Raw genomic sequence first — 65,842 nt, forward strand, 5'->3', positions numbered from 1 at the left:
CTCGAGACCTAGATTATTTGTGTTCAGAGCCCCGGCACCGACTCCCGGTTTGATAATGAAGGCGAGGGACACACCGATTCCGGATGCGATGAGGGTGGTCACCAAGAAGTAGGAGACCGCGATGCCTCCTAGTTTCCCCAGGGAGCGCGTGTCCAGGCTCGCGGCACCGGAGATCAGGCTGCACACGACCAGCGGAAGGATAATCATCTTCAACATCCTCAGAAGCATCTCACCGGGGAAAGCAAAATAAGTCATCTGCGCCCGGGTTAGGTTCATATTCCGAACCATCATTCCGAGCCCTACGCCTACTAGTACTCCAGATACCGTCATTATCACTAACATATTCCTATTCAAAAATCTCATCAACTTGTCTTTACAGCTTTTCTTCTTCTTTCCATTCTTCTCCAAGATTTCGTCGGTGGAGACCGAATTGATCATTGTGTGTCCGTTTTTCTTCTCCATTTTGATGGAAATTGTGGGGCAGAACTCTGAATACCGGTAATTCGTGAGAAAATTGCCAGTTCTTGGAGCAGCGTGAGAGAACACACACTCAGATGAGTAGCAATTGCGAGTAGACTGATGCAAGCGTTAATAGTCCTATCAAACGCAACGTGTTTCTCCACCAATGGTGAGAGAGGGGCTACACACAAAAAAGAGGACATGCGCACTTCCTTCTTTTGCTCAATATTAAGACCATCTGATGCAACAGTGGGAGAAATTGCCTGGGTCTGCAACTGTGCATTTGAATTAATGACATCATGCCTGTAGGTTATTAATTAATGAAACATTCTGAGTGAGACAAACTCTCCATTAATGACATCATGCCTGTAGGTTATTAATTAATGAAACATTCTGAGTGAGACAAACTCTCCATTAATGACATCATGCCTGTAGTTTATTAATTAATGAAACATATGAGTGAGACAAACTCTCCATTAATGACATCATGCCTGTAGGTTATTAATTAATGAAACATATGAGTGAGACAAACTCTCCATTAATGACATCATGCCTCTAGGTTATTAATTAATGAAACATATGAGTGAGACAAACTCTCCATTAATGACATCATGCCTGTAGGTTATTAATTAATGAAACATATGAGTGAGACAAACTCTCCATTAATGACATCATGCCTCTAGGTTATTAATTAATGAAACATATGAGTGAGACAAACTCTCCATTAATGACATCATGCCTCTAGGTTATTAATTAATGAAACATATGAGTGAGACAAACTCTCCATTAATGACATCATGCCTCTAGGTTATTAATTAATGAAACATATGAGTGAGACAAACTCTCCATGAATGACATCATGCCTATAGGTTATTAATTAATGAAACATATGAGTGAGACAAACTCTCCATGAATGACATTTACTTGATGCAGTGCTATTTGGTGATGGTGAGTCTGAATGGGGGTCTGAATCATGCCTATGGGGCACTGGTCATGTCAAACTATTGGGATGGGTCCTACAGTGCCTACTCTTTGACTTTTTGTTGTTGTCTGTATTTAAAATGGATTAAATTGAGATTTAGTGTCACTGGCCTACACACAATACCCCATAATGTCAAAGTGGAATTATAGTTTTAGAAATTAGTACAAATGAATTTATAATAAAAATATGAAATGTTGTGAGTCAATAAGTATTCAATCCCTTTGTTATGGCAAGCTTAAATACGTTCAGGAGTAAAAATGTGCTTCACTACAAAGATACAGGTGTCCTTCCTAACTCAGTTGCCAGAGAGGAAGGAAACCGTTCATGGATTTCACCATGAGGCCAATGGTGACTTTAAAACAGTTAGTGTTGAATGGTTGCATTAGGAAATAACTGAGGATGGATCAACAACATTGTAGTTACTCCACAATACTAACCTAAATAACAGAGTGAAAAGAAGGAAGCATGTATAGAATAAAAATATTCCAAAACATGCATCCTGTTTGCAATACGGCACTATAGTAAAACTGCACAAAATGTGGCAAAGAAATTAACCTTATGTCCTGAATACAAAGTGTTATGTTTGGGGCAAATCCAACACTGAGTACCACTTTTCATATTTTCAAGCATTGTGGTGGCTGCATCATGTTATGGGTATGCTTGTCATCGGCAAGGACTGGGAAGTTTTTTAGGATAAAGAAATGTAATAGAGCTAAGCACAGGCAAAATCTTAGAGGAAAACTTGATTCAGTCTTCTTTCCAACAGACACTGGGAGACAAATGTACTTTTCAACTGGACAACAACCTTAAACACAGGGCCAAATCTACACTGGAGATTGGCGCAGTGGTCTAGGGCACTGCATCACAGTGCTAGCTGCGCCACCAGAGTCTCTGGGTTCGCGCCCAGGCTCTGTCGCAGCCGGCCGCAACCGGGAGGTCCGTGGGGCGACGCACAATTGGCATAGCGTCGTCCGGGTTAGGGAGGGTTTGGCTGGTAGGGATATCCTTGTCTCAGTATGTAAAATGTAATAAAATGTATGCACTCTACTGTAAGTCGCTCTGGATAAGAGCGTCTGCTAAATGACTAAAATGTAAAATGTGCAATCCAAGTGTGCAAAGCTCTTAGAGACTTACCCAGAAAGACTCACTGCCACACATAATTCTAACATGTATTGACTAAGCGGTGTCAATACTTATGTCAAATGAAATATTTCTGTATTTCAGTTTCAATACATTTGCAAAAATGTCTAAAAACATGTTTTCACTTTTATTATGGGGTAGTGTGTGTAGATGGGTGAGAAAATATATACATATAATCCATGTTTAATGCAGGCTATAACACAACATGTGGAATAAGTCAAGTGGATTGAATAGTTTCTGAAGGCAGTGTATATGCTAGGAGCCAGGTGGTAGTCCTATTGGCTATAGGCTAGGCTACAGTTATTAATCATATAGCCTATTTTGGATACAATTAGGTCCTTCTAAAACCCGTTCATCGATGTGTACTGTCAGACCATTCAACTCCTATGTGCTTCATGTTGTCATTGAGACCGAAATACTTTGTTCCCGATCCCAAAATAACACGGGCAGTTGCTAAAGAAGACGAGGGCGGGTTTACCGCACACCCACTTCCCAGTTCCCCCGGCCCTGCTAATAATCCATTCAACACTGTATGCAGTGTTGCCAACTCCTCAGTAAGGAAAGTAGCTATTGGCTGTCCTAAAAGTAGCTAGAAGTTGCTAAATGACATCATCACCCAATTTGCATAATTGGCCATGTGCATGTAATTGTGATGGACGCTGTAGGAGAGCGGAATAACGTCGCTAGTTGCTTTTTTGAAAATGTGTCGCTAGAGGGGTCTGAATACTCGCTAAATATAGCGACAAAGTCGCTAAGTTGGCAACACTGTCGAGCGGACAGGCCTTTTAAAGGCGGAGTAGTCTGCGTAGATCTCAGTCGTCCTACATCTTCAGATATTATGTAATGTCAGTTATTCTATAAGATTGAAAGTTGCAGCAATGTTATTTTATAGGCTATAGGCTATACATGAATAAAGTGTAGACTACAAATCAATCTCTGGTGATCTTGTGTTGTGTCATGTATATTATGGTGTAGCCTATAGGCTCTCAACATCATTATAATATGTGAATATGGCACACAGTGCAATGATAGGCCTAATACATGATAACAGATATTGGCTAGGCCAAATAGCCTGCAGTAACTTAATTTCCTATAGGCTTTGTGTGAATGATTGATTATTCAGAGGTTTTTTATCTGGACTTCTGCCTACTTTGAGTGACACGGAGGCAGACTGTCATCTCTCCTATAATCCAACTAGATGGCGCCATAATAAAGGTTATTATTGGGAAACGTGTGCTTTTTTTCTCCCACTCAGAGATTCCTGTCCTCCTCCCAATAGGTCTACTGCCAGTTTGAAAAGTTTTTAAACATGCTGCAGCCTTCTAATAAGAAGGCCTAATTTACAGTCACTTATAAAAAGAGAAAGTTATTTTGTTACCAAATCTGTCCGTTAGCTAAATGGCTAGGGTGGTAGGCCTAAGTTACTTATATTAATGAACGAACGTAATAGGTCATTTTGGTATGATTATGTTATATATTTTATATGAGATTCATGTTGTCTATTAATCAGGTTCCAGATTTAGATATAGATTATCTTGATCAGCTGATTTGTCTCCCTGTCTGATGTTGATTTGTGATGTAACAGTGATTTTGTTATTTCCATAAACACTTTAGATTGAATATTCATTCAACTGTAAATGGTTTATATTCCATTGTGAAATCTCCACCCACATCCAGGCCACAGGCGAGCTAAAACTAATACACCCTTGTAGACTAGTAGGGATGGATGTTGGAATCTACAGTTTGAACTTGTGCACTAAAACAGTCTACAGGCTGCCATACTGTACAGTCTTTGAGACTACATTACATATAACCCTTGATCATGACTCTCAGTTCCATTACATTACATCTAGCCCTTGATCATGACTCTCAGTTCCATTACATTACATCTAGCCCTTGATCATGTCTCTCAGTTCCATTACATTACATCTAGCCCTTGATCATGTCTCTCAGTTCCATTACATTACATCTAACCCTTGATCATGTCTCTCAGTTCCATTACATTACATCTAGGCCTTGATCATGACTCTCAGTTCCATTACATTACATCTAGGCCTTGGTCATGACTCTACGTTCCATTACATTACATCTAGGCCTTGATCATGTCTCTCAGTTCCATTACATTACATCTAACCATTGGTCATGACTCTGTTCCATTACAGTACATCTAGGCCTTGATCATGTCTCTCAGTTCCATTACATTACATCTAGGCCTTGGTCATGACTCTACGTTCCATTACATTACATCTAACCCTTGATCATGTCTCTCAGTTCCATTACATTACATCTAACCATTGGTCATGACTCTGTTCCATTACAGTACATCTAGGCCTTGATCATGTCTCTCAGTTCCATTACATTACATCTAGCCCTTGGTCATGACTCTACGTTCCATTACATTACTTCTAACCATTAGTCATGACTCTCAGTTCCATTACATTGGTCATGACTCTCAGTTCCATGACTCTCAGTTCCATTACATTACATCTAACCCTTGGTCATGACTCTCAGTTCCATTACATTACATCTAGGCCTTGGTCATGACTCTACGTTCCATTACATTACATCTAACCATTGGTCATGACTCTCAGTTCCATTACATTACATCTAACCCTTGGTCATGACTCTCAGTTCCATTACATTACATCTAACCCTTGGTCATGACTCTCAGTTCCATTACATTGGTCATGACTCTCAGTTCCATGACTCTCAGTTCCATTACATTACATCTAACCCTTGGTCATGACTCTCAGTTCAATTACATTACATCTAGGCCTTGTTCATGACTCTCAGTTCCATTACATTACATCTAACCCTTGGTCATGACTCTCAGTTCCATTACATCTAACCCTTGGTCATGACTCTCAGTTCCATTACATTACATCTAACCCTTGGTCATGACTCTCAGTTCCATTACATTACATCTAACCCTTGGTCATGACTCAGTTCCATTACATTACATCTAGCCCTTGGTAATGACTCAGTTCCATGACATTACACATAAGAGTCATTGGAGGAAGGTGTCTTCTGTAGGGGGGAGTTTTGTTAAGATCCCTGACATTAACATGCATCATTTGTGTTACGGTTTTAAAAGCATAAGGACCTTATCTTTCATATCAGCAAGAAATACTTTTCAAAAAAACAAAGGGTTAAATTGATACACACCCTTATAGGATGAGGGTTAGTGTTCCCACATGACCATATCTCCATGTTACAGCACATGTTTATGGATGACAGATGGAAGACAGAGGGACCACTTGTGCTAATTAGCTATCTAGCATGCTTCGGACACCTGTGTGTAATGGAAGAAGGCTGCCAGAAACATGTTGTCACTGAAAAACACTGTCTTCTACAACTGTGATAAAGCCGGTTAAAACATTGTACAGTAAGTGTATATTTAGCATTTGTGAAATTATTTTCATGTGACATGAAAGTAAAGCGCTTTATGATTCTAGAACCATATCGCAATTAAGAATCGATTCACATTTAGATGTTTTGGCTGCCACACCAACCTGCACTTTGGCTCCCCCTCCTGTCCAGCTCAGGCGTTTGGCATCGCCGGCCTTCTAGCTGCTGCCGAACTTACTGCTGGAAAACGCCCTTCACTCATCAACCCAGGACTTGTCTCATCATCATTACACACACCTGGTTCCAATCCCCACTCTATCACTGTATATATACTCCCTCTGCCATTTGTGATTGTCGGTAATTGTAAATGTTACTTGTTTTCCTGAGAGGAAGCTCTCCTGCTATTTCCTGAGTGCTTTATATTTTGCTCTGTGCCTTGTTTATGAAGATATATTTCGAGCAAAACAGCATTTGGGTTTCGTCCAGCTTTCATCTATGGTGCTTAAATAAATTCAGTAGTTCTAAACCTGCGACTGCTTCCTGCCTACTCCTCTCTACACCAGTGACAGCCACAGTCAGTATACTGCTGAAAATAACATATACTGAACAAAAATATAAATGCAAAATGTAATGTGTTCGTCACATGTTTCATGAGCTGAAATAAAAGATCCCAGAAATGTTCCATAATGCACAAAAAAATGTATTTCTCTCAAATGTTGTGCACATCCTTGATAGTGAGCATTTCTCCTTTGGTAAAATAAGCCGTCCACCTGACAGGTGTGGCATATCAAGAACCTGATTAAACAGCATGATCATTACACAGGTGCACCTTGTGGTGGGGACAATAAAAGGCCACTCTAAAATGTGCAGTTTTGGACCTAGGACCTGGCAGTGTTGTGCAGACACAGGACAACTGAGCTTTGGAGTAAGATTTAAAGTGGAGCCCGTAATTTGCTTTCTAATGATCATGATCTTTTCGTCAAAGAAGTTCATGAATTTATCACTGCTGAAGTCAAAGCCATCCTCTCTTGGGGAATGCTGCTTTTTAGTTAACTTTGCGACAGTATCAAAAATACATTTTGGATTGTTCTAATTTTCCTCAATTAAGTTGGAAAAATAGGATGATCGAGCAGCAGTGAGGGCTCTTCGATACTGCGGGTACTGTCTTTCCAATCTAGTCGGACGACTTCCAGTTTGGTGTAGCGCCATTTCATTTCCAATTTTCTGGAAGCTTGCTTCAGGGCTCAGGTATTTTCTGTATACCAGAGAGCTAGTTTCTTATGACAAATGTTTTTAGTTTTTAGGGGTACGACTGCATCTAGGGTATTACGCAAGGTTAAATTAAGTTTGTCAGTTAGGTGGTTAACTGATTTCTGTACTCTGACGTCCTTGGGTAGGTGGAGGGAGTCTGGAAGGGTATCTAGAAATCTTTGGGTTGTCTGAGAATTTATAGCATGGCTTTTGATGATCCTTGGTTGGGGTCTGAGCAGATTATTTGTTGCGATTGCAAATGTAATAAAATGGTTGTCCGATGGTCCAGGATTACGAGGAAAAACATTAAGATCCACAACATTTATTCCATGGGACAAAACTATGTCCAGAGTATGACTATGGCAGTGAGTAGGTCCAGAGACATGTTGGACAAAACCCACTGAGTTGATGATGGCTCCGAAAGCCTTTTGGAGTTGGTCTGTGGACTTTTCCATGTGAATATTAAAGTCACCAAAAATGATAATATTATCTGCCATGACTACAAGGTCCGATAGGAATTCATGGCCCAGGAGGCCTGTAAACAGTAGCTATAAACAGTGACTGAGTAGGCTGCATAGATTTCATTGCTAGAAGCTCAAATGACGAAAACGCAGTCGTTTTTTTTGTAAATTGAAATTTGCTATCGTGAATGTTAGCAACACCTCCGCCTTTGCGGGATGCGCGGGGGATATGGTCACTAGTGTAATAAGGAGGTGGTACATGGTACATGTCGGTCTGTCTAGTCCTTTATACACTGGTACATGTCAGTCTGTTTAGTGCTGCTGACTACATTGCAGAGACATATGCCAGATCTCATAATGCCTAGATGGTTAAATACATATCAACTAACCACATCATATGATATAGCCATCTAATGATCTATTAACATATCAACTAAGCACATCATATGATATAGCCATCTGATGCCCTACTGCACAGTCGACGACATGGCACACAACCATTGGTTGATTAAATGCAACGCCTGCACATATAGTCAAGGCAGGAACTTAACCAGAGGATTCCCGCTGTAAGGGAGGCAGACGGCGACTAGCTCAACGAGAGAGAGAGCATAGAAATATAACTTATATAGCTGATATTAATGTAGATATCCAAGTAGTACATGCAGAAGACCTAAATCACTGTCTGGGTGAGTATGTCATGATTTCATGCTGAATGAGAATACAGTACTCAGTGAGTGTGGATATGGCAGTATACTGTACATGTCATTCAAATAAAGTACTTTGACTGAAATCAGAGCACTGATAAGACAGATGCAGGTATAAATCAGAGTACTGAGAAAACAAATGCAGGTATAAATCAGAGCACTGAGAAGACAGATGCAGGTATAAATCAGAGCACTGAGAAGACAGATGCAGGTATAAATCAGAGTACTGAGAAAACAAATGCAGGTATAAATCAGAACACTGAGAAGACAGATGCAGGTATAAATCAGAGCCCTGAGAAGACAGATGCAGGTATAAATCAGAGCCCTGAGAAGACAGATGCAGGTATAAATCAGAGCACTGAGAAGACAGATGCAGGTATAAATCAGAGCACAGAGAAGACAGATGCAGGTATAAATCAGAGCACAGAGAAGACAGATGCAGGTATAAATCAGAGCACAGAGAAGACAGATGCAGGTATAAATCAGAGCACAGAGAAGACAGATGCAGGTATAAATCAGAGCACTGAAAAGACAGATGCAGGTATAAATCAGAGCACTGAGAAGACAGATGCAGGTAAAATCAGAGCACTGAGAAGACAGATGCAGGTATAAATCAGAGTACTGAGAAAACAAATGCAGGTATAAATCAGAGCACTGAGAAGACAGATGCAGGTATAAATCAGAGTACTGAGAAAACAGATGCAGGTATAAATCAGAGCACTGAGAAGACAGATGCAGGTATAAATCAGAGCACTGAGAAGACAGATGCAGGTATAAATCAGAGTACTGAGAAAACAGATGCAGGTATAAATCAGAACACTGAGAAGACAGATGCAGGTATAAATCAGAGCCCCGAGAAGACAGATGCAGGTATAAATCAGAGTACTGAGAAAACAGATGCAGGTATAAATCAGAACACTGAGAAGACAGATGCAGGCATAAATCAGAGCCCCGAGAAGACAGATGCAGGTATAAATCAGAGCCCTGAGAAGACAGATGCAGGTATAAATCAGAGCACTGAGAAGACAGCTGCAGGTATAAATCAGAGCACTGAGAAGACAGCTGCAGGTATAAACGCTACATACTGGGTTTTCTAAAATAGCAACAAATGAAGGATACACCTATCACTTTCTTGTATATGGTATATTCTACAGTCCACACCTTAATTACAAAAGAGTGATCCATTCATGTATTTGACAGGTTAGGGGTCAATTTCATTTGAATTTGAGTCAATTCAGAATGTAAACATAATTCCAATTCCAAATTGTCCTAATTTAAAGGATTGAAGAGAGTTGGAATCAGAGTTTCAGTGTAGTTCCTGAATTTACTGGAATTTAAATGGAATTGAGGCCAACCCTGATTTCTCTCTCTGGCAGGTACGTTGGTAATATTGCATAGAAAAAGGACCAGATCCAAGGTCTGTGAAAAATAGCCTTGGAATAGGGTGCCATTTGGGATACAGACACAGTTGTTCCCAGTGGACCATCTGGATCACCACAACACCTAGCACTCTCACCTCACACTGACTGGGATGGGTCTCTCTCTCTCACCTCACACTGACTGGGATGGGTCTCTCTCTCACCTCACACTGACTGGGATGGGTCTCTCTCTCGCCTCACACTGACTGGGATGGGTCTCTCTCTCGCCTCACACTGACTGGGATGGGTCTCTCTCTCGCCTCACACTGACTGGGATGGGTCTCTCTCTCGCCTCACACTGACTGGGATGGGTCTCTCTCTCGCCTCACACTGACTGGGATGGGTCTCTCTCTCGCCTCACACTGACTGGGATGGGTCTCTCTCACACCTCACACTGACTGGGATGGGTCTCTCTCTCGCCTCACACTGGCTGGGATGGGTCTCTCTCTCGCCTCACACTGGCTGGGATGGGTCTCTCTCTCGCCTCACACTGGCTGGGATGGGTCTCTCTCTCGCCTCACACTGACTGGGATGGGTCTCTCTCTCGCCTCACACTGGCTGGGATGGGTCTCTCTCTCGCCTCACACTGGCTGGGATGGGTCTCTCTCTCTCGCCTCACACTGGCTGGGATGGGTCTCTCTCTTGCACCTCACACTGACTGGGATGGGTCTCTCTCTTGCACCTCACACTGACTGGGATGGGTCTCTCTCACGCCTCACACTGACTGGGATGGGTGTTAGAAATACCAATAATCTCTGAAATCCACATCTAAAACCTAACGTTATGCGTCAGATGCTTGACTATGTTCTGGGGGAAGATTTTAAAAGAAACAAGTCTTCACCCCCCTAAACAGAAACTCTCTGTAGGTTTCAGGCCAGCCTGTGCTAATTGTCCCCTCACCTAAACAGAAACTCTCTGTGGGTTTCAGGCCAGTCTGTGCTAATTGTCTCCTCACCTAAACAGAAACTCTCTGTAGGTTTCAGGCCACATCCTGTTGACAGACGATATCAGTTATGTTACATGAGTCTGTCCACGAGAGATTAGAAATACCATTGTTCCCAGTTTGAGTTCTATGACAATGGTTTACACTGTCCTAATCTGAACTGGGGAGAGGACTGGGGACCAGTGATGGAGTCTCTGTCCCATATGGCACCCTATTCCCTATGTAGTACACTACTTTTGACCAAAGCCCTCCTCAGTCAAAAGTGGGGAACTATATCTTGGGACGTACCTAGAGTCTCTTGTTATCTTGTCCCTTCCTAGTGACAGTTTAATAGTCTCTGTGACTTGGTTCATATAGGTGGTACCCAGAGTCTCTTGTTATCTTGTCCCTTCCTATTGACAGTTTAATAGTCTCTGTGACTTGGTTCATACAGGTGGTACAGATGTACAACACATCTGATACTTTTTTAGTTTGAGTTTGTATGCATTTCCCCCCCAAACTTTTGCAGTTAAAACGTTGTGATTCTTTGTATCAAGACGTATGTGTCAAATGTGTTGTACCACCTGTTTGAACCTGGCCTATAAGGTCAATGTATCCATTGTTCTTGTCTTATACACATTTCTCAGTAAACTCCAGTATAGCTCACAATTGCATATGTTAGAATACAATGTCAATCACTATCTCTGTCACTATCTCCTCTCATTGACCCCATGTTCAAATTAAACACAAGCAAATCTACTGGCACACGTCTTCATGAAGACACCATTTAATTAAGTGCAGAAATCGTACATGTACAAAGACATCAGTTAAGCTGGCTAGAGCCAACCGCTGCCGGTGGGGGGATACAGCGTGCTTTACTTTGCTGTTTTATATGAGAGCATGTATAGTTAGTGACCCATGTAGACTTGACTGTGAGCATGACATCATGGAGCCTTAGGAGGACCAATTAGAAGAAGAAGCATCAGTAGAGGTTACATTATCTGGAGGACCAAGGAGAAGAAGAAGCATCAGTAGAGGTTACAGTCTCTGGAGGACCAAGGAGAAGAAGAAGCATCAGTAGAGGTTACAGTCTCTGGAGGACCAAGGAGAAGAAGACGCATCAGTAGAGGTTACAGTCTCTGGAGGACCAAGGAGAAGAAGAAGCATCAGTAGAGGTTACAGTCTCTGGAGGACCAAGGAGAAGAAGAAGCATCAGTAGAGGTTACAGTCTCTGGAGGACCAAGGAGAAGAAGAAGCATCAGTAGAGGTTACATTCTCTGGAGGACCAAGGAGATGAAGAAGCATCAATAGTGTTTACAGTCTTTGGAGGACCAAGGAGAAGAAGAAGCATCAATAGAGTTTACATTCTCTGGAGGACCAAGGAGAAGAAGAAGCATCAATAGAGTTTACAGTCTCTGGAGGACCAAGGAGAAGAAGAAGCATCAATAGAGTTTACAGTCTCTGGAGGACCAGTGACTTTCAACGTGGCACCGTTGTAGGATGTCACCTTTCCAAAAGTCAGTCCGTCAAATTTCTGCTCTGCTGCCCCGTTCAACTGTAAGTGCTGTTATTGTGAAGTGGAAACATCTAGGAGCAACAGCGGCTCAACCCCGAAATGGTAGTCCACACAAGCTCACAGAACGGGACCGCCGAGTGCTGAAGTGAGTAGAGAGTAAAAATCGTCTGTCCTCAGTTGCAACACTCACTACCGAGTTCCAAACTGCCTCTGGAAGCAACGTCAGCACAAGAACTGTTCGTCGGGAGCTTCATGAAATGGGTTTACATGGCCGAGCAGCTGCACACAAGCCTAAGATCATCATGCACAATTCCAAGCTTTGGCTGGAATGGTGTAAAGTTTGCCACCATTGGACTCTGGATCAGTGGAAACGCATTCGCTGGAGTGATGAATCACGCTTCACCATATGGCAGTCCGACGGACGAATCAGGGTTTGGTAGATGCCAGGAGAACACTACCTGCCCCAATGCATAGTGCCAACTGTAAAGTTTGGTGGAGGAGGATTAATGTGCTAGGGCTGTTTTTCATGATTCGGGCTAGACCCCTTAGTTACAGCGAAGGGAAATCTTAACGCTACAGCATACAATGACATTCCAAAACAATTCTGTGCTTCCAATTTTGTGGCAACAGTTTGGGGAAGGTCCTTTCCTGATTCAGCATGACAATACCCCCTTGCACAAAACGAGATCTATACAGAAATGTTTGTCAAGTTTGTAGAACTTGACTGGCCTGCACAGAGCCCTGACTTCAACTCGATCGAGCACCTTTGTGATGAATTGGAACGCAGACTGTGAGCCAGGCCTAATTGCCCAACATCAGTGCCAGACCTCACTAATGCTCTTGCAGCTGAATGGAAGCAAGTCCCTGCAGCAATGTTCTAACATCTAGTGGAAGCCTTCTCAGTAGAGTGGAGGCTGTTATAGCAACAAACGGGGACCAACTCCATATTAATGCCCATGATTTTGGAATTAGATGTTCGACGAGCTGGTGTCCACATACTTTTGGTCATGTACTGTACAGTTTTGGACTTTTAAATTAATTATATATAGCCATTGATTCTTGAAATAACAGAATTTATAAATGCCTCATGAGCTTAGTTCAACTTTCTTACCCTATCAGAACCCAACATATAACCTTGTTTTACTCCATTGTTTGGTAACAATAATTTTAAACAAACACTGTATCGCTTCAAAACAAAAAAGAGGCGTGGTGACCGTTTTGTCTTTGGTTGAATCCCAGAGTTCCCCTTCGATCGGTCGCGGTCCAAATTCCAGAGTCACGACCCGACCAGGACCTCAATAATGTGGTCCAGAGTCACGACCCAACCAGGACCTCAATAATGTAGTCCAGAGTCACGACCCGACCAGGACCTCAATAATGTAGTCCAGAGTCACGCCCCGACCCGGACCTCCTTAATGTAGTCCAGAGTCACGACCCGACCAGGACCTCAATAATGTAGTCCAGAGTCACGACCCGACCAGGACCTCAATAATGTAGTCCAGAGTCACGACCCGACCAGGACCTCAATAATGTAGTCCAGAGTCACGAACCGACCAGGACCTCAATAATGTAGTCCAGAGTCACGACCCGACCAGGACCTCAATAATGTAGTCCAGAGTCACGACCCGACCAGGACCTCCTTAATGTGGTCCAGAGTCACGACCCGACCAGGACCTCAATAATGTAGTCCAGAGTCACGACCCGACCAGGACCTCCTTAATGTGGTCCAGAGTCACGACCCGACCAGGACCTCAATAATGTAGTCCAGAGTCACGAACCGACCAGGACCTCAATAATGTAGTCCAGAGTCACGAACCGACCAGGACCTCAATAATGTAGTCCAGAGTCACGAACCGACCAGGACCTCAATAATGTAGTCCAGAGTCACGAACCGACCAGGACCTCAATAATGTAGTCCAGAGTCACGACCCGACCAGGACCTCCACATGGGGCGGCAGGTAGCCTAGTGATTAGAGCGTTGGGCCGGCAACTGAAAGGTTGCTAGATCGAATCCCCGAGCTGACAAGGTAAAAATATGTTGTTCTGCCCCTGAACAGGCAGTTATCCCACTGTTTCTAGGCCGTCATTGTAAATAGGAACTTGTTCTTAACTGACTTGCCTAGTTAATGAAAATGTAGCCCAGAGACCTGACTGGGTGAATTTTTTAAAGATACTTTTTGAAGAGGTAGGGTTTCAGGTGCTTTCAGGAAGATGGACAGGGACTCTGCTGTCCTAGCTTCAGGTGGAAGCTGGTTCCACCATTGGGGTGCCAGGACAGAGAAGAGCTTGGACTGCGCTGAGCGGGAGCTGACCTCTCTTAAGGGTGGAAGTGCCAAGAGACCCGAGATGGCAGAACGGAGTGCTCGGGTTGGTGTGTAGGGTTTGAGCATAGCCTGAAGGTATGGAGGGGCAGTTCCTCTTGCTGCTATGTAGACAAACACCATGGTCTTGTAGTGGATGCGAGGTTCGACTGTAAGCCAGTGGATTGTGAAGAGGAGCGGGGTGTCATGGGAGAACTTGGGTAGGTTGAAAACCAGATAGGCTGCAGCATTCTGGCACACCCCTTTTCCTATACCTATTTAGGGTTTTGGCATTATGGGTCAGCTAGGACTCAGGTATTTTTCATTAAAACATTTTATTTAACCTTTATTTAATTAGGCAAGTCAGTTAAGAACAAATGTTTATTTACAATGACGGCCTAGGAACAGTGGGTTAACTGCCTGGTTCAGGGGCAGAACGACAGATGTTTACCTTGTCACCCTTCTAGCAACCTTTCGGTTACTGGCCCAATGCTCTAACCACTAGGCTACCTGCCGCACCAAGTTACCATACATTATGGGTCAGCTAGGACTCAGGTATGGAGTTACCATACATTATGGGTCAGCTAGGACTCAGGTATGGAGTTACCATACATTATGCGTCAGCTAGGACTCAGGTATGGCGTTATCATACATTATGGGTCAGCTAGGACTCAGGTATGGAGTTACCATACATTATGGGTCAGCTAGGACTCAGGTATGGAGTTACCATACATTATGGGTCAGCTAGGACTCAGGTATGGCGTTATCATACATTATGCGTCAGCTAGGACTCAGGTATGGAGTTACCATACATTATGGGTCAGCTAGGACTCAGGTATGGCGTTACCATACATTATGGGTCAGCTAGGACTCAGGTATGGCGTTACCATACATTATGGGTCAGCTAGGACTCAGGTATGGCGTTACCATACATTATGGGTCAGCTAGGACTCAGGTATGGCGTTACCATACATTATGGGTCAGCTAGGACTCAGGTATGGAGTTACCATACATTATGGGTCAGCTAGGACTCAGGTATGGCGTTACCATACATTATGGGTCAGCTAGGACTCAAGTATGGCGTTTTGAAACGCTATGATCCCTTATTAAATCCACTGAAACCAGTGTAGATGAAGGGGAGGAGACACGTTAAACAAGGATTTTTAAGCCTTGAGACATGGATTGTGTATGTGTGCCATTCAGAGTGTGGACAAGACAAAAGATTTAATAAGTGCCTTTGAACTGGGTATCGTAGTAGGTGCCAGGTGCACTGGTTTGTGTCAAGAACTGCAACACTGCTGGGTTTATTTTTTATTTTTTTACAGTGCATTCATCTTAAGATATCTAGGTGGGACAACCACATCTCAGTCACAGTAAGAACATTTGTCCTCAGTAAAGTAGCTTTCAGAGCTAGAAAGGGCGGGGGGATTATTTAAGAAATTCTTTGAAGAGGTAGGGTTTCAGGTGCTTTCGGAAGACGGGCAGGGACTCTGATGTCCTGGCTTCAGGTTTGATGGCATAAGCGGGGAGCTCAGCCAACAGAGAGTTGTAATAGTCCTTTCTAGAACCCGACCGCGACGACCCTGATGGAGAAATTGTACAATGATTGCTCTGCAAGTTGAAAGCCCGAGCTCTCCATCACCATACGTGGCGTTTACAACAGATTGTTGGACATCTATGAACACACTGTCATACATCACTACAACAAGCCATCACATTGTCACAACACAACTGATTGGCCAAGAGTGTGCAAAGCTGTCATCAAGGCAAAGGGGTTGCTACTTTGAAGGATCTAAAATCTAATATATATTTTGATTTGTTTAACACTTTTTTGGTTACTACATGATTCAATATGTGTTATTTCATAGTTTTGATGTCTTCACTATTATTCTACAATGCAGAAAATAGTAAAAATAAAGAAAATCCCTTGAATGAGTAGGTGTGTCCAAACTTTTGACTGGTACTGTATATAATTAAAAAGTCCAAGTAAGTAAACTCCTGTAACAAATATTGCATTATTCTTGTTAAACTGTTTTGGTTTGTTTTCTATACTTTTTTATTATATACAGTATATTTACTGCACATTAGCAGAATAACAAGCATTTCACAAATAACAATTGCACCTTGTTTGATTTAAAACAGTCAGTCAGTGGCATCTACAGGACAGATGACCAGTGAAACACTATCTGAACCACCAGGGTTGAAGAATGGATAGAGTTTCTTAGTGAAGGTGCAGCTAGTGAAAGAGTAGATATGACACCTGTCCTCCACATTGTAGAAGGAGACCTGTCCCTTCTCATAATCCACAAACACCCCCACCTTCTGGGGCTTCTCTCTCAGTAAGAGGGTGACAGGGGAATCAGCATGAGCTGTGTACTTTCCATCCTCCAGCTCTAAAGTCCAGCATCCTTTATTAGGGATCGGTCTAAACCTTTCATTCATATCGATGGACTTTCTGACCACTCCCAAAGTCCACTCAGTCTTCCCCTCCACCTTCACCTCATAGTAGAACTTCCCTGAGAAGCCCACGTTTCCGAGGACACAGGACCAATTTGTAAACCTCTTCCCGTTGTCAGAGAGAACCGGATTTAGTTCTCCATGTCTCACTTGTTTCCCGTCCTCAGACAGGATGAGGTTACGATGTGCAGTATCAGGGTCTAGAGTCACATTCACTGTGGAGAGAAACATACACTACGGCAAACACAATGACACAATGACATAATGACATCATCATCAGTGGTATAATACACTACGGTAAACACAATGACATCATCATCAGTGGTATAATACAAGTGGAGGACAACATGTTACTGTATTGATCTCTGACACATCATACTGTCTTCCTCTATTAGTGGTCCATGTGTGACTGAGGTAGAGATAACAGGAGATCCTGTAGCAGTTTTCATTAGGTCATGTGTGACTGAGGTAGAGATAACAGGAGATCCTGTAGCAGATTTCATTAGGTCATGTGTGACTGAGGTAGAGATAACAGGATATCCTGTAGCAGTTTTCATTAGGTCATGAGTGACAACCTGTAAACTAATGTTAATACATGATTTAGGGCTGGATTCAATCAGATCTGTTTTATCCAACATACACATAGTGGTTGTTTTGACAGTGTCAGAGGTAGAACTGAGTTAAGAGCTGTCAAATCCAGCAAAGTGGTCTCAAAGCATTTGCTATTATTCTGTAAGATTATACGAGACAATTCATTTATTATGATATGTTACGTTTCGTGTGGTATGTATTCATTTGTGGATGTCCATAGTCCATTTTGTATGATATCTTACGAATTGCAATTCGTACAATATGTTATGAATTTCCAACATGTACAATGTTACACATTTTCAAAACATATGATATGTTACGAATTACAATTTGTTGTGGGTAACGTTAGCTAGGTGGCTAACACTAACGTTAGCTAGCTCTAGGGTTTAGGGGTTATGTTTAGGGTTAGGAGTTGGGTTAAAGGGTATAGGTTAGGGGAAGGGTTAGCTAACATGGTTAAGGTTAGGGTTAAGGAAAAGTTATCTAAAAGGGTTAAGGTCAGGGTTAGCTAACATGCTAAGTAGTTGCAAAGTAACTAAAAAGTAGCAGCTAAGAAAGTTGCAAAGTTGCTAAATGCTAAAGTTGTCTGTGATGATATTGGAACATCAACCTTTGGGTTGCTAGACGTTTACATTATACACCCACACAGCCTGACCAACCACCCTCCTTTAGTTTTAGCCTTGAGTAACCTTCTGTCTTATGTAATCATACCAAACAGAACAAATCATACTAATTTGAGTGTACCGGATTCACGTTTACTATGTTACATCTAGTCTGAATACACAAATGACTCCTGGTATTATACAAAAACCGGACATTGCCATTGGCTGCACTTGCATTAACAGAAATGCAGCCTTGTTTACACGTTGGAACACTGGAATGTGAGATGTAATCTACAACTTCATTAGGATGATAGAAATCCTCATTATTATTTTACGTTTTTTCAATTTGAGCGTAATTATTTCTGTACAGCCTATACCTTCTCTTTCTGAACTTCTGAAGCCAGTGGGGTGGGTGGGGCTTCGTGACAATGATCAAGAACAGCTCTCACAGATTGACGGCTCCAATGCAGTTCCACCTCAACCAAAATATCCTTTATGTGGGTGTCTGATATCTCTGGTTAATGCTTGATCTGATTGAATCTTTGTCTCAGCCTTACTTGCCCATGCTTACAGCTGTCAAAGACACATGGCTGGTGATCACAGTAAATACATGATAGTTATGTCAGGCTAATACTCTGGCTTGTAGACTATTGATGAGTTTGGACCAGATCAACAGGACATTGAGGACACTATTCCTCCCTAAAATACAGCTAGAGTCACAGAGTATAAAACACACCTGCATGTCTTCTGATGGTTTCAAAATCTGAAATATAGAGTTAGAGTCTGTTGGTTATGAAAATTAGTAACATACTTTATGGAAATCACAAACAACTGTAAGTGCACATTTGTGCTGTTCAATCCAGACCTCAAACTATGCAGACCTATAACCTTACTAGCACCATGTCAACGTCCTCTGTCGAATAAACGTGTATTTGTCTCCCTCTGGTGTTCGAAAGTATCACTACATCAATTGATTTTACTTCACTACAAAGTTACGTCAAAGGGGCGGTCCTTGGAAAAACATTTATTCAGCTCGACTGCTTCAAGGCACAGACATGGCAAATCAGTCTCTGAATTTGTATCGAGCAGGCGGATCTAAATACATACCTTTCATTGCTTTACAATAACGAATGCGACCTACACACTTCCTTAAACCTAAAATAAGTAAAGAAGTAATTTTGTGTGGGAAGTTAAACATTAAATTAATGCGGAGGCAGACACATTGCATATGCTCAGAACGACAAAAATCGAGGCCTTTACATCGCCCTTCTCCCCTTGTCTATGGGAGGGATGTACGCTGTTTAAAGGTTAGATTGATGACTAAAACCATAGAGAAGCAGTGCAAACAGCTGTCAGTTCAACTGGTTATTTAAAGCCGTCCTCGACACGTTACAGAAAGAGATTAGCTGTATAGGAAGCTCTGGAGACAGGTGGTCTGGATGCTGGACAGACAATACATTGGTAGATGCAAACAGATTAGCAGACAACAGTTCTTGAGGGCTTGAACAAAATAACCTGTTTGCGATTTTGTTCATACTGGTGAACCGGCGTTTGAGTTGTGTGGTTGTAATATCAACAGTACATTGTCTCTGTTATATCTTGGCATGCATCATTCAAGTTGAATTGTGTGCAGCACAAAGGACATATACTGCACAATGTCTCAGGGAAGACTGTCTGGGCTGTCAATACTCAGTATAGAAAGCAGTCGGACCCGCAACATGGACCTACAGTCCGTGGATATATGGATACTGGACAGACAATACATTCGTAGATGCATTTTGCACACAAAAAATGAGGACTTCAAGACACCAGGGGAGTCTCAAACTGGATTTAATTTTATTTAATTTACCTGGAATATTGCATCCCATTTGTGTAAACTATTAGCCAAAAAACCCCGCTGAGTTCAGTAATAAATGGTGGCTGAATTGATCCTCAAGATGACTACTTTTTCCCTCATTGTTCGGCGATTTGATGCGTATCTTTTATTAAAATGGTATAAATAGCAGCTAAATACGGTATATAGCTTCATATAGTACACTGCATAATGAAACAATCCCTAGTTAGTGTTTTGAGGGGGACTGACTTTTATTTGGCTTTAATAGTCTGGTTTTACCCACAACTTTCTATCCAAGCTGAGAGAGAGCGCGAGGACAGCTCATGTTATGCAGGTTCAGGTATTATATTCAGGACAGTTGTATATTCTGGTAGCTGATTAGTATGCGGTTGCCTCTAACATTTATTTTACAATCTGCAATGACTGAATTTACAACTTTAATTACTGAATAAGTAATTACATTATTGCCACCAGCCAGTAGTAGAAAATTACGACCAAATAGGCCTGTCTACCAATTAACATTTATCCATTAGCCAAAGCTAAGCCTTGGCACCACAGAAAGCCTATCATCGATTCGATCGGCATGCAGCAGCATAGACATGTCGCGATTTCAGCACCATGGCCAGCGATCGGAAGTCTATACTTCGATTTTTATTTTAGGGGGGGAGAACTCCCACCTTGCGAGGGTCCAGAGAAACTGTGTTATGCCCGTGGTGAGATTGATGGTAACTTCAGTAAAATTTAGTGCAAAACACACTGACACAATGTAATAAAACATTTACTACATGAATTATCTATCATACTATAACTGCAAACAAGATTCCAAGAAAAAGTACATTCAAAGTATTTAGAAATCAGTTATTCCTTTACCTGGACTCCAGTTTGTGTTCACAAAATCTGTGGATACATTATTTTTAACCAATATTAATTAAGATATACAGGTTTTTCATCACTGTACACAAACGTTTAGAAATGGTCAATGTATTATTGATGTACTGGAAGCCAGCATATACTGAAGCTATAGTTTAGAACCCTGTAATAAGGATATCTTCCATAATGACTTCTAGAGCGATGCACCCAGAAGAGTGTACCGTCACTACATCCAGTCACTCACTAGTTCATACATGTACCTAGTCCATTCCTTGTACCTGTGTTTGTCCTGTGCCACTGTGTGCCTTTTTTGTTTGCTGAAATCCGTAGTTTTGGATAAAAACAGTTATAATCGTAATCATAATCCACTGTTTTCCAATGGAGTAAAAAGTTACGACTTCAAGCAGACACTACAACTCGATACTTTTATACATATCCATTATTTAAGGCGGACTGTGTAGCTGTGCTTAACCTTGTCCCGATTGTTATAGCGTTGTCAGTTGGACTGGAAATACTTCTCGGCGTCCCCTGCCAAAACTTTAAAAACAAAATCAGCCGTGCAATGACGGGCTGCTCCTTCACCATTAACAAACAACGTCTCCTTTGGCAGAGGTCACGTAAAATGCTACTTTAATAAACTACGGATTTCAGCAAACAAAGAAAGGCACACAATTACACAGGACAAACAGGTTCACGGTAAGAGTTCAAGAATGGACATTGTATCGCCTCATAGTGACTTGATGTAGTCGGAGGTACAGACCCCACAAACTCATCACAACTCCATGGACAAAGCTAACATATACAGTATAAGCCATCATATACAGTAGGTAACAAATCATACTTACCCAGCTGAGAAGCCAGTATTTCTACAGATAAACAGATACATATAGTCAATTAGAAACATCAATGGTGTCCAAGGAGGAATCAACATGTGTTTTGTGTTAGCTACCTCTCTCTACAATCTAAAAAGAAAAGGTTCCTGTAGGATCTTTTTGGATAATTTAAGGTTAAAACAATTACGGGTTTAACCTTAAAAACTTAAGGTTCATTTAAGAACCTATATATATATCAGTTCGTTTTTTTTAACCTTTGTAGACGTAAGGGGAGCTTTGAAGAACCTATTCAAAAGAGGGGTTCGTTTTGGAAACAGTAAGTGAGTAAAGGGCACTCGTGTGTATAATTCAAATTGAGAACATTGGCATTATGGGTCAGCTAGGACTCAGGTAAGGCGTTACAATACAGTTTTTTTTGTATCACTATTACATGAACTAAGACACCTTCTACTATACACTATTTTGTTTTCTGTTTAAATCTGATACTTTTTGTTTTTATCATGGATGGACTCTGTGTTTTGGAAACATGGAGCTTTTGTCTGGCAAATACATTTATGTTTGTTGTTACACTATACTGCCCTACCAAGCAAAAGGCAGTAACTGCTCATAGTGTGGAACTGAGAAAAATGCCTTTTATTTACCTTGGTTTCACAATAACTTTATGCAGTTACTGCTAACACGACCCCCATTTTCTCCTAAACACTATACGAGGCAGGATACTTGTCCACATGATTACGCATGTATTTAATGTTTCAAAAATTACGTTAACTCATTTTCGACCAAATTAGCAGTTGCTGCCTTTTTGCTTGGTAGGTTAGTATAGGAGCTTTGGATTCCCTGTTTTGTGGTTACTTTGGTAGCGCGTCTGATGGCGACATCACATGACTGGATTACGAATTGCCTTTAAATTTGACAAAAAACGTCGCTGAATGGAATGCTGACGAATGGTTTATGAGTGTGATCACTCATCGGACCGGAGGTAAAGAGGTGAACATTTCATCTGACCAAGGTAAAAAAGTGTCGCTCCTCAACTGTAAATGGATGTTCTCAGTGACAGTGTTAGAAGTGACTGATGCTATTGAAGCTCTGTGACTGTTTGATTTGAGCTATTCACTGTGAATAAAGTGGAGAGAACTGTGGTTGTTCTTCAGTTTTGTCTCTGCTCTATGTGTTGGATGAATTTGTGGAACTTGTAAGCTTGGAATCGATGGCTCGTTGAGCTTGGAATCGCGTGTGTCTTTTGTTGTTGGATTTGCGCGCTGAGGAGAGAAATCATTGTGGAGCGGCGAAAAGCAGACGCTTTGCTGATTGGCTACTGTGTCTGAGTTGTGATGACGTTGATTTTGGCTCATTCATTAAGCTACACCGTGCTAAAATGTGTTCATACTGTGCTGATGGTTGCAAATCAATGGAATTGAATGGGATTTGATGTTCAGAGCTCTTACAATGGATCCAATGGGAACTTTGCAAAAATTCAAAGGATCTAGAAGTGCTAAGTTGGGTGCACTTACTAAAAAGAGAAATGAGATCACACAACTTATGGGGGATGATGGAAATGTTGAATTGCTGACACAAAGATTTCTCAAAGTTGGTTAAGTTGTTGCATGATCCCAATGAGTACATAAAGGCTTTGTTATCTGCTGAGAAGGCAACAAAGTATCAGGTTGAATGGTATGGCCCAAACGCAGCAACACTGGATTGTTTTGCAACCATATTGGACACATGGATGGAAGAAGCAAACTAATGCACAGCGGCAAAAAAAACTGATGAGGAGGTCCAGACACGTATCTCCAATGTCTCATCAGAACATGTAAATAGATCACAATACAGCAGGCGCTCAGGACAATCCACCACATCTCCTATCAGGCTTCATTTGGAGGCTGAAAGGTCAGTCTTACTGGTTAAAGCTGAAACATTGAAAAGGAAACAAGCACTGGAGAAACAGGAGGCTCAATTCAAGGCACAAAATAAATAATTGGAAATTGAAGCTGAAATATTGGCTAACAGTGCTAAGCTGAATGTATTCCATGAGTATGAAGCCTTTCAAGGAATGGCAAACAAATCAGATGATGGAATGAACGACACCTGAATGCAATGGGAAGGCCTGAAGATACCATGGGGAAGGTTACTCAAAATGGAGCTAGATCATCTGCTAGGCTCGTGTCACTGGGCAGGTTGTGGCTGGGTTTCCCTTTCTAATCTGTGATAGTTTGTGAGCCCTGCCACATCCGAGAAGAGTCAGAGCTGGTGTAGTAGGATTTTGATCTTACACCTGTATTGACACTTTGCCTGTTTGATGATTCGTTGGAGGGCGTAGCATGATTTTTGCATGCTGGTGGGAGGAGCTATAGGAGGATGGGCTCATTGTAATGGCTGGAGTGGAATCAATGGAATGGAGTCAAACATGTGGTTTCCATATGATTGATGTTTGATATTGTTCCATTTATTCCATTCCAGCCTATTACAAAGAGCCCGTCCTACTATAGCTCCTCCCACCAGCCTCCACCGATTCCTAACCAGACAGATGTGAACCAATGGCCATATTTGGAAAAGGTGCATCTCAAGCAGACTGCTGAAGTTGTATTGTTGATTGGAACAAACACACATCAGGCAATGGAGCCATGGATGGTCATAAACAGCCAAGAAGATGGCCCATACGCTGTGAAAACCACTCTGGTCTGGATTGTGAATGGGCTTCTAAAAAAGGGGAAAGTCACCCCCTCAAATCATCAAATCAAATGTTATTTGTCACATGTGACGAATATAACAGGTGTAGTAGACCTTACAGTGAAATGCTTATTTATAAGCCCTTAACCAACAAATGCAGCTTTAAGAAAAATACGTGTTAAGTAAAAAAATGTATGAGTAGTAAAAAATAGACAAGTACTTATATTTTTTACAAATAACGCAAAAAAAAAACACACAATAGCACAATTGGTCAGGAGACCGTAAAACTGCAGCCATTCATTCACCTGTGAAAACCACTCTGGTCTGGATTGTGAATGGTCTTTTAAAAAGAGGAATGTCTCCACCTATGGGCGGTCTCACGTAATGTCACACAGAATCTCTGCGGTAGAGCTGGAAGAGCTGCTGCAGCAACAGGTCAAGCATGATTTCCCAGAGCGCCACCATGAGGAGCAGCTTGAAATATCAAGAGAAGATCATCTCTGTACTGATGTGTGGCAGTACAGCGTGCTCTCAACCTGAAATGGAAACTCAGTAAGAATCCCTAGTCCTGTAAGGACTACACCAACTTCATGGCAGACATCCTGGACAAAGGCTTTGCAGTGATGGCATTGTCAACTTATCTGTTGACGAACAGAGAGAGTCAAGTTCACTGTGCTTCCATCATGGGTAAGGCCATCATTAAAACCAGTCCCCATACCAGGCATGTATCTCACAGCTGCCACAGTTGATAAGTTGGAGCTCCCACTACAGGACAACACTGATAAAAAGGTCTCTCTCCGTGGACACCACCTTTCTCCGATATGGTCGTTGACTACTTTGGCCCATCTGAAATAAAGCGTGTCAGAGGAAACGTCTGCGGTATGGAGTCATCTTTACATGCCTGAAGATAAGAGCTGTACATATAGAAGTGGCACATTCATGGTAAACTGACTCTTGCATAAATGCAACCAGAAGGTTTGTTGCAAGGAGAAAACAAATGAAGATTATCCTCTCGGATAATGAAACCAACCTTATCAGAGCAGAGCATGAGCTAAAGGAAGCCATTCAGGGCTTGGATGATGCTCAGATACAGGACACCGTGCTCTAAAAAGGCATCACATGGATCTTTAACCCTCCCACTGTATTACACCATGGTGATATTTGGGAGAGACAGATAAGGACAATCAGAAGGGTTCTCAGTGCCATACTGCTTCAGGAGACACTGGATGATGAAGGACTGCAGACCCTGCTCTGTGAAGTAGAGTCCATCATCAATAACAGGCCAATAAAACATCTAGTGACCCTAATGATTTGGAGCCTCTCACCCCCATCCAAACCAACCAAACCAGCTATTCCCGCTGGAGTGTTAATGCCGAAGGATTGTTACGCCAGAAGGTGATGATACCAAGCGCAATACACACGAGTGCACAAAACATTAGGAACACCTGCCATGTCTTCCATGTCTGACCAGGTGAATCCAGGTGAAAGCTATGATCTCTTATTGATGTCACTTGTTTAATCCACTTTAAATCAGTGTAGATGAAGGAGAGGAGACAGGTTAAAGAAAGGTTTTTAAGCCATGAGACAATTGAGACATGGATTGTGTATGTGTGCCATTCAGAGGGTGAATGGGCAAGACAAAATATTTAAGTGTCTTTAAATGTGGTATAGTAGTAAAGGGGAAAGGAAAGGCAGATACCTAGACAGTTTAACAACTGAATGCATTCAACTGAAATCCCGATTTAACCCAACCCCTCAATCAGAGAGGTGCGGGAGGCTGCCTTAATCAACATCCACGTCTTTGGCACCCGGAGAACAGTGGGTTAACTGCCTTGTTCAGGGACTAGTAGGTGCCAGGCGTACCGGTTTGAGACAAGAACTGCTTTTTTAAATTATTTTTTTTACATTTGGGTTATTTAGCAAATGCTCTTATCCAGAGTGACTTACAGTTAGTGCATTCATCTTAAGATAACTAGTTAGGACAACCACACATCACAGGCATAGTAAGTACACTTTTCCTCAATAAAGTAGCAATCAGCAAAGTCAGAGCTAGAAGGGGGGGGGCTTATTTAAGAAACTCTTTGAAGAGGTAGGATTTCAGGTGCTTTCAGAAGATGGGCAGGGACCCTGCTGTCCTAGCTTGAAGAGGTAGGATTTCAGGTGCTTTCAGAAGATGGGCAGGGACCCTGCTGTCCTAGCTTGAAGAGGTAGGATTTCAGGTGCTTTCGGAAGATGGGCAGGGACCCTGCTGTCCTAGCTTGAAGAGGTAGGATTTCAGGTGCTTTCGGAAGATGGGCAGGGACTCTGCTGTCCTAGCTTCAGGGGGAAGCTGGTTCCACCATTAGTGTGCCAGGACAGAGAAGAACTTGGACTGGGATGGGAGGGCCAAGAGACCAGAGGTGGCAGAATGGAGTGCTTGGGTTAGGGTGTAGGGTTTGAGAATAGCCTGAAGGTAGGGAAGGGCAAATCCTCTTGCTGCTATGTAGGTAAGCACCCTGGTCTTCTAGAGGATGCGAGTTTCAACTGGAAGCCAGTGGAGTGTGCAGATAAGCAGGGTGACATGGGAGAACTTGGGAAGGTTGTAAACCAGGTGGGCTGCAGCATTCTGGTTTAGTTGCAGGGGTTTGATGGCACAAGCAGAGAGCCCAGCCAACAGCGAGTTGTAGTAGTTCAGGGAGATGACAAGTGCCTAGATTAGGACCAGTGGCGCTTCCTGTGTGAGGTAGGGTCGTACGGATGTTGTAGAGCATGAACCTGCAGCAGCAAGTCACTGCTTTGATGTTTGCAGAGAACGACTGTTGTCCAGGATCACGTTTAGGTTCTTTGCACTCTGGGAGGGCGACACTGTGAAGTTGTCAACCGTGATGGAGAGGAGTGAGGGTATGACGGAGCCAAGTGACTTGGTGTATAGAGAGAAGAGGAGAGGGCCTAGAACCGAGCCCCGGGGGACACCAGTAGTGGGAGTACGTGGTGCAGACCCAGATCCTCTCTACTGATGGTTCCCAGTGTCGAAGGTAGTGGATAGACCTAGGAGGATGAGAACAGAGGAGAGATTGTCCGCTTTGGCAATACGGAGAGCCTCCGTGACACAGAGAATAGCCGTCTCGGTTGAGTCACCAGTCTTGAAGCCTGACTGGTTAAGGTCAAGTCGTTCTGAGAGAGCTAACGAGACAGTTGATCAGAGACGGCACACTCAATTGTTTTGGAAAGAAAATAAAGGGATAAAGGTCTATAGATTTTGACGTCAGATGAGTTGAGTGTTGATTTCTCAACAGTTTCCCATGTGTATCAAGAATGTTCCACCGCCCAAAGGAGATCCAGCCAACTTGACACAACTGTGGGAAGCATTGGGCCAGCATCCCTGTGGAACGCTTTTGACACCTTGTAGAGTCCATGCCCCGACAAATTGAGGCTGTTCTAAGGGCAAAAAGGGTTGCAACTCAATATTAGGAAGGTGTTCCTAATGTTTTGTAACCTCGGCGTATGTCAGACTTGATCTTAGAGAAGTGGACCAAAGATAATCTTACTGAGTTGCAAGAGACAAACATTGACAAGAAAGAGAAGAAACTTTGTCCCTGGAGACATGGTTCTCATCGGGATGACTCTGGTCTTTGTGCGAGGTGTTGATGGGTTAAAGGTTCCAAACTGTCTGTTCAAGCAGTTGACACACTGTTAGGACACTCATCGGTACCACACAAGACATGCAGCAAGAGGTCTCTTCACAGTCCCCAGGTCCAGAACTGGACTACATGGAACTCTCTGCCACGGCAGGTAACTCAAGTAAGCACTAAAAACAAATAAAAGAGCACAACGGGGACTGTGAAGAGAGACTTTTTAATATATTTTTTATTGTATTATGTAGTGTTATGTATTTATGTAGTGTTATAGTATTTATTTTATTGTTGTGTTTTGTTTCCTGTTTGGACCCCAGGAAGAGAAGCCGTTGCTTAAATACTAAACTTGTGGCTTATGGGGGCAAGTCACACAAACCACCCAGAATCCAGAGGGCTGGTTATGCAGGTGAGAACTCAGACCACCACAGGTTGAAGGCCCTTCACCAAGCTATAACATTTCTGTTTGTTGTTACACTATCGGAGCTTTGGATTCCCTGTTTTGTGGTTACTTTGAAAGCGTGTCTGACGTCGGAATCGCAAACCTGTGGCCTCATGGTAAGTTTTGAAGTTTATTAGGAATTGTCTTTATAAAATGCTTCACATTATTCTTTCAAAGTGATGATCTGAGACTCCTTGTCTCATATCACTTCTCTAATGTCACAAATCCTAATTGAGTTCCACCACCTAAATGAGTCCAGCGTACCTCTGTGAGACAACTTCTCCAATGAAGATATTCTACCCTACCACCACTTCTTAATTTCATTCATTAAATGTGACTGGTCCATCAGGGATCCAGGTGTATCAGAGACTACCTCTCTCTAGTCTAGTGATCCTCTACAGCCTCAACACATTCTGTTCTAGAACATTATTCTATGGTCTGAAGACACTGGGATATAAAGGACACTACTTACCCAGTTTACTGGTGAGATCCTTTTCAACCTTAACTGTAGACATAGATAATAAGGTAGAAGTCAGTAAAAGTTAATGTGAACAACATTATGTGTGTTCTACTTCATTAGAAGTTACATCTATTGAAGATAAATTTGGTTTAAATAATGTTAGTAAAGTGATGATCTGAAGACAATACTTTCTATTCTGGGCCCTTGAGGTTAACTTTAAATATGTAGAGTAGATGGAAGACAGTGAGAACATAATTAACATGAACACTAGTAGATGTGGTCTCTCTCTGGGACTCCTTGTCTCATATCACTTCTCTAACGTCACAAATCCTAATTGAGTTCCACCACCTAAATGAGTCCAGCGTACCTCTGTGAGACAACTTCTACAATGAAGATATTCTACCCTCCCACCACTTCTTAATTTAATTAAATAAATGTGACTGGTCCATCAGTGATCCAGGTGTATCAGAGACTACCTCTCTCTAGTCTAGTGGTCCTCTACAGTCTCAACACATCCTGTTCTATAACATCAACGTTAATGTGACTGGTCCATCAGTGATCCAGGTGTATCAGAGACTACCTCTCTCTAGTCTAGTGGTCCTCTACAGCCTCAACACATCCTGTTCTAGAACCTCAACATTAATGTGACTGGTCCATCAGTGATCCAGGTGTATCAGAGACTACCTCTCTAGTCTAGTGGTCCTCTACAGTCTCAACACATCCTGTTCTAGAACATCAACATTAATGTGACTGGTCCATCAGTGATCCAGGTGTATCAGAGACTACCTCTCTCTAGTCTAGTGGTCCTCTACAGCCTCAACACATCCTGTTCTAGAACATCAACATTAATGTGACTGGTCCATCAGTGATCCAGGTGTATCAGAAACTACCCTCTGAGCACACTACGTCATTTCAATGTTGATAACAGGTTAATATTAGGTTGAGACGTTGATCAATGAGATTACAACCTACAGTATATTCACCCACTCAAAAAGACAGCAAGAAGTTATTTACATTTCCAATGTGTTTTCACTATGCTTTAAAACCATCTAAAAGCACAACCAAATTCCAGTAGAAAAACAATGTTTAATTTTTTTGTTTTGTTGTCACCCAAATGTCTATCACTGTCACGTTCCTGACCTGTTTTCTGTTGTTTTGGTATGTGTTTAATTGGTCAGGGCGTGAGTTTGGGTGGGTAGTCTATGTTATGTGTTTTCTATGTTGGGTTAATGGGTTGCCTGGTATGGCTCTCAATTAGAGGCAGGTGTTTGGCGTTTCCTCTGATTGAGAGTCATATTAAGGTAGGTGTTTTCACACTGTTTGTTTGTGGGTGGTTGTTTCCTGTGTCAGTGTTTGTTGCACCATACGGGACTGTATCGTGAGTTCGTTTTGTTTGTAGTCAGTACTTGTTTGTTCGTTCTTTTGTTACGTGTAAGTTCGTAGTCCAGGTCTGTTGCCTTCGTTTATTGTTTTGTAGTTTGTTCTAGTGTTTTGTCAGTGTTTCGTCTGTTTGTAATAAATAGTTATGTATTCATCACCCGCTGCGCCTTGGTCTATTCATACACCACCAGACGAACGTTACAATCACTGCGCTTTCAACTAATTTAAAGCACAGCAAAGTTCAACTGGGAATACAATGTCAGATATGTTGTTTATTTATAGAACAGATTAATATATTTTGTGTAGATCATTAACCAAAAATGACAATTAAACACATTTGAATCCCATTTTGTAACACAACAAAATATGGAAAAAGTCAATGGGTGTGAATACTTTCTGAAGAAACTGTACATCTATAGCAGAGACATTGGTTTACATAATGCTAGCAGCATGATGATTTGAAGACCCTACTTACCCTTCTCTTCCTTGAGGAAATCTGTAAACATGTAGAGTAGATGGAAGACAGTGAGAACATCATTAACACATCTTCAATGTGTTCAAAATAACCTTTTTACATGTTTTCCTACTTAAAGTCTGTAGATTAGAGATAATTAGACGTGTGGTTCTAATAATGTTATCAAAATGATGATCTGAACACACTACTTACTATTCTGGGCCGAGAGGTTAGCTGTAAATATGTAGAGTAGATGGAAGACAGTGAGAACATCATTAACATGAACACTAGAAGATGTAGTCTCTCTGGGACTCCTTATTCACATGTCAATGTTCCAACATCAGATAAATGTCAGGGAACATTAATATGCACAACATGATGTGTTTCTACTTCACTAGAAGTTACATCTATAGAAGAGACATTTATTTACATCATGTTATCCAAGTGATGATCTGAAGACAGTACTGTACTTACTTTTCTTGACCGAGAGGTCATCTGTAAACATGTAGAGTAGATGGAAGACAGTGAGAACATCATTAACATGAACACTAGAAGATGTAGTCTCTCTCTGGGACTCCTTGGTCAGGATTCAATCCAATGTGCGCTATACAGCAGGGCACTTCACAACTAACAATCCACTTTTTAAAGGCATTTTCCACCGGCATTCACGGAGATCACATTCATGGTAAACATTGCACATGTCGACCCAAGCGTAAAATAGATTTAAAAGTCTGTTATAGTGTGCTGCGTTATAATGCGCCTTCAATTGAATCCCGGCCCTTGTCTCATACCACTGTTCCAACATTAGAAGGAACATCTTAAATGTTCTCAGCCACATACTTAAAATGCTTCACATAATTCTATCAAAGTGATGATCTGAAGACACTACTTACTCCTCTCCTTCCTGACTTCATCTGTAAACATGTAGAGTAGATGGAAGAGTGGGACAGTGAGAACATCATTAACATGTTACAGGGTCCACAGGAAATCACAGACTACAAAAACAAAAACAGCCACGTCACTGATACCGACGTCACGCTTCCAGACAAACTAAACACCTTCTTTGCCCGCTTTGAGGATAATACAGTGCCACCGTCGCGGCTCGCTAACAAAGACTGCGCCCCCCCCTCCTTCTCAGTGGTTGATGTGAGTAAAACATTTAAACGTGTTAACCCTCGCAAGGCTGCTGGCCCAGACGGCATCCCTAGCCGTGTCCTCAGAGCATTCGCAGACCAGCTGGCTGGTGTGTTTACAGACATATTTAATCGCTCCCTATCCCAGTCTGTTGTCCTCACATGCTTCAAGATGGCTACCACTGTTGCTGTACCCAAGAAAGCAAAGATAATTGTTCTAAATGAATAACGCCCGTAGCACTCACTTCTGTCATCATGAAGTGCTTTGAGAGGCTAGTCAAGGATCATATCACCGCCACCTTACCTGACACCCTAGACCCACCCCAATTTGCTTACCGCCCCAACAGGTCCACAGATTACGCAATCGCCATCTCACTGCACACTGCCCTATCCCATCTGGACAATAATAATACCTATATAAGAATGCTGTTTATTGACTACAGCTCAGCATTCAACTCCATAGTACCCTCCAAGCTCATCATCAAGCTGGAGGCCCTGGGTCTCAACCCCTACCTCTGCAACTGGGTTCTGGACTTTCTGACGGGCCGCCCCCCCCAGGTGGTGAAGGTAGGAAACAACATCTCCACTTCGCTGACCCTCAACACTGGGGCCCCACAAGGGTGTCTGCTCAGCCCTCTCCTGTTCTTTCTGTTCACCCACGACTGCGTGGCCACGCTCGCCTCCAACTCAATCATCAATTTTCCAGGCGACACAACAGTTGTGGACTTGATAACAAACAACGACGAGACAGCCTACAGGGAGGAGGTGAGGGCACTCGGAGTGTGGTGTCAGGAAAACAACCTCTCACTCAACATCAACAAAACAAAGGAGATGATCATGGACTTCAAGAAACAGCATAGGGAGCACCCCCTATCCACATCGAAGGGACAGCAGTGAATAAGGTGAAAGTTTTAAGACTCTGGATGTACACATCACAGACACACTGAAATGTTCCACCCACACAGACAGTGAAGTGAATAAGGCACAACAGTCCCTCTTTAACCTCAGGAGGCTGAAAAAACTACCTGCCCTGCAGGACACCTACAGCACCCGATGTCACAGGAAGGTCAAAAAGATTATAAATGACAACAACCACTGCCTGTTCACACCGCTATCATCCAGAAGGCGAGGTCAGTACAGGTGCATCAAAGCTGGGACTGAGAGACTGAAAAACAGCTTCTATCTCAAGGCCCTCAGACTGTTAAACAGCCATCACTAACTCAGAGAGGCTGCTGCCTACACTGACACCCAATCACTAGACACTTCAATAAATGGATCAACAGTCACTGTAGAATGCCACTTTAAATAATGCCACTTTAGTAATGTTTACATATCTTACTTTACTCATATCACATGTATATTACTGCACCGTTGGAACTAGAAGCACAAGCATTTCGCTACACTCGCATTAACATCTGCTAACCCTATGTATGTGACCAATAAAATTAGATTTGGTTTGAACATGAACACTAGAAGATGTAGTCTCTCTCTGGGACTCCTTGTCTCATATCACTTCACTAATGTCACAAATCCTAATTGAGTTTCACGCACCTTAATGAGTCCAGCATACCTCTGTGAGACAACTTCTCCAATAAAGATATTCTACCCTACCTCCACGTCTTAATTTCATTAAATAAATGTGACTGGTCCATCAGTGATCCAGGTGTATCAGAGACTACCTCTCTCTAGTCTAGTGGTACTCTACAGTCTCAACACATCCTGTTCTATAACATCAACATTAATGTGACTGGTCCATCAGTGATCCAGGTGTATCAGAGACTACCTCGCTCTAGTCTAGTGGGCCTCTACAGCCTCAACACATCCTGTTCTAGAACGTCAACATTTATGTTAGTTCTACTTCCCTAGAAGAAACATAATGGTTATTGGTTCACATAATGTTGTTATTAAGATGATAATCTGAAGACACTACTTACCTAGCTTCCCAGTGATGACAACTGTAAATATGTAGAGTAGATGGAAGACAGTGAGAACATCATTAACATGAACACTAGTAGATATAGTCTCTCTCTGGGACTCCTTGTCTCATATCACTGTTTCAACATCAGAAGGAACATCTTCAATGTGCTCAAAAAAACAGTACACGTTTTCCTACTTAATGTCGGTATATTAGAGAAAATTCTACTTTTTTGGTTCTAATATTGTTATCAAATTGATGATCTGAAGACACTACTTACCCTTCTCCTTCTTGAGGACATCTGTAAACATGTAGAGTAGATGGAAGACAGTGAGAACATCATTAACATGAACACTAGTAGATGTAGTCTCTCTCTGGGACTCCTTGGTCAGGATTCAATCTAATGTGCAGTATACCGCAAGGCACTTCACAGCTGAGAATGCACTTTTAAAGGCATTTTCCACCAGCATCTGCGTAGATCTCATTCATGGTAAACAATGGACATGTCGTCTCAAACTTAAGCTACCTTTAAAAGTCTGTTATAGTGTGCTTTGTTATAATGCGCCTTGAAGTGAATCCCGGCCCTTGTCTCATACCACTGTTCCAACATCAGAAGGAACACCTGGGGCCAATCAGAAGTTGAAACAATAACAAAGTGTGATCCCAGCCACTGTTGTTTTGGTAACAAGCTGAGGGAGGGGCTGGAGAAATAATATCACTCTCAAATTCATAGACAGAGCTATGGATACAAGGACTGACCATCCATGATACCAAAACTATAGTTTTAAAGTTTTAACAACGTTTTAAGCAATAAAACGTTTGAAACAATAAAAAAGTTATCCTTTTTAGATGAAACTATACTACATATATTCACATCGCCAAATAATTGATCAAAACACACTGTTTTGCAATAAATGTCTACAGTAGCCTCAACAGCACTCTGTAGAGTAGCACCAACGGAGCGAAACAGGGATAAACATACCTGAATTTGTCCAATAGAAACTTTCTTCTGCAAGTGTTGTAATAATGATTAAACCCCAGATCAGCTAGATGTAGGCAAGATTGTGCAAGGCTGTAATGCATGTGTCAACGTCTGTCACCTTGATAATTGAAATTTCTCTCAACCTGTGCTCCTACTTTGTAAACTTTCATTCATAGGTTGTAGCAACCTCATGATGGGTATTGGGAAAATCATGTAGTAGCCTAAACTATCAATGTTACATTTGAATGGATAATGAATGACAGTCATCCAATATGCTGTGCTATAACACGCCTTGAATTGAATCACTGTGTCACGACTTCCGCCGAAGTTGGTTCCCCTCCATGTTCGGGCGGCGTTTGGCGGTTGACATCACCAGTCTTCTAGCCATCGCCGATCCACCTTTCATTTTCCATTTGTTTTGTTTTGTTTTCCCACACACCTGGTTTACATTCCCTCATTACTTGAGGTGTATATAACCCTCTGTTTCCCCCATGTCTGGTTGTGGAATTGTTTTTTGTAAAGTGTTTGTGCACTTCAGACTGGTTCGAGACGGGTTATTTCAACCGATATTTTGTTGTTCTGGGTACCGTTGGTTTTGCCTCATTAAACAGCTCCGGTTATTACCCAGTTCTGCTCTCCTGCGCCTGACTTCCCTACAGCCAGTTACGCACCTCTTACACACAGCCCTTGTCTCATACCACTGTTCCAACATCAGAAGGAACATATTAAATGTGCACCAAAAATAAATAAACATAAAATGGTTGACATAATTCTAGCAAAGTGATGATCTGAAGACACTACTTACCCGTATCATTCTTGAGGTCAACTGTAAATATGTAGAGTAGATGGAAGATAGTGAGAACATCATTAATATGAACACTAGAAGATGTAGTCTCTCTCTGGGAATCCTTGTCTCATAACACTTCTCTAATGTCTAATGTTCGACACACATAAATAAGTCCAGCATACCTCTGTGAGACAACTTCTCCAATGAAGATATTCCACCCTTCCTCCTCTTAATTTCATTAATTAAATGTGACTTGTCCATCAGTGATCCAGGTGTATCAGAGACTACCTCTCTCTAGTCTAGTGGTCCTCTACAGCCTCAACACATCCTGTTCTAGAACATTATTCTATGGTCTGAAGACACTGGGATATGAAGGACACTACTTACCCAGTTGACTAGTGAGATCCTTTTCAACCATAGCTGTAGACATAGATATTAAAAAAAGTCAGGGAATATTAATGTGAACAACATTATGTGGGTTATACTTCTTTAGAAGTTATAGATAAAGACATTGGTTTACATAATGTTATCAAAGTGATGATTTCAAGACACTACTTACCCTTCTCGTTCTTGATGTAATCTGTAAACATGCAGAGTAGAAGGAAGACAGTGAGAACATCATTAACATGAACACTAGTAGATGTAGTCTCTCTCTGGGACTCCTTGTCTCATATCAATGTTCCAACTTGAGATAATAGTTAAGGAACATTAATATGTGTGTTTTTCTAGTGCCTTCAGAACGTATTCACACCCCATTACTTTCTCCACAGTGTTGTGTTACAGCCTGAACTTAAAATAGATGAAATTAAGAACACACACATTTAGAACACACAATACCCCATAATGTTACTGATCTACACACAATACCCCATAATGTTACTGATCTACACACAATACCCCATAATGTCACTGATCTACACACAATACCCCATAATGTCACTGATCTACACACAATACCCCATAATGTCACTGATCTACACACAATACCCCATAATGTCACTGATCTCCACACAATACCCCATAATGTCACTGATCTCCACACAATACCCCATAATGTTACTGATCTACACACAATACCCCATAATGTTACTGATCTACACACAATACCCCATAATGTTACTGATCTACACACAATACCCCATAATGTTACTGATTAACACACAATACCCCATAATGTTACTGATCTACACACAATACCCCATAATGTTACTGATTAACACACAATACCCCATAATGTTACTGATCTACACACAATACCCCATAATGTTACTGATTAACACACAATACCCCATAATGTTACTGATCTACACACAATACCCCATAATGTTACTGATCTACACACAATACCCCATAATGTTACTGATCTACACACAATACCCCATAATGTCACTGATCTACACACAATACCCCATAATGTTACTGATCTACACACAATACCCCATAATGTTACTGATCAACACACAATACCCCATAATGTTACTGATCTACACACAATACCCCATAATGTTACTGATCTACACACAATACCCCATAATGTTACTGATCTACACACAATACCCCATAATGTTACTGATTAACACACAATACCCCATAATGTTACTGATCTACACACAATACCCCATAATGTTACTGATCTACACACAATACCCCATAATGTTACTGATCTACACACAATACCCCATAATTACTTACTTACTTACTTACTTACTTACTTACTTACTTACTTACTTACTTACTTACTTTATTGTCCCCATGGGGAAATTTTGTTGCAGTGTCATGTACACATTTAAAGTGGCGTTAAATACAAAACAAGATTGACAATACAACTTTCAATAACAGTCACGCACCAATAAATAAAATAAAATTTAAAATTTAAAAAAGAAGAAAAGACTAGCCTGCTGACCTTACGGGGTCAATGGGAACATTTGCCCGAGCTATTTAAGAGGGATATCACACCTGGCACAAATGATTGTCTCGTTCTATTTTTCCTGCTGAGGGGTGCCCTATACCTGCGCCCAGAGGGGAGTAATTCAAAGTCCAGGTACAGGGGGTGACTTGGGTCTAAAATGATTTTGTGAGCCTTACGGAGGGCCCTGACCTTAAAGATCTCATCCAGGCCTGTCTGTTTGACTCCAAGTACCTTGCTTGCGGTGGTAATAATCCTTCTCAGCATGTTTCTCTGACTGACAGTGGCATTGCCAAACCAACAAACAATACAAAAAGTTAAAATACTCTCAATAAAGGATTTGTAAAACAGAGTCAATATAGTACAGTCTATATTAAAAGAACCCAACTTTTTTAGAAAGTACAGTCTCTGTTGGCTCTTTTTGTAGATCTGGTCTGTACATTTACTCCACTGAAGCTTACTGTCCAAAAAGACACCCAGATATTTATATTCCTCTACAATTTCTATGTTCTGACCTCTGATAGATGTTGCAGAGGTAGGTGTTGTACGCTTCCTGAAGTCTATGCAAGGGCAAGGGCTGGGGAGTTTTTTAGGATAAAAATACCCAAAATAGAGCTAAGCACAGTTTAAAACGTAGAGGAAACCTGGTTCATTCTGCTTTCCAACAGACACTGAGAGACAAATTCACCTTTCAGCAGGACAATAACCTAAAACACAAGGCCAAATCTACCCAGGAGTTGCTTACCAAGATGACATTGAATGTTCCTGAATGGACTAGTTACAGTTTGACTTAAATCAGGTTGAAAATCTATGACAGAGCTTGAAGAACATTTAAAACAATAAATGGGCAAATATTGTACAATCCAGATGTGCAAGGGTTTTAGAGACTTACGCAAAAAGACTCACAGCTTTAATTGCTGCCAAAGGTAACATGTATTGACTCAGGGGTTTGAATAGTAATCTAATAAAGATACTGTACATTAGTGTTTTTATTTCTCAATAATCTGTAATACATGTTAGTATTTTTCTACTCCAATATTTTGTGTAGATCATTAACCAAAAATGACAATTAAACACATTTGAATCTTATTTTGTAACACAACAAAATGTGGAAAAAGTCAATGGGTGTGAATACTTTCTGAAGAAACTGTACATCTATAGCAGAGACATTGGTTTACATAATGCTAGCAGCATGATGATCTGAAGACACTACTTACCCCTCTCTTCCTTGAGGTAATCTGTAAACATGTAGAGTAGATGGAAGACAGTGAGAATATCATTAACACATCTTCAATGTGTTCAAAATAACCTTTTTACATGTTTTCCTACTTAAAGTCTGTAGATTAGAGATAATTAGACGTGTGGTTCTAATAATGTTATCAAAATGATGATCTGAACACACTACTTACTATTCTGGGCCGAGAGGTTAGCTGTAAATATGTAGAGTAGATGGAAGACAGTGAGAACATCATTAACATGAACACTAGAAGATGTAGTCTCTCTCTGGGACTCCTTGGTCAGGGATTCAATTCAATGTGCGTTATACGGCAGGGCACTTCACAGCTGACAATGTACTTTTTAAAGACATTTTCCACCGGCATTCACAGTGATCGCATTCATGATAAACACTGCACATGTTGACTCAAACTTAAGCTACCTTTAAAAGTCTGTTATAGTGTGCTTTGTTATAATTCGCCTTGAAGTGAATCCCTGCCCTTGTCTCATACCACTATTCCAACATCAGAAGGAACACCTAGGGCCAATCAGAAGTTGAAACAATAACAAAGCGGGATCCCAGCCACTGTTGTTTTGGTAAAAAGCTGAGGGAGGGGCTGGAGAAATAATATCACTCTCAAATGACTGACCATCCATGATGCTGTATCAACATTATAGTTTTAAATATGTTTGGAGGCTGTACAGAGTTTGCATACATTTACTTTGTTTACAAACATTGAGACAAAACAAGGTTCTATTTGGGGTTCTGATGGAGTACAACAGTTAAACTAAGCTCTTTAATCATTTATAAGTTATATTCTTCAAGAATCAATGGGTACAAAATTATTTTAAAAGTCAAAAAACGGATTTAGCAACTACCGATTGTCCCTTTGTGCTCCAAAAAAAATGTGGTTACATAAATTTAGCAAAGTGATGATCTGAAGACACTACTTACCCTTCTCCTCCCTGATTTCATCTGTAAACATGTAGAGTAGATGGAAGACAGTGAGAACATCATTAACATGAACACTAGTAGATGTAGTCTCTCTCTGGGACTCCTTGTCTCATATCAATGTTCCAACATCAGAAAGAACATCTTAAATGTGCTCAGCAACAAAAAAAGAGTTTAAATGCTTCACATAATTCTAGCAAAGTGATGATCTGAAGAGACTACTTACTCCTCTCCTTCCTCAGGTCATCTGTAAACATGTAGAGTAGATGGAAGACAGTGAGAACATCATTAACATGTTACAGGGTCCACAGGAAATCACAGACTACAAAAACAAAAACAGCCACGTCACTGATACCGACGTCACGCTTCCAGACAAACTAAACACCTTCTTTGCCCGCTTTGAGGATAATACAGTGCCACCGTCGCGGCTCGCTAACAAAGACTGCGCCCCCCCCTCCTTCTCAGTGGTTGATGTGAGTAAAACATTTAAACGTGTTAACCCTCGCAAGGCTGCTGGCCCAGACGGCATCCCTAGCCGTGTCCTCAGAGCATTCGCAGACCAGCTGGCTGGTGTGTTTACAGACATATTTAATCGCTCCCTATCCCAGTCTGTTGTCCTCACATGCTTCAAGATGGCTACCACTGTTGCTGTACCCAAGAAAGCAAAGATAATTGTTCTAAATGAATAACGCCCGTAGCACTCACTTCTGTCATCATGAAGTGCTTTGAGAGGCTAGTCAAGGATCATATCACCGCCACCTTACCTGACACCCTAGACCCACCCCAATTTGCTTACCGCCCCAACAGGTCCACAGATTACGAAATCGCCATCTCACTGCACACTGCCCTATCCCATCTGGACAATAATAATACCTATATAAGAATGCTGTTTATTGACTACAGCTCAGCATTCAACTCCATAGTACCCTCCAAGCTCATCATCAAGCTGGTGGCCCTGGGTCTCAACCCCTACCTCTGCAACTGGGTTCTGGACTTTCTGATGGGCCGCCCCCAGGTGGTGAAGGTAGGAAACAACATCTCCACTTGGCTGACCCTCAACACTGGGGCCCCACAAGGGTGTCTGCTCAGCCCTCTCCTGTTCTTCCTGTTCACCCACGACTGCGTGGCCACGCTCGCCTCCAACTCAATCATCAATTTTCCAGGCGACACAACAGTTGTGGACTTGATAACAAACAATGACGAGACAGTCTACAGGGAGGAGGTGAGGGCACTCGGAGTGTGGTGTCAGGAAAACAACCTCTCACTCAACGTCAGCAAAACAAAGGAGATGATCATGGACTTCAAGAAACAGCATAGGGAGCACCCCCTATCCACATCGAAGGGACAGCAGTGAATAAGGTGAAAGTTTTAAGACTCTGGATTTACACATCACAGACATACTGAAATGTTCCACCCACACAGACAGTGAAGTGAATAAGGCACAACAGTCCCTCTTTAACCCCAGGAGGCTGAAAAAACTACCTGCCCTGCAGGACACCTACAGCACCCGATGTCACAGGAAGGCCAAAAAGATTATAAATGACAACAACCACTGCCTGTTCACACCGCTATCATCCAGAAGGCGAGGTCAGTACAGGTGCATCAAAGCTGGGACTGAGAGACTGAAAAACAGCTTCTATCTCAAGGCCCTCAGACTGTTAAACAGCCATCACTAACTCAGAGAGGCTGCTGCCTACACTGACACCCAATCACTAGACACTTCAATAAATGGATCAACAGTCACTGTAGAATGCCACTTTAAATAATGCCACTTTAGTAATGTTTACATATCTTACTTTACTCATATCACATGTATATTACTGCACCGTTGGAACTAGAAGCACAAGCATTTCGCTACACTCGCATTAACATCTGCTAACCCTATGTATGTGACCAATAAAATTAGATTTGGTTTGAACATGAACACTAGAAGATGTAGTCTCTCTCTGGGACTCCTTGTCTCATATCACTTCACTAATGTCACAAATCCTAATTGAGTTTCACGCACCTTAATGAGTCCAGCGTACCTCTGTGAGACAACTTCTCCAATAAAGATATTCTACCCTACCTCCACGTCTTAATTTCATTAAATAAATGTGACTGGTCCATCAGTGATCCAGGTGTATCAGAGACTACCTCTCTCTAGTCTAGTGGGCCTCTACAGCCTCAACACATCCTGTTCTAGAACGTCAACATTTATGTTAGTTCTACTTCCCTAGAAGAAACATAATGGTTATTGGTTCACATAATGTTGTTATTAAGATGATAATCTGAAGACACTACTTACCTAGCTTCCCAGTGATGACAACTGTAAATATGTAGAGTAGATGGAAGACAGTGAGAACATCATTAACATGAACACTAGTAGATATAGTCTCTCTCTGGGACTCCTTGTCTCATATCACTGTTCCAACATCAGAAGGAACATCTTCAATGTGCTCAAAAAAACAGTACACGTTTTCCTACTTAATGTCGGTATATTAGAGAAAATTCTACTTTTTTAGTTCTAATATTGTTATCAAATTGATGATCTGAAGACACTACTTACCCATCTCCTTCTTGAGGTCAACTGTAAATATGTAGAGTAGATGGAAGACAGTGAGAACATCATTAACATGAACACTAGAAGATGTAGTCTCTCTCTCTGGGACTCCTTGTCTCATATCACTTCTCTAATGTCACAAATCCTAACTGAGTTCCACCACCTAAATGAGTCCAGCGTACCTCTGTGAGACAACTTCTACAATGAAGATATTCCTACCACCACTTCTTAATTTAATTAATTAAATGTGACTGGTCCATCAGTGATCCAGGTGTATCAGAGACTACCTCTCTCTAGTCTAGTGGTCCTCTACAGTCTCAACACATCCTGTTCTAGAACATCAGCATTAATGTGACTGGTCCATCAGTGATCCAGGTGTATCAGAGACTACCTCGCTCTAGTCTAGTGGTCCTCTACAGCCTCAACACATCTTGTTCTATAACATCATTCCAACATCAGAGGAGCATCTTTAATGTGCTCCAAAAAGTAAAAATGATCAAAATGGTTGACATAATTGTAGCAAAGTGATGATCTGAAGACACTACTTACTCCTCTCCTTATTGAGGTCATCTGTAAACATGTAGAGTAGATGGAAGACAGTGAGAACATCATTAACATGTTAATTAGAAGCTGTATTCTGTTAAGTTTGAGTTTGAGTTTATTTTATTTTTACAGGGACAGTGCACATTAATCAACGTGTCAGTAAAAGTGCCGGTTTTAGCCAGCCGGCTAATTTTCAACCGCAGTCCCTAGGCAGGTTATTAAAAACAATTACAACGTAGGCAATCATTGAGCAGTGAGGACACGCAGAGCAACATAGGACAAGCAAGACATAGCATACAAACAGAGCAACATAGAACAAAAAGCAACAAGACAATATCCATAAAAGCAACAAAGTGTTTCCCCACCTCACAAGCAACAGACAACATGAAAAGCGGCAATACACAGCTAGGGATTATGTTCACAAATCTGATTGACCTTTAGCCATGTCTTCATGCTTTTTGTGAAAGTGTGATAGGTGGTGCATTACGTGTGTTTGATGGCAGTGTATTCCAGACATGGGAAGCTCTCACAGAGAAAGCGGATTTACTAAAGGTGCTTTTCCTTAAGGGAACTATACAGTCACCTCTCATTGCAGACCTTGTGGATCTGCTGCCATATGTTTGGGCTTTCTGTTTAACAAAAATACTGACTGGAGGGGGAGGAGCCAGGCCATTTAGGATCTTGAATATAAGACATGCATCGGTGTATTGCACAATATTTTCCCAACTCAGGAGCTCATGCTTTCTGAGGATGTAACAGTGATGATGGCTATTGGGCTTCCTATCAAGCACTTTGAGAGCCTGTTTGTAGACAGACTGAATAGGTTTAATTGTTGTACAGCAAGCTTGGGCCCAACTAGTCAAGCAGTATGTTAAGTGGGGGAGTATCATAGATTTGAAGAAGTACAGTTTTGCTACCTCTGTAGTCAAACAATTTCGTAGAAATCGGAAATTAGCTAGGTTGAATTTGGTTATTTGAATTACCTTTTTCACATGCTTTTTAAAAGAGAGGTTGGAATTACGTATGATGCCAAGGTACTTAAAATCAGATACCACCTGGAGCTTCTCCCCTGACACATAGACATCTGGCTCAGTAGCATCTGTTGCCCTCTTTGTGAAGAACATGCAGACAGTTTTTTTCACATTGAGATGCAAACACGAGTCACTGAGCCACTTTGTAACCTGGACCATTACAGTAGTGAGTTCTTGTGCAGCTTGTTGTTTGCTCTTTGCATGCACATATATCACTGTATCACCTGCATACATTTGAACTTCAGACCCAGTACAGACAGAAGGCAGATCATTAATGTACAGGCTGAACAGGAGGGGCCCCAGTATTGACCCTTGGGGCACGCCCACATCATAGCTAAGAGTGGGCGACAGCTCATTGCTCACTCTGACATACTGAGTTCTGCCTTCAAGGTATGATTTCATCCATCTCAAGGCATCGGGGGAAAAGTTGAACTTGGACAATTTTGTGATGAGAATCTCATGGTTAACAGTATCAAAAGCCTTCCTTAGGTCCAGAAACACAGCCCCAACAATGCCGCCTTTGTCCATCTTGGACTTCACATTTTCCAGAAGAAAGCAGTTGGCCGTTTCTGTGGAGTGTTTCGCTCTGAAGCCAAACTGCATGGAGTGTAATGTGAAGGGGCTGATGTTGAGGTGGGCAATCAGTTGTTCTGCTACACACTTTTCAACAACCTTCGACACCACAGGTAGTATACTAATGGGCCTATAGTTACTCACGTCAGCAGGGTCGCCCGATTTAAAGATGGCCGTTATTATGGCCGACTTCCATACCCTTGGAAACACCCCCATACCAATAGATGTGTTGGTGACCTTAGTAATGGGGCCAATAGGTGACTCTTTGTAGTTTTTAAGAAAGGTAGAGTCCAGCCCAAACACATCTTTGGCTTTAGAGTTCTTTAGTGAGCTAATAACCGTGTTCACCTTTGACTCAGAAACCTCCCTTATGATGAAGACAGGTTGAGCATCATTTACTAGCACTGAGCCCAAGAAACCAGTGGAGGGGTTCTGTGTCAGTACCCTGACAGAGTCAATAAAGTAGGAATTGAAGGCTATTGCTATTTCGACTGCATCCTGTGTTAGATTGTTATTCACCATGATTTCTAGTCTTTTTGCAGTGTTACTATGGTCTTTCCCTGTTAATTTTTTTAGATTCTCCTAGATAAATTTAGAATTTCCCTTTGCTTCACCAATTATGTTAATAAAAAAGTTTAAAAGTTTAAGTCAGTCATCAGTGTTAACATGTTAATCACCTGCAGGTGTAGTATATTATCATGTATCCATAGAATACAACCACTGTGAATGTGTTGCGGTTGGATAAACACATTGCAGACATTTATTTCTAACAATGAAACATTCATATCATCTCTCCATTACCTTTCTTATTATGTATGCAGTAGATAGCCAGAGCTAATCCAATCACAGTGACGGCTCCCAGACAGAATAACACAATGAAGGCCATTCTCAATGGGGTTGCGTAATCAAATAACTCACCTAAAACACACACATCAACAACAGGGTTTGGTACTAATACTACCACACATCACTACACATCAACAACAGGGTTTGGTACTAATACTACCACACATCATTACACATCAACAACAGGGGTTGGTACTAATACTACCACACACATCAACAACAGGGTTTGGTACTAATACTACCACACATCACTACACATCAACAACAGGGTTTGGTACTAATACTACCACACATCATTACACATCAACAACAGGGTTTGGTACTAATACTACCACACATCATTACACATCAACAACAGGGATTGGTACTAATACTACCACACACATCAACAACAGGGTTTGGTACTAATACTACCACACATCAATACACATCAACAACAGGGATTGGTACTAATACTACCACACACATCATTACACATCAACATCAGGGTTTGGTACTAATACTACCACACATCAATACACATCAACAACAGGGATTGGTACTAATATTACCACACATCATTACACATCAACAACAGGGTTTGGTACTAATACTACCACACATCATTACACATCAACAACAGGGTTTGGTACTAATACTACCACACATCATTACACATCAACAACAGGGTTTGGTACTAATACTACCACACATCATTACACATCAACAACAGGGTTTGGTACTAATACTACCACACATCATTACACATCAACAACAGGGTTTGGTACTAATACTACTACACATCATTACACATCAACAACAGGGTTTGGTACTAATACTACCACACATCATTACACATCAACAACAGGGTTTGGTACTAATACTACCACACATCATTACACATCAACAACAGGGTTTGGTACTAATACTACCACACATCATTACACATCATCAACAGGGTTTGGTACTAATACTACCACACACCATTACACATCAACAACAGGGTTTGGTACTAATACTACCACACACCATTACACATCAACAACAGGGTTTGGTACTAATACTACCACACACATCATTACACATCAACAACAGGGTTTGGTACTAATACTACCACACATCATTACACATCAACAACAGGGTTTGGTACTAATACTACCACACACATCACTACACATCAACAACAGGGTTTGGTACTAATACTACCACACATCATTACACATCAACAACAGGGTTTGGTACTAATACTACCACACATCATTACACATCAACATCAGGGTTTGGTACTAATACTACCACACACATCAACAACAGGGTTTGGTACTAATACTACCACACATCATTACACATCAACAACAGGGTTTGGTACTAATACTACCACACATCATTACACATCAACAACAGGGTTTGGTACTAATACTACCACACATCATTACACATCAACATCAGGGTTTGGTACTAATACTACCACACACATCAACAACAGGGTTTGGTACTAATACTACCACACATCATTACACATCAACATCAGGGTTTGGTACTAATACTACCACACACATCAACAACAACAGGGTTTGGTACTAATACTACCACACATCATTACACATTACCAACAGGGTTCGGTACTAATACTACCACACACATCAACAACAGGGGTTGGTACTAATACTACCACACATCATTACACATTAACAACAGGGTTTGGTACTAATACTACCACACACATCATTACACATCAACATCAGGGTTTGGTACTAATACTACCACACATCATTACACATTAACAACAGGGTTTGGTACTAATACTACCACACATCATCAACAACAGGGTTTGGTACTAATATACCACACATCATTACACATCAACATCAGGGTTTGGTACTAATACTACCAAACATCATTACACATCAACAACAGGGTTTGGTACTAATACTACCACACACATCATTACACATCAACAACAGGGTTTGGTACTAATACTACCACACACATCAACAACAGGGTTTGGTACTAATACTACCACACATCATTACATATCAACAACAGGGTTTGGTACTAATACTACCACACATCATTACACATCAACATCAGGGTTTGGTACTAATACTACCACACACATCATTACACATCAACATCAGGGTTTGGTACTAATACTACCACACATCATTACACATCAACAACAGGGTTTGGTACTAATACTACCACACATCATTACACATCAACAACAGGGTTTGGTACTAATACTACCACACACATCATTACACATCATCAACAGGGTTTGGTACTAATACTACCACACAGCAGTGGAGTGTGTCATACTAAACACTATCAACAAGCATTTCTCAATGGCTGGCCATGCCTTCCTCCTGGCGACTCCAACCTTGGCCAACAGCCACGCCCCCCCCGCTGCTACTCGCCCAAGCCTCCCCAGCTTCTCCTTTACCCATATCCAGATAGCAGATGTTCTGAAAGAGCTGGAAAACCTGGACCCATACAAATCAGCTGGGCTTGACAATCTGGACCCCCTATTTCTGAAACTGTCCGCCGCCATTGTCGCACCCCCTATTACCAGCCTGTTCAACCTCTCCTTCGTATCATCTGAGATCCCCAAGGATTGGAAAGCTGCTGCGGTCATCCCCCTCTTCAAAGGGGGAGACACCCTGGACCCAAACTGTTACAGACCTATATCCATCCTGCCCTGCCTATCTAAGGTCTTCGAAAGCCAAGTCAACAAACAGATCACTGACCATCTCGAATCCCACCGTACCTTCTCCGCTGTGCAATCCGGTTTCTGAGACGGTCACGGGTGCACCTCAGCCACACTCAAGGTACTAAACGATATCATAACCGCCATCGATAAAAGACATTACTGTGCAGCCGTCTTCATCGACCTGGCCAAGGCTTTCGACTCTGTCAATCACCATATTCTTATCGGCAGACTCAGTAGCCTCGGTTTTTCTAATGACTGCCTTGCCTGGTTCACCAACTACTTTGCAGACAGAGTTCAGTGTGTCAAATCGGAGGGCATGTTGTCCGGTCCTCTGGCAGTCTCTATGGGGGTACCACAGGGTTCAATTCTCGGGCCGACTCTTTTCTCTGTATATATCAATGATGTTGCTCTTGCTGCGGGCGATTCCCTGATCCACCTCTACGCAGACGACACCATTCTGTATACTTCTGGCCCTTCCTTGGACACTGTGCTATCTAACCTCCAAACGAGCTTCAATGCCATACAACACTCCTTCCCTGGCCTCCAACTGCTCTTAAACGCTAGTAAAACCAAATGCATGCTTTTCAACCGTTCGCTGCCTGCACCCGCACGCCCGACTAGCAACACCACCCTGGATGGTTCCGACCTAGAATATGTGGACATCTATAAGTACCTAGGTGTCTGGCTAGACTGCAAACTCTCCTTCCAGATTCATATCAAACAATTCCAATCCAAAATCAAATCTAGAGTCGGCTTTCTATTTCGCAACAAAGCCTCCTTCACTCACGCCGCCAAACTTACCCTAGTAAAACTGACTATCCTACCGATCCTCGACTTCGGCGATGTCATCTACAAAATATCTTCCAATACTCTACTCAGCAAACTGGATGCAGTTTATCACAGTGCCATCCGTTTTGTTACTAAAGCACATTATACGACCCACCACTGCGACCTGTATGCCCTAGTCGGCTGGCCCTCGCTACATGTTCGTCGTCAGACCCACTGGCTCCAGGTCATCTACAAGGCTATGCTAAGTAAAGTGCCGCCTTATCTCAGTTCACTGGTCACGATGGCTACACCCACCCGTAGCACGCGCTCTAGCAGGTGTATCGCACTGATCATCCCTGAAGCCAAAACCACATTTGGATGCCTTTCCTTCTAGTTCTCTGCTGCCTGCGACTGGAACGAATTGCAAAAATCTCTGAAGTTGGAGACTTTTATCTCCCTCAACAACTTTAAACATCTGCTATCCGAGCAGCTAACCGATCGCTGCAGCTGTACATAGTCCATCGGTATACAGCCCACCCAATTTACCTACCTCACCCCCCATACTGTTTTTATTTATTTACTTTTCTGCTCTTTTGCACACCAGTATCTCTACTTGCACATGATCATCTGATGATTTATCACTCCAGTGTTAATCTGCTAAATTGTAATTATTCGATTTATTGCCTACCTCCTCATGCCTTTTGCACACATTGTATATAGATTCTCTTTTTTTTTCTACCATGTTATTGACTTGTTTATTGTTTACTCCATGTGTAACTCTGTGTTGTTGTCTGTTCACACTGCTATGCTTTATCTTGGCCAGGTCGCAGTTGCAAATGAGAACTTGTTCTCAACTAGCCTACCTGGTTAAATAAAGGTGAAAAAAAAATCATTTTGTATTGTTGTCTCAACAGCAGTGAAGTTAAAGCCTTTGGATAAAACATATACTGGATATTAACACATCAATATCTCCAGTGTTTCATGTCTAAATAATATTATGTTGTGTTACTCACTAGGGAGGTGAATCTCTGTCTCCATCTTCTCATTGATCCGGCTCTGTTGGACTCTGCAGGTAAAGCGGTTGGTGTCAGTCTCCTGGACAATGACATGTTGTTTGATTGTGTAGAATCCCTTTAAGTCTCTGTGTATCTCAGGAGGACCAGCAGAGAGATGGACTCCTTTACTGTCCAGCCACACCAGCTCAGGCTCAGGGTGCCAGCCTTCTGATTCACACAGCAGACCCATCCCTCCCTCTCTGTGTCCCTCAATGGACACCACTGGCTTGGATCCTACAGCTACAGACACACAGATAGACTGGATGTTAACTGGTGACAGGCTGTGAACAAATAGACACATACTGTATCCAGTAATATGAAGGAAATAGGTGATGTCATTGTACTGTAGTTAGATTATTACAATAACATGAAAATAAACCTCACCTTTAACGAGGACTTGAATAGTGAAATCATCATACCAGCTTTTTGCCTTAATAAAACATTTGTAACGTCCCTCATCAGTGCCTTGTACCCTGGTCAGTTTCAAAGAGGTGTTTCCCCTCCACAGTTCCTCTTCAAACAGTGAAGTTCTTCCTCCATAGTAGGGAATCTGATCATCTCGTATGATTCTGTGGTTTTGGTAGCGATAGACACGACCGTCTGTGAAGTCCAGGTTCAGCCAGTCCACTGTCATGTCCTCAGCACTGATGTTGGGTTTGAGGTAACAGGGCAAAATGATGTCATCACCAGCTACAGCAACAATGGGATCAGTTGGACCAAGAACCTCAAACCTCTCTGAAGAGAAAAGACGATTAACAGTTTCAATAGTTTAAAGTGTTCTCCTCTGTCATCTGCACTGATCTGAAATACACTGTAGTATATATAGTAGTACTAGACACTGTAGTATATATAGTAGTACTATACACTGTAGTATATATAGTAGTACTATACTACTTTACACTGTAGTATATATAGTAGTACTATACTACTTTACACTGTAGTATATATAGTAGTACTATACTATTATACACTGTGATATATATAGTAGTACTATACACTGTAGTATATATAGTAGTACTATACACTGTAGCATATATAGTAGTACTATACACTGTAGTATATATAGTAGTACTATACTACTTTACACTGTAGTATATATAGTAGTACTATACTACTTTACACTGTAGTATATATAGTAGTACTATACACTGTGATATATATAGTAGTACTATACACTGTAGTATATATAGTAGTACTATACACTGTAGTATATACAGTAGTAATATACACTGTAGTATATATAGTAGTACTATACACTGTAGTATATACAGTAGTACTAGACACTATAGTATATATAGTAGTACTATACACTGTAGTATATATAGTAGTACTAGACACTGTAGTATATATAGTAGTACTAGACACTGTAGTATATATAGTAGTACTATACACTGTAGTATATATAGTAGTACTATACACGGTAGTATATATAGTAGTACTAGACACTGTGTATATATAGTAGTACTAGACACTGTGTATATATAGTAGTACTAGACAGTGTAGTATATATAGTAGTACTAGACACTGTAGTATATATAGTAGTACTAGACACTGTAGTATATATAGTAGTACTAGACACTGTAGTATATATAGTAGTACTAGACACTGTAGTATATATAGTAGTACTAGACACTGTAGTATATATAGTAGTACTATACACTGTAGTATATATAGTAGTACTAGACACTGTAGTATATACAGTAGTACTAGACACTATAGTATATATAGTAGTACTATACACTGTGGTATATATAGTAGTACTAGACACTGTGTATATATAGTAGTACTATATGGTGGATGTCTACAGAAGAGTTGCATTCACCATTAGTTTAGTTTTTACATCAGTGCAGATTAAGGAAAGGAGACTAGGAGAGGAATCCATCTTAGGTTATGCACCTTAAGACTACATCATTAACTAAAGACACAATGAGATCATATTAATATGAATCACAAACACATCAGTGCAGATGAAGGAAAGGAGACTAGGAGATGAAAACACCTTAGGCCATGCACCCTAAAGGGATCTCCACAGTTTACACAATGGAGCCACCGGACAACAGTAGTAGAACTATCTAGACAGAGAAGCAAAAGGACCTCCGTCGGCTCCATTTGTTTAGACTCTGTTAGAACCCTTAAGACCACAATAGTGACTAAATACACAATGAGATAATATTAAATCACACACACAGAGGTATTGAAGGCAGTGAGATATTAAATGTGTATTCTACTGTACCAGAGCCTGCTGTGTGTAGGAGATGTAGAAGAGTCACACACAGACAGTCTAGTTGAGCCCCCTTCATTCCTGAAGACAATTACATTCATCATAAAGAGACTAACATAACGTGGAACCAGGAAAGCAATACTGTAGCATTAATTCTACAATAACAATGGATAACATAGTATAACACATTTCAAAAGACAACTAGCTGATACATTTACCTGGTTGAATCGGTCCTATTGAGGCACTGCAGTCTGATAAATGTTCTAGTGTTCTGTGATCAAACTATTGTGATGTGATCAAACTACCTTCTTGTTCTTTCTATTCCCTGGAACAAGAACCTGTTCAACTGCATCGCTGCACACAACTGTTGCATAGTGAGCTCAGAATCAGATAACATGAGAGTGAACTGTGGGGGTGAAATTTGGTTGAGGATTCCAAGCCTGGCTGATGTGTAGACCATGTGACATAGAGAGGTCTATAACACAAGCAAAACATATTATAGTTTACTTAAATCTGTGCCACTCCATTCATATAGTATGATATTTTAGGTTACATTACTAAACTAGATGTAACTTAGTAAACATAAATCCAGAACACTCAAATTAGTATAAGTTACGTTTGGTATGGTTACATAAGACAGATAGGTATGGTTACATAAGTATGGTTACATAAGACAGATTTAACCAGGTAGGCTAGTTGAGAACAAGTTGTAATTTACAACTGCGACCTGGCCAAGATAAAGCAAAGCAGTGCGACACAAACAACAACAGAGTTACACATGGAATAAACAAGCATACAGTCAATAATACAATAGAAACAAATAAAGTCTATATACAGTGTGTGCAAATGGCTTGAGGAGGTAAGGCAATAAATAGACCATAGTAGCGAAGGAATTACAATTTAGCAAATTAACACTGGAGTGATAGATGAGCAGATGATGATGTGCAAGTAGTGATAATGGTGTGCAAAAGTGCAGAGAAGTAAAGCAGAAAAGTAAGTAAATAAAAACAATATGGGGATGAGGTAGGTAGATTGGATGGGCTATTTACAGATGGGCTATGTACAGCTGCAGCGATCGGTTAGCTGCTCAGATAGCTGATGTTTAAAGTTAGTGAGGGAAATGTAAGTCTCCAGCTTCAGCGATTTTTGCAATTCGTTCCAGTCACTGGCAGCAGAGAACTGGAAGGAAAGGCGGCCAAAGGAGGTGTTGGCTTTGGGGATGACCAGTGAGATATACCTGCTGGAGCGTGTATTACGGGTGGGTGTTGTTATCGTGACCAGTGAGCTGAGATAAGGCGGAGCTTTACCTAGCATAGATTTATAGATGACCTGGAGCCAGTGGGTCTGGCGACGAATATGTAGCGAGGGCCAGCCGACTATAGCATACAGGACGCAGTGGTGGGTGGTATAAGGGGCTTTGGTAACAAAACGGATGGCACTGTGATAGACTGCATCAAGTTCGCTGAGTAGAGTATTGGAAGCTATTTTGTAGATAACATCGCCGAGGTCGAGGATCGGTAGGATAGTCAGTTTTACGATGGTAAGTTTGGCGGCGTGAGTGAAGGAGGCTTTGTTGCGAAATAGAAGGCCAATTCTAGATTTAATTTTGGATTGGAGATGTTAAATATAAGTCTGGAAGGGGAGTTTACAGTCTAGCCAGACACCTAGGTATTTGTAGTTGTCCACATATTCTAGGTCAGAACCGTCCAGGGTAGTGATGCTAGTCGGGCGGGCAGGTGCAGGCAGCAATCGTGTAACGGCAGCAGGGAGAGTGCGTGGAGGAGGAACAGAGTTCTGGAGACGCACAGGAAGCCTGGTGCGTGGTGTAGGCACTGGTGGTACTGGGCTGGGGCGAGGAGGTGGCACCGGATATACCGGACCGTGAAGGCGTACTGGCTCCCTTGAGCACCGAGCCTGTCCAACCTTACCTGGTTGAATGCTCCCCGTAGCCCGACCAGTGCGGGGAGGTGGAATAACCCGCACTGGGCTGTGCTGGCGAACCGGGGACACCATACGTTAGGCTGGTGCCATGTACAACGGCCCGAGGAGACGCACTGGAGACCAGATGCGTTGAGCTGGCTTCATGGCACCTGGCTCAATGCTCAATCTAGGCCGGACGATACGTGGAGCTGGGATGTACCGCCCCGGGCTATGCACCCGTACAGGAGACACCGTGCGCTCTTCCGCATAACACGGTGTCTGCCCGTACTCTCGCTCTCCACGGTAAGCCCGGGAAGTTGGCGCAGGTCTCCTACCTGACTTCACCACACTGCCCTTTAGCCTCCCCCCAAGAAATGTTTGGGTTTCTTCTCGGGCTTCCAGCCACGCTTCCGTGCTACCTCCTCATACCACCGCTCCTCGGCTTTAGCTGCCTCCAGCTCTTCACGAGAGCGGCGATATTCTCCAATCTTAGCCCAGTGTCCTTTACCCTCCAGAATTTCCTCCCATGTCCAGGAGTCCTGTGTAATGGGCCGCTGCTGCTGCTGTCGCTGCTGCCCGTTACTACGCTGCTTGGTCTGAGTTTGGTGGGTGGTTCTGTAACGGCAAATGTGGCAAACCGAAACAGTCCTCTCTGGTGAAACGAACACAAAGACAGGAAACAACCACCCACAAACCCCAATACAAAACAAAAATATGATATAAATATAAATATGATAATATAAATATCAGGACGTGAGGACACAACACAAAACACCTGCCTCTGATTGAGAACCATATTTAGGCCAAACATAGAAACAGACAAACTAGACACACAACATAGAATGCCCACCCAGCTCACGTCCTGACCAACACTAAAACAAGTAAAACACACAAGAACTATGGTCAGAACGTGACAAATCGGTTGAAAACTAGCATTTAAGAGCAATGGAGGCCACGGAAGGAGTGTTGTATGGCATTGAAGGTCGTTTGGAGGTTAGTTAACACAGTGTCCAAAGAAGGGCCAGATGTATACAGAATGGTGTCGTCAGCGTAGAGGTGGATCAGGGAATCACCCCCAGCAAGAACGACATCGTTGATATATACTTTAATGTCTTGTGTTTTTCCATATGAAGTCCCTTACATTTTACAGTCCATAGTTTTCCTCCACAGATCTTATTGTTCAGCACCAGTGAACTATAGGTTACATTCATTTCATATCTTTAGAATGTGCAAAGGCATCCTTAAAAATATGTACGGGCAGCGGGAACAAGTGTGAGAAGAAACTGTCACAAACCCGGTTAAATAGGTCTGGACTGGGGAGGCCAACCCACCTCTCCAGTCTGTCCAGAAGGACATCATGGTCAACAGTGTCAAATGCAGCACTTAAATCTAAGAGTACAAGGCCAGAGAGCTGTTTGGCATCTGTGTTGGCTCTAAGATCATTTACCTAGTTAACTAAGGCTGTCTAAGTGTTGTGGTGGGCATGAAAACCAGATCGGAGCACGTCGCCATCCACATCGACGAGGCCGCAGTTGAGCAGGTAGAGAGCTTCAAGTTCCTTGGTGTCCAAATCACTAAAGACTTAAAATGGTCCAAACACACACATACAGGCCTGACAGTGCCTCTTACCCCCCAGGTGGTTGAAACAGTTTGGTATGGGCCCTCAAATCCTTAAGTTATACAGCTGTACCATTGAGAGCATTTTGACTGGCTGGTTGGACCCTGTATATAGTATGGTATTGAACTGACCCTGTAAATAGTATGGTATTGAACTGACCCTGTATATAGTATGGTATTGAACTGACCCTGTATATAGAATGGTATTGAACTGACCCTGTATATAGTATGGTATTAAACTGACCCTGTATATAGTATGGTATTGAACTGACCCTGTATATAGTATGGTATTGAACTGACCCTGTATATAGAATGGTATTGAACTGACCCTGTATATAGTATGGTATTAAACTGACCCTGTATATAGTATGGTATTGAACTGACCCTGTATATAGTATGGTATTAAACTGACCCTGTATATAGTATGGTATTGAACTGACCCTGTATATAGTGTGGTACTGAACTGACCCTGTATATAGTATGGTATTGAACTGACGCTGTATATAGTATGGTATTGAACTGACGCTGTATATAGTATGGTACTGGAACTGACCCTGTATATAGTATGGTATTAAACTGACCCTGTATATAGTATGGTATTGAACTGACGCTGTATATAGTATGGTATTGAACTGACCCTGTATATAGTATGGTATTAAACTGACCCTGTATATAGTATGGTACTGAACTGACCCTGTATATAGTATGGTATTGAACTGACGCTGTATATAGTATGGTATTGAACTGACCCTGTATATAGTATGGTACTGGAACTGACCCTGTACATAGTATGGTATTAAACTGACCCTGTATATAGTATGGTATTGAACTGACCCTGTATATAGTATGGTATTGAACTGACCCTGTATATAGTATGGTACTGGAACTGACCCTGTATATAGTATGGTATTAAACTGACCCTGTATATAGTATGGTATTGAACTGACGCTGTATATAGTATGGTATTGAACTGACGCTGTATATAGTATGGTATTGAACTGGCCCTGTATATAGTATGGTATTGAACTGACCCTGTATATAGTATGGTACTGGAACTGACCCTGTATATAGTATGGTACTGGAACTGACCCTGTATATAGTATGGTATTGAACTGACCCTGTATATAGTATGGTATTGAACTGACGCTGTATATAGTATGGTATTGAACTGACGCTGTATATAGTATGGTACTGGAACTGACCCTGTATATAGTATGGTATTGAACTGACCCTGTATATAGTATGGTATTAAACTGACCCTGTATATAGTATGGTATTAAACTGACCCTGTATATAGTATGGTACTGGAACTGACCCTGTATATAGTATGGTATTGAACTGACCCTGTATATAGTATGGTATTAACCTGACCCTGTATATAGTATGGTATTGAACTGACGCTGTATATAGTATGGTATTAACCTGACCCTGTATATAGTATGGTATTGAACTGACCCTGTATATAGTATGGTATTAAACTGACCCTGTATATAGTATGGTATTAAACTGACCCTGTATATAGTATGGTACTGGAACTGACCCTGTATATAGTATTTTATTGTTCTGCTTGTTGTGGCAGGATTTCAAACAAGCAGATCATTCCTCAAAACCCACATATGTCATGAGTTAAACCAGTTCTGCACGCAAGAGTGGGCCAAAATTCCTGCACAGCGATGTGAAAGACTGATTAACAACTACAGGAAGCATTTGGTTGCAGTCGTCAGTGCTAATGGTGGCACAACCAGTTACTGAGTGTAAGGGAGCAATTGGCTGTTGCATAACTGTTAAATAAGTACAATTAGTAGACTATACTTTTTTCATATATATTTGTAAACTCAGGTTTCCTTTATATAATGTTAGGTTTTGGTTGAAGATCTGATTACATTCAGTATTAAAAATATGCAAAAATATAGAAAATCAGAAAGAGAGCAAATACTTTTTCACAGCACTGTAGGTACATTACCCACCACTGAAGACACACAGACTGTAGGTACATTACCCACCACTAAAGACACACAGACTGTAGGTCATTACGGACCACTAAAGACACACAGACTGTAGGTACATTACCCACCACTAAAGACACACAGACTGTAGGTACATTACCCACCACTAAAGACACAGACTGTAGGTACATTACCCACCACTAAAGACACAGACTGTAGGTACATTACCCACCACTAAAGACACAGACTGTAGGTACATTACCCACCACTAAAGACACACAGACTGTAGGTACATTACCCACCACTAAAGACACAGACTGTAGGTACATTACCCACCACTAAAGACACACAGACTGTAGGTACATTACCCACCACTAAAGATAGAGACTGTAGGTACATTACCCACCACTAAAGACACAGACTGTAGGTACATTACCCACCACTACAGACACACAGACTGTAGGTACATTACCCACCACTAAAGACACAGACTGTAGGTACATACCCACCACTAAAGACACACAGACTGTAGGTACATTACCCACCACTAAAGACACACAGACTGGAGGTACATTACCCACCACTAAAGACACAGACTGTAGGTACATTACCCACCACAACAGACACACAGACTGTAGGTACATTACCCACCACTAAATACACACAGACTGTAGGTACATTACCCACCACTAAAGACACACAGACTGGAGGTACATTACCCACCACTAAAGACACAGACTGTAGGTACATTACCCACCACTAAAGACACACAGACTGTAGGTACATTACCTACCACTAAAGACACAGACTGTAGGTACATTACCCACCACTAAAGACACAGACTGTAGGTACATTACCCACCACTAAAGACACAGACTGTAGGTACATTACCCACCACTAAAGACACACAGACTGTAGGTACATTACCCACCACTAAAGACACACAGACTGTAGGTACATTACCCACCACTAAAGACACAGACTGTAGGTACATTACCCACCACTAAAGACACACAGACTGTAGGTACATTACCCACCACTAAAGACACACAGACTGTAGGTACATTACCCACCACTAAAGACACAGACTGTAGGTACATTACCCACCACTACAGACACACAGACTGTAGGTACATTACCCACCACTAAAGACACACAGACTGTAGGTACATTACCCACCACTAAAGACACACAGACTGTAGGTACATTACCCACCACTAAAGACACACAGACTGTAGGTACATTACCCACCACTAAAGACACAGACTGTAGGTACATTACCCACCACTAAAGACACAGACTGTAGGTACATTACCCACCACTAAAGACACAGACTGTAGGTACATTACCCACCACTAAAGACACAGACTGTAGGTACATTACCCACCACTAAAGACACAGACTGTAGGTACATTACCCACCACTAAAGACACAGACTGTAGGTACATTACCCACCACTAAAGACACACAGACTGTAGGTACATTACCCACCACTAAAGACACACAGACTGTAGGTACATTACCCACCACTAAAGACACAGACTGTAGGTACATTACCCACCACTACAGACACACAGACTATAGGTACATTACCCACCACTAAAGACACAGACTGTAGGTACATTACCCACCACTAAAGACACAGACTGTAGGTACATTACCCACCACTAAAGACACATAGACTGTAGGTACATTACCCACCACTAAAGACACAGACTGTAGGTACATTACCCACCACTAAAGACACACAGACTGTAGGTACATTACCCACCACTAAACTGTTTATTAACTATGTTAACTATATCGATTATGTTGTTATTCATTCTCTACAGGTGTATGTGTATGTCACGTAGTATGTATCTATGTTTACTTACGATGTATGTGTTATCATTCTCTACAGGTGTATGGTATGTCAGTGTAGTACTATGTTACTATAACGTATGTTGTTATCATTCTCACAGGTGTATGTATGTCAGTGTAGTACTATGTTACTATAACGTATTTGTTATTCATTCTCTACAGGTGTATGGTAGTCCGTGTGTACTATGTTACTATAACGTATGTTTTATTCATTCTCTACAGGTGTATTGGTATGTCAGTGTTAGTACTATGTTTACTATAACTATGTGTATTCATTCTCTACAGGTTATGGTATGTCAGTGTAGTATGTTACTATAACGTATGTTGTTTCATTCTCTACAGGTGTATGGTATGTCAGTGTAGTACTATGTTACTTAACGTATGTTGTTATTCATTCTCTACAGGTGTATGGTATGTCAGTGTAGTACTATGTTATTAACGTATGTTGTTATTCATTCTCTACAGGTGTATGGTATGTCAGTGTAGTACTATGTTACTATAAGTATGTTGTTATTCTTCTCTACAGGTGTATGGTATGTCTGTAGTACTATGTTACTATAACGTATGTTGTTATTCTTCTCTACAGTGTAGTGGTATGTCAGTGTAGTACTATGTTACTATAACGTATGTTGTTATTCATTCTCTACAGGTGTATGGTATGTCAGTGTAGTACTATGTTACTAACGTATGTTGTTATTCATTCCTACAGGTGTATGGTATGTCATGTAGTACTATGTTATATAACGTATGTTGTTATTCATTCTCTACAGGTGTATGGTATGTCAGTTGTAGTAACTGCTATGTTGCTATAACGTATGTTTGTTATTCATTCTCTACAGGTGTTGGTATGTCAGTGTAGTACTATGTTACTATAACGTATGTTGTTATTCATTCTCTACAGGTGTATGGTATGTCAGTGTAGTCTATGTTACTATAACGTATGTTGTTATTCATTCTCTACAGGTGGTATGTATGTCTTGTAGTACTATGTTACTATAACGTATGTTGTATTCATTCTTACAGGTGTATGGTATGTCAGTGTAGTACTATGTTACATATAACGAGTTGTGTATTCATTCTCATACAGGTGTATGGTATGTCAGTGTAGTACTATGTTACTATAAACGTATGTTGTTAATTCATTCTACAGGTGTATGTATGTCAGTGTAGTACTTGTTACTATAACGTATGTTGTTATTCATTCTCTACAGGGTGTATGTATGTCAGGTGTAGTACTATGTTACTATAACGTATGTTGTTATTCATTCTCTACAGGGTGTATGGTATGTCAGTTAGTACTATGTTACTATAACGTATGTTGTTATTCATTCTCTACAGGTGTATGGTATGTCAGTGTAGTACTATGTTACTATACGTATGTTGTTATTCATTCTCTACAGGTGTATGGTTGTCAGTGTAGTACTATGTACTATAAGTATGTTGTTATTCATCTCTACAGGTGTATGGTATGTCAGTGTAGTACTATGTTACTATAACGTATGTTGTTATTCATTCTCTACAGGTGTATGGTATGTCAGTGTAGTACTATGTTACTATAACGTATGTTGTTATTCATTCTCTACAGGTGTATGGTATGTCAGTGTAGTACTATGTTAACTATAACGTATGTTGTTATCATTCTCTACAGGTGTATGGTATGTCAGTGTAGTACTATGTTACTATAACGTTGTTGTTATTCATTCTCTACAGGTGTATGGTATGGTCAGTGTAGTACTATGTACTATAACGTATGTTGTTATTCATTCTCTCAGTGTATGGTATGTCAGTGTAGTACTATGTTACTATAACGTATGTTGTTATTCATTCTCTACAGGTGTATGGTATGTCGTGTAGTACTATGTTACTATAACGTATGTTGTTATTCATTCTCTACAGGTGTATGGTATGTCAGTGTAGTACTATGTTTCTATAACGTATGTTGTTATTCATTCTCTACAGGTGTATGGTATGTCGTGTAGTACTATGTTACTATAACGTATGTTGTTTTCATTCTCTACAGGTGTATGGTATGTCAGTGTAGTACTATGTTACTATAACGTATGTTGTTATTCATTCTCTACAGGTGTATGGTATGTCAGTGTAGTACTATGTTTACTATACGTATGTTGTTATTCATCTCTACAGGTGTATGGTATGTCAGTGTAGTACTTGTTACTATACGTTATGTGTTATTCATTCTCTACAGGTGTATGGTCTGTCAGTTAGTTATATGTTTACTATAACGTATGTTGTTATTCATTCTCTACAGGTGTATGGTATGTCAGTGTAGTACTATGTTACTATAAACCGTATGTTGTTATTTCATTCTCTACAGGTGTATGGTATGTCAGTGTAGTACTATGTTTACTAAACGTATGTTGTTATTCATTCTCTACAGGTGTATGGTATGTCAGTGTAGTACTATGTTACTATAAACGTATGTTTGTTATTCATTCTCTACAGGTGTATGGTATGTCGTGTAGTACTATGTTACTATAACGTATGTTGTTATTCATTCTTACAGGTGTATGGTATGTCAGTGTAGTACTATGTTACTATAACGTATGTTGTTATTCATTCTCTACAGGTGTATGGTATGTCAGTGTAGTACATGTTACTATAACGTATGTTGTGTATTCATTCTCTACAGGTGTATGGTATGTCAGTGTAGTACTATTTACTAAACTATGTTGTTATCATTCTCTACAGGTGTTGGTATGTCTGTAGACTATGTTATACTAGACGTATGTGTTATTCATTCTCTACAGGTGTATGGTATGTCGTGTAGTACTGTTACTAACGTATGTTGTTATTCTTCTACAGGTGTATGGTATGTCAGTGTAGTACTATGTACTATAACGTATGTTGTTATTCATTTCTACAGGTGTATGGTATGTCGTGTAGTACTATGTTACTATAACGTATGTTGTTATTCATTCTCTACAGGTGTATGGTATGTCAGTGTAGTACTATGTTATATAACGTATGTTGTTATTCATTCTCTACAGGTGTATGGTATGTCAGTGTAGTACTATGTTACTATAAGCGTATGTTGTATTCATTCTCTACAGGTGTATGGTATGTCAGTGTAGTACTATGTTACTATAACGTATGTTGTTATCATTCTCTACAGGTGTATGGTATGTCAGTGTAGTACTATGTTACTATAACGTATGTTTTATTCATTCTCTACAGGTGTATGGTATGTCGTGATACTATGTTACTATAACGTATGTTGTTATTCATTCTCTACAGGTGTATGGTATGTCAGTGTAGTACTATGCTTCTATACGTATGTTGTTATTCATTCTCTACAGGTGTATGGTATGTCAGTGTAGTACTATTACTATAACGTATGTTGTTATTCATTCTCTACAGGTTAGATGGTATGTCCAGTGTAGTACTATGTTACTGAACGTATGTTGTTATCATTCTCTACAGGTGTATGGTATGTCAGTGTAGTACTATGTTACTATAACGTATGTTGTTATTTTCTCTACAGGTGTGGTGTCAGTGTAGTACTATGTTACTATAACGTATGTTGTTATTCATTCTCTACAGGTGTATGGTATTCGTGTAGTACTATGTTACTATAACGTATGTTGTTATTCATTCTCTACAGGTGTATGGTATGTCAGTGTAGTACTATGTTACTATAACTATGTTGTATTCATTCTCTACAGGTGTATGGATGTCAGTGTAGTACTATGTTACTATAAACGTATGTTGTTATTCATTCTCTACAGTGTGTATGGTATGTCAGTGTAGTACTATGTTACTATAACGTATGTTGTTATTCATTCTTACAGGTGTATGGTATGTCAGTGTAGTACTATGTTACTATAACGTATGTTGTTATTCATTCTCTACAGGTGTTATGGTATGTCAGTGTAGTACTATGTTACTATAACGTATGTTGTTATTCATTCTCTACAGGTGTATGGTATGTCAGTGTAGTACTATGTACTTAACGTTATGTTGTTATTCATTTCTCTACAGGTGTATGGTATGTCAGTGTAGTACTATGTTACTATAACGTATGTTGTTATTCATCTCTACACGGTGTATGGTATGTCAGTGTAGTACTATGTTACTATAACTTATGTTGTTATTCATTCTCTACAGGTGTATGGTATGTCAGTGTAGTACTATGTTACTATACGTATGTTGTTATTCATCTCTACAGGTGTATGGTATGTCAGTGTAGTACTATGTTACTATAACGTATGTTGTTATTCATCTCTACAGGTGTATGGTATGTCAGTGTAGTACTATGTTACTAAACGTAATGTTGTTATTCATTCTCTACAGGTGTATGGTATGTCAGTGTAGTACTATGTTCTATAACGTATGTTGTTATTCATTCTCTACAGGGTATGGTATGTCAGTGCCTGCCGTTGAACCTGATTAAAGGGACCGCCGTGTGGTGTTACGGCGTCTGGAGAACACTGAAGATATTGAAGCGGTTGAACCCAGGTGGAAAAAAGATCAAAGGCCCCCCCCCCCCCCACACACCCCCCCCCAAGGTGGGTCTCAGTTATCACCAACGCTGATAACCACACAGCTGCATACTATTGTGGTGAAAAGGTTTGTTTGGGGGGGTTGTAAGTAAAGAATGGGATGGATTGGTATGACCTCTGGCCCTTGTAAGGAATGGGAGGTTGATGGAATAATCGCCAGTCTGCCATTGGTCTCTGTTGTAGGTGATGCCACCGAAGCTGCTGTGAGCTGGTGTCATGCAGCCAGACCTGGTTCAAATACTTTTGTAACATATTTCAATGCTCTATTTTAAATTAATCTTGATTGATAGCTTTACGGAGCTTTGCATATTAATAACATGTGCCAATGGGTTTAGAAAACAAAGGGCGTCGCCTCACTCCTCTATTAATCCCTTCCCTCCCAGATGCCAGAGTCAGACTGTTTGAAACTGTAGAACACCTGCAGTCTCTCCTACCTTCAGCTAGTGACGCTGTAGTAACACCTACAGTCTCTCATACCTTCAGCCTAGTGACAGCTGTAGAACACCTGAGTCCTCTCATACTTCAGACTGTTGAAACTGTAGACCACCTGCAGTCCTCTCATAACCTTTCAACTAGTGACACTGTAGAAAACCTGCAGTCTCTCATACCTTCAGACTGTTGAACTGTAGAACACCTACAGTCCGTCATACTTCAGCTGTTGACACTGTCCAACCCTGCAGTCCTCTCATACCTTCAGACTGTTAAACTTGTAGACACCTGCAGTCCTCTCATACTTCAGACTGTTTGAAACTGTAGAACACCTGCAGTCCTCTCTACCTTCAGACTGTTTGACACTGTAGACACCTGCAGTCCTTACTACATACCTTCGACTGTTGACCGTGGAACACCTGCATTCCTCTCATACCTTCAGACTGTTGTACACAGTAGAACCCGCAGTCCTCTCATACCTTCAGACTAGTGACACTGTAGACCCTGCAGGTCCCTCATACCTTCAGACTGCGTTGACATCAGTAGAACACCTACATCCTCTCATACCTTCTACTGTTGACACGTAGAACAACTGCAGTCCTCTCATACCTTTCAGACTGGTTGAAACTGTAGAACACCTACAGTCCCTCCTCATACTTCCGACTAGTGACCCTGTAGAACACCTGCAGTCCTCTCATACTTCAGATGTGACACTGTAGACACCTGCAGTCCTCTCATACCCTTCAGACTGTTGAAACTGTAGAACACCTACAGTCCCTCATACCTTCAGACTGTTTGACACTGTAGAACCCTGCCTCCTCTATACCTCAACTGTGAAACTGTAGACCCCCCTGCAGTCCTCTCCTACCTTCAGACTTTTTGATAACTGTAGAACACCTGCAGTCCTCTCATAACCTTCAGACTGTTGAAACTGTAGAACACCTGCAGTCCTCTCATCCTTCAGACTGTTGACACTGTAGAACACCTACAGTCCTACTCATACCTCAGACTGTTTTGAGAATGTAGAACCCTGCCGTCCTCGCATCCTTCAGACTGTTGAAACTGTTAGAACACCTACAGTCCTCTCATGCATCCCTTTGTCTGTGTGGTTTGTCTCCATGTGAGGACGGGCGTCCCTCTGTCGTCGCGGGACCGTCTTAACCTCCAGGGTTTGAGGACAAGCCTACAGGTGAGATTGTTGTTTCGATTCAAGTGTTTACTAGTCCACATGTTCAGGGTTACAGTGTATTGTTGTTCAGATCAGAGTGTTTAATAGTCCCATGTTCGGTTACAGGTGTGATTGTTGTTTCAGATTCATCGAATTGTTTAATAGTCACATGTTCAGGGTTTACGGGTGTGATTGTTGTTCATATTCGAGTGTTTTTAATAGTCACTTTTCAGGGTTACAGGTGTGTTGTTTTCCGATTCGAGTGTTATAGTCACATGTTCCGGGTGACAGGTGTGTTGTTGTTCAGATTCGAGTGTTTAAAGTCACATGTCAGGGTGACGGTGTGATTGTTGTTCAGAGTCAGAGTGTTTAATAGTCACATGTTCAGGTTACATGTGTGATTGTTGTTCATTTCAGATGTTTAATAGTCCCATGTTCAGTTTTACAGGTGTTGTTGTGTCGATTCAGAGTGTTTAATAGGTTCACATGTTCAGGTTACAGGTTTTGTGATTGTGTTAGATT

At 41.3% G+C, this 65,842-nt stretch overlaps 2 protein-coding genes across 2 annotated transcripts in view; both read right to left on the reverse strand.

Moving 5' to 3' along the window:
* LOC120017776 (neutral amino acid transporter A-like) overlaps window positions 1-605 on the reverse strand; it is an 11,656-nt gene extending 11,051 nt beyond the window's left edge. Inside the window, exon 1 of the mRNA XM_038960752.1 lies at window positions 1-605. This exon is cut by the window's left edge and continues 50 nt beyond it. Coding sequence (XP_038816680.1) covers window positions 1-462 — 462 coding nt within the window. The 5' untranslated portion in view covers window positions 463-605.
* A 15,769-nt stretch (window positions 606-16,374) lies between these two features.
* On the reverse strand, window positions 16,375-52,265 carry LOC120017863 (butyrophilin subfamily 2 member A1-like). Its single transcript, XM_038960825.1, has 13 exons — window positions 52,079-52,265; window positions 51,873-51,941; window positions 50,024-50,374; window positions 49,598-49,879; window positions 45,083-45,199; window positions 36,079-36,099; window positions 34,031-34,051; window positions 33,770-33,877; window positions 28,881-28,913; window positions 21,701-21,721; window positions 20,856-20,882; window positions 18,888-18,914; window positions 16,375-17,173 (listed from the first exon to the last, which is right to left on the reverse strand). Exons 2-13 carry the CDS (start codon window positions 51,937-51,939, stop codon window positions 16,644-16,646), a joined length of 1,605 nt encoding a protein of 534 aa, XP_038816753.1. The 5' UTR covers window positions 51,940-51,941; window positions 52,079-52,265; the 3' UTR covers window positions 16,375-16,643.
* Window positions 52,266-65,842: the final 13,577 nt, after the last annotated feature.

Source organism: Salvelinus namaycush, chromosome 22 (genome assembly GCF_016432855.1).
Source record: "Salvelinus namaycush isolate Seneca chromosome 22, SaNama_1.0, whole genome shotgun sequence".
Taxonomy (NCBI): Eukaryota; Metazoa; Chordata; class Actinopteri; order Salmoniformes; family Salmonidae; genus Salvelinus; species Salvelinus namaycush.

What these genes read in the sequence shown, in the direction of transcription:
- LOC120017863 (XM_038960825.1), bottom strand. Translation starts at nt 51,939, where the DNA reads ATGAAGGGGGCTCAACTAGACTGTCTGTGTGTGACTCTTCTACATCTC. An exon ending in GACAGAGATTCACCTCCCTA is followed by an intron (nt 45,200 to 49,597) that starts GTGAGTAACACA and finishes TGTGTGTTTTAG; the next exon opens with GTGAGTTATTTGATTACGCA. An exon ending in TGTCATCACTGGGAAGCTAG is followed by an intron (nt 28,914 to 33,769) that starts GTAAGTAGTGTC and finishes CTATGTCTACAG; the next exon opens with TTAAGGTTGAAAAGGATCTC.